Here is a 71,468-nt window from a genome sequence, read left to right on the forward strand (position 1 = left end):
CTGAGGCAACCCCAGGTATCAATAGAAACTAGAGGATGAAGGAATTGAGATAGATAAGGAGGGAAAGGAATTGAGGGTGCTGGTGGATGAGAGGCTGCATATGAACTGACAACATTCACTTGCAGTCCAGAAAGCCAAACATATATGAGGCTGCATCAAAGGCAGTGTGGCCAGCAGGCTGAGGGGGTAACTTTGCCCCTCTTCTCTGCTCCATTCAGACAGCACTGAATCCACTCCGGGGTCTGCAACACAGGAAGGAAGTTTACATGTTGGAGTTGGTCCAGAGGAGGGGCACAAAAATGATTGTAAGGGTGAAATATCTCTCCTGTGAGGAAAGGCTGAGAGCTGGGGCTGTTCAGCCTGGAGGAGAGAAGGCTCTGGGAAAACCTTATTGTGGCCTTCCAGTAGTTACAGGAGGCTTACAAGAAAGATGGCAACAGACTTTTTAGTAAGTCCTGTTGTAGGACAAGAGAGAATGTTTTTAAAATAAAAGAGGGTAGATTTAGAATAGATATAGGGAAGAGGGTTTTTTTATTATGAAGGTGGTGAAACATAAGCACAGGTTACCCACAGAGGTAGTAGATACCCTATTCCTGGAAACATTCAAGGTCAGGTTGGATGTAGCTCTGAGCACCTACTCTAGTTGATGTCCATGCTCATTGCAAGGGTGAGGACAATACGACCTTTCAAGGACCATTCCAAACTATTCTATGACTCTCTGTTGCAGGTGTTCTTTATAGTTTGAGAGCCATCTACTGGTACATGATTGCTCAGGACACACTGGTGGGCTTTGCTGCGGTGAGAACAAGTTTCTGCTTCAGACTTTTGTGGCTCTCTGTATGTTGGATGCATCTGAAGCATATCTGGAGCCCTAGCATTCTGAAGCTGCACTCCCCTGTGACAATGCAGCTCACGAGTACCAGGGCAAGGAACTTGCAGGAATTGAGAGTGTTCTTCCTTGGGCATCTGCCTGGAAAACAGTCTTCAAAAGATCAGGTGGTTGCTGCATGACATTCCAGGAAATGTTGTTCCCCTTTTGAAATGTCTTGTCTGCCACAGGAATCACATTAACAGTGTCTGTTCCTTAAAAATCAAACTTTCCCAGAAGAAAGATAACAAAATAAAAGTACTAAAAGCTGAAAATACCCAAACCCAAAACTCACCACCACAAAGGAATTATTAGCCTTTTAGCTCTGTCTATGCTATATAATAAAAATGAGGGATTTTATTAACACTGTCTGTGCTATACAAAAGGTTCTCAAGGAACAGTGTATTTTCTGTACATGAAAATCCACTGAAAGTACTGGATTTTTCCATTTTCATGTAAATCAAAAATGTCTTTGTGTAGTGCTACTTCACAAAACCAAAATCCTAGAAATGCTATCTTTAAAAGATTCTTAAATGTGCTGCCTTGCAGAATTCAAAATATTTTAGTTATTTTTTTATTGTTTAATATTTTATGCTAATATTTATAAATATAAAAATGTGGTTATTCTCTAACTGTTGTGACTAAAAAATTAGTGTTATGGTATTGAAAGTCCAGGGATTGAGGGCTTCTCAAATTTCTACTATGCACAAGGTACCAACAACATAACTGTGTCACAGGAAAAGCAAAGTTGAATGACTACTGCGAGTGCAGAGCTTCTGGCAGGAGAATTACACAGCAGAGGGAGCAATTGCCCTTCATCACAGAAGCAATTGAGTCGCTTTCATTCTTTACAGTATTAGCATTGCTGTAGCTGCAAATTATTCTAAGATGAGTTTGTATACCAACACTGTAGTTCTTATTAGATGAAACGTGAAAACTGGAAAAAAAAGAAAAAACCCTGCAAGATCAAAAATTCTCTTTGAGTACAGCTGAGTACAAGAACTCTGCAGTGACTTCAATAGGCATTGGTAAAGCATCCAAGAGAAAAAGCAGCTGGTGTCTCTCTGTTCAGTAACAAAGATAGATAATTGCTAGTGTGAAACGGTGAGAATTTGTGAGAAGGGAAATTATCATTCATTATAATAACTATGCTGAGTCTACAGTTGATAGTGACAATTTTATATCCTAAGATATAGAAGGTGTCTTGAAAACAAAAGACATGAGATCGAGGTAAATCAACTGTGTATGTGTTTATTCTTTAATAGTTTTCTATGAGAGTTTATTCTGGCATGTAGGCATTTCTTAGTTTGACCTACAAAGCTTCCAGGACACCATTTGGTGCAAAGGCTGAACAAGGTTACATCCTTGGCAGGGAGAATGTAGCAGCTAGAGACATGGGAGATTGGGGTGTATTATTCATATTAGGAAACAGGAAGACACTCCAATTCAGAATGCATCTAGAAAAGGTGCTGCAGGTTTCAGCTGCAACTCTGTGTTTATAGAACCTCAGAGAGAAGTTGTGCCTAGTGCCTTACAAAATTAGGGTCACTGCAACACAAAATATTGCAGCTCACACTGTTTGCACATGAATATGGCAAAATCAGCAGTAAGGTGGACACGTTCAGTGATTTGTATTAATATCTAACAGCAGTACTTGCTCTCATTCCATTCTTAAAATATTTACTTTTCTGTAAGAGAAAAAATACAGCAAACTTCCATTTGCAGTCTTCTGCTTACCAGACTAGTCAGACACGTTTATGACAACATCAACAGATGTTAGTTAGATCAAGTGTTAGTCATAACTGTCCTTTCTTTTGCATCCTTTGATTCCTATTAATATAATAAAATTTTATATTTCAGCCTTCCCTTTGCTATTCAGTCAAATCAGTTACAGGATCCAAAATTGAGACAAGGATCTTTGCTCAGTATGGGTTCCCAAGAAGAGCAACTCATGAAAGATATAACTCAATTTACTACAACTGATTGATTAAAAAATATTTTGGCTATTTTCAATAAACCAAGACATCTTAATATACAATAAACTGCCAGAAGTCAAGAATGATAACACATAAGAACCAGTTTTATCATAACCACACCACTGGAAGGTAACCTTCACCCTTTCCAAGGACCAGTGAACTGATAGATGCTGCCTGCAGCACCAACTTCCTCAAAAGATCCACTTCTCAGGATAGAGGGGATCAATGTCCTGGAAAATATCAGTGCAAGTGCCTCCAAGCTTGGCTGCTATATGTATCCGCCCTGCAGCTGACCACATTCTCACCGTGGGTATCCTATCACATAGAGCAAGGATAATAACTACCAAGAAGTTACTTCAGTTGTTCAGCACTGAAAACAGCAGGAATCAAAACAAAAACTACAAATAGGTGTCTGGTCAGCACTGTAACCCAAATGACCAGAAACTCCACAAGCAACTAGTGAGGATCTGGCCCTTTGTAACAGTTGGTTTCAGGTCAAGAGAAAGCTGAACATCCATAGGGATGAGAAAGCTGCTGCCATTCATCTCACAAGTGTTCTTGGAATTTGCTTGCTACAGCTTTAAAAAGGTCAGATAGAAGGTGCTCAAAAAAGAGTTATGTGTGATCACTCTGGCTGTTTTAATTGGGCAGCCAACTCTGCCTTGTGACAGACAGCTGGGAAATGTAGCTACTGAGAGACTGAATTGTATCCGCATTTAAGCACTCATGTTTCATGAGAGCACATAAATTGTACAGCAGGAATTTAGGGGATGGAGCAGCTGCATTATGAGGAGAAATTTCTCTCCTTAATTTGAAGACATGCAGGCTGAGGGGGATACAACTGAGAACTGCAAAATCATGAAGGTAGTTGAGAAAGTGAGAGCAGATTGTTACTCACAAAACCTTTTAATACTACAAGTATGGGTGCTCACTCAAACCACGTGCAAGATAGGTTTCAAACAAATAAAAGAAATAATTTCATTTTACAAACACAGCTGTCGTAAAATTTTAGTGATGTAGAACTAGGAGACCAATAATATCAGCAGGCTAGACAAAAAAAGCAGGCTATAAAAAGAGAATTTTTTCATGGACAGCCATTCCAAAAGAGGTAAGGGAATGTCCACAGGTGTACCTCCCAGAGATTTCAATCCAGTGACCATGGATGCTGAGGAAGAATGAGGGGAATGCGCGCAAAGATACCTGTCTAGGCGAGTCTTAGGTTTGACAAAATAAGGTATTTCTTACGCTTTCATGCACGAAGCCATGACTGGAGAAAGTCATTGCCATTGTAGGTTTAAGAGCCCAGACCCACTGCAGGAGAGGCAGCTGGTGTGGCTTCCCCCATAATCACTGTCAGACCACATGTACTTTAAAAACCTGTGCAGAAGTTATAATGCAATAGGAATACACATTGAAGAACTGCTTCTGCCCCGCAGAGCACTGAAACTAAATTCAGAATTGTTTCTGTTATATTCTGGTAGCTATAACTACTGAAGTTTTGCAAAAATGCCCTTGCTGTTTCTCCTTACATGCAGCTCCTGTCCATAATATCCCCTGCTCCAGAGGAATTCAACAATGGCACTAGGTTTTGTCCCTGTTACAGTATCAAAACTTGCAAATCTCAAGCTCAATTTCCAACTTCATAAAGGTGGTATCTAAGAATGGCATGCCTGTCCCACTCTCACAATATAAGAGCAGACTTTTAAAGAAAAAATCTGTCATTTGCTAGCACTCAAACACATGCTGGCTTCCTCTGAGCACAACAGATTTCACCTGCTTCCTTCCTTTTCCTTTCAGATGCCACAGCTGTGATGGATATGTTACTAACACACACAGCACGTGTGCCACATGTCCCTTTGTCTTCCTCTCCCCATTTTTACACCCCTGAAGTACTGAGAGGAAATTGAGCTGACCAGAGCTCTCTGGATGTATGCAAGGCCCAGTCAAAGAGTCATGACACCAGACAGATTGACAATAGCTACTGCTCCTCCTACGTAATAAATGCCACCTCTTTTCCCAGAATTTTCCATAACATATGTAGTGGTCACTAGTCTAAATTTGACCAAACAACTTACCCAGCTTCATACTATAGTGGATGGGTGGGTGGATTTCTGAATATGCTTGTGACTTCCCAAGAAGCCATAAGAAAGATGGATCTAATTTTAGTGGAGCCCACTCCTTTCTCAAGTCTGAGGAAAAATCTGTTTTCTCTGAAGCCTGCAAGGCAAGTAGGAACGCACAACACTTTCATCACTGAAATCTTAAAAAATATAACCATATACTAGCTCATTTCTCAGCATTACAAATAGAACCAAAAAGCATAGTATTGTATAACACAAGAAGACAAGCACAGCCCTACAGTGATAGAGATTTTATCTAGCTCCCATTTCAATGGCAACTGGCCAGCTGGAATTTGTTCATAAGTATTTATTTGATAGCAAGATGAGTTACACTGGTCCAGTTGCCTAGAAAAGAAATCATTGGAAATTACAAGAGGAAATAACCTATTAAAGCCACCCATTTCCTCCATCAGGCATTACACAGGTATAATCCACTCTGTATATACCCTTAGACAGAATCAATTTGACAAAGTGGTCTGAGATAGCAGAGAACTGGACTAGAATCCTTCCCAGTGGAAGTGGACAGTGTCAACTCTTCTAACACTGGGAGTAACAAATAAGACAAATGGATTCTCAGCAGTACGAAACAGTAGATCTTTACCAAGATCAGTTTCTCACAACTGAGCTATTAATGAGGTCACCTCTCCCCAATGGCATAAAAAAATTAACAATCAAAAAGCTGTATGATCCTAAATTCATTCTGATTATGGCAAAGGAAGAGCCATGTAAAACTATTCCTAAAGCCAAACAAGTAATGAAATGGGAGACACAAGAAGACACTAGAATTGGTGAAAAGAAACCAGGCCCTGGCACCAGACACTAAATTCATTCCCTGGCATCAGACATCGTTCAGGAAAGTTACTGCTTACAGAGGCTGACAGAAGAAGTTGCACTTATTGGAAATGTTCTCTAAATTTCAAGTTTTCTAGATTCTAAGTTAATCCCAGTCCATTTTTAGGAATTGCTTTACTTTTCGTTGTCCTGCAGGAAAAACACTTGATCCCACACATTTTCATTCCTAACCACTAGATGTCACTCAACCCATTCCTGTCTCATGCCCACCACCACGGCAATTTACTCCTGAGGGGAAAACACAACCGAAAAAAAAAGCTAAAGAATCACTACGGAGAAATAGACAACTTGACAAATAGAACACAAAGTTTTCCCAAATACAGCCTCTTTGTAAGAGGCTTAAGTAGCTTTCAAATACACATAGGTCAAGATGTTTTGAAGCTGAGACCACTTTCAGCTGGAGAGGGTAAAAAGATCAACTCCATAGTTACAGTCACAGATATATTAACTGTTCAATTAATTTCCAATTCAAACAGCAATAAAGTGAACAACTTGGATGGAAAGAATCGCCTCTTAAGCCTCTGAAAAGTCCACTATATTCCCAAGTGTGAGCCTTGTTCCCTGCAGTATATTCCTTACCACAGAACCTAAAAACGTTAAGGGCTGGAAGGTACATTAGATATCATCCAGTTCCAGCTTCCTGCCATGGACAGAGATGCCTTTCACTAGAAAAGGCTGCTCAGAGCTCTTTCCAAGCTGGCCTTCCTTGAATACTTTAGTGAATGGGGCAGCCACAACTTCTCTGCTTCAGTGCCTCACCACTCTCATAGTAAAGAATTTCTTCCTATTATCTAAACCTACCTTCTTCTTTCAGTTTGAAGCTATTCCTCCTTGTCCTGTAACTACATGCCCGTGTCAAAAGTCCCTCTTCAAGCTCTCTTATAGTCTTTCTTTACGAACCAGAAGGCTGCTAGGAGTTCTCCCCAGAGTCTTCCCTTTTCCAGGTTGAACAGCCCCAGCTCTCTCCGCCTGCTTTCATAGGAGAGGTGTTACAGCCCTCTGATCATCTTCATGACCCTTCTTATGCTGGGGCCCCAGAGCTGGATGCAGCACTCCAGGGGGGTCTCACCATCTCACCAGAGGGACACAATCACTATATATAGGTATATACCACATCTCTGTGATGCCAATAAGATCATAGCCCTGCAGGCACCTACACATCTCTAATCCCTCCTTTATTCCTCACACTGCATGCAATTGCATAGATCCATTCAAGTTGGGCACTCCACCCCATTCCAATGAAGCCGACTACCTGCCGTCTCTCCCCACATACCTTACAAGATATTCCCTTGGAAAAGGCACCTTTTTAGTTCACAGCCAGTTTAAAAACGTGAATTCAGCTCTTTGTACTATATCTTAACTTTCATGAAACCCCAACCCTACCTGCAAAACCTGCAATGATAAATTCTCTTCCCTGAATAAACAGATGCCACTGTGTGGCATCAAGCACATTTCATATGATGCCCAAAAAAATGTTATGCAAAACTGAATGTGAAAATATAGTTACTAGATTAGCAGGTTTCAGCAAACCAGGGAACATATGATAAGACTGTGAAACAGTAACAGGGAAAGGGAAGGAGGGGAAATCAAGAACCATGAGATTAACACTGACAAAAACAATGCATCATTTGTTAATAGTGATAGACCTTTTATTTAAATGAAACTTTTTATTCATACTTTTCTAATAGATTCCTCAATGTATTAGAGTATTAACAAATTCCTATATTTTTTTCAGTCTATGACATAACAGAGCAGATCAGTATAGTCCTACTGATCTATGCATTTCTACACTAACATCAATAAAGCCTTTCCAACAGTGAAAATAAACTATTTCTTTAGCATAGCTAATCCTTTTGTGATCAGTCCTCTCCCGTCCCCCAAACATACTTTGCTATAGGAATTAACCTACTTTAAAAAAATATTGAAATCTTTTCACATGCACAGGATTTTTATTCATTTACAATTTATGGAGCCTAGAAACCAAAATAAAGAAGGTTGGCTTGCGCTAAGGAGAAAATGTCCCTGGTCTGCCACTGTCTTCCTGTGGGATCGTGGACATGTTTACAGTTCACAGCAGAGAACAATGCAGAGTGCTCTGAGCTGCAGATTCCCAAGCCAGGAAACACACATGGCACAGCACTGCAGAACCAGTCAGTACTGGTACAGTAAGGTGTCATTGCAATGAGGTGGTTGCCTGGCTCACAAGGTCAGTGATCACAGCCTGCTCGGGTGTCTTTTCATCATCAATAAAAGCACTTGCTGGTTCTTTATATCTTTTCTCCATTTTAAGAGTGAGAAGAGTAGCCCTTCCATATTTTGCAAAGATGTTGTAGGCGTACAAGAAAACTAGGGAAGTGCAGACAGAACTGAGTACCAGAGAGGAGGGAATGCATACAGAGCTCTAAAACCCATGCAGCACTTGAAAGTTGCTTTCCTGCAACAATTTTATCTTAGGCATTCGGGGAAAAAAATTTAAATCTATTACTACTAATTGATAAAGTTAGAACTGGAGACACTAAGGACCAAGCTGTGAAGAGAAAATTGATCAAGATCAATTTGACTTGGAAAATTATAAAAAATATCTTAAGATAATACCTTTACTCTTGGAACGTGCCACTTTATTGACATTTCTTGAAGAAAAATAAATTTCTGCTGAGAAAGGTTACTCAAGTTCAAGGAGAATTTTCTGAGAAAAGGGAGAGGCACCAATTCCAGAATGACAATCTGCAGCGTTAATGATAAGACAGAAGTTCAAACTGCATGCACGAGACTTGGCATGGGGAATTAAACCTAAGGCTCCCCATAAGTTCCTGACCTGGCTAGTACAGGAGTGGTGTCTTTTGCATACACAGCTGAATGCTCACTGTAACTCCTATAAGAAAGGCTCACATGCTAGACCAAGCTCAGCACACTTGTTTGGATGTGAGGAATGTTACATTTAGATTTCTATATCACACAAAGCATTGTTGGGATTTGAACCCTGTCTGTTGTTATATTAATTATTCTGTTTCCAGTTCAATCTTTCAGAAGTGTCTGTTCTGTACCAGTGTAGAACAGGAAAAAGGGTTTATGGGATTGGAGCCTCTTTCTTCTCCATCTCTAGAAAATGATATCAGATAGACAAAGGCAAATTAAGAATTTCATTATAAAATTCTACCTTTGTCCAAAAGCTCAGTGGAGAAGTTAATGAACTTAAAAACAGGTTCAATTTTTTTCAATTTGTGTTCCACACTCCCTTCAGAAAAAGTCCTTTTCCTTCCCAGCTTAGTTCAGTGCTTTATACCTGTTATATTTATAGCCTTATTCCTTTCAGTGAAGGAAATGTTAAATCATATCAGTCTGTGGTCTTTCCTGTAGACCCACTTCCAGTACAGGGGTGGCTACAAGAGATCTGGAGAGGAATTTTTACAAGTGCAGTAAGTGTAGTGACAGGATAATGGGAATGGTTTCAAACTGATAGAGGGTAGGTTAGATCAGATATCAGGAAAAATTCTTTACTGTGACGGTGGTGAAGCACTGGCACAGGCTGCCCAGAGAAGTCATGGATGCCCCATCCCTGGAAATGTTCAAGACCAAGGCTGGATGGGTCTCTGAACAACCTGATCTAGTGGAAGATATCCGTGTCCATCACAGGGGAGTTGAACTAAATGATCTTTAAGATCCCTTCCAACCCAAACCATCCTAGGATTCTATGATAAATACAGAAGTCTAATAAATATTTGCTGACATTTTAAAGCTTAATTGGATCTAAGTCTCCTCTCTCTTAGGTGTGACCTACACGTGAAAAGAAATCAGAATGACTGCACCTGAAGAGAAAAATGTGTGGAGTCATTATATCAGTCTCTGTTGAAGTCATTCTTAGCTGCCAACACCTACTCTGGCAGTGCTCCGCCAATTGATCTCCCAGACAGACTGAACATTACACGTGCTGTAACAATAGTAACAAAAGCTTTGCTGTTATCTGCACGGGTAGTCCTGATTAGAGCCAAGGCAAGAACAAATTTAGGGGCAAAGGTAGAATTTGTGCTGGGGCAAAGATCTACTGCAGCACATGCAAACAGCTCAGCAGCACAGTGATCTCAGCAGGGCTTTCTGCACAGCAGAGAATTTCAATGCACATAAAGACATTGGTATGAATAGGCTAAAGAGAGTACTGTGAGATGGAGAAAACTAAACACACAAACACCATTTAGACAATGAATTTCAACTCTCTAACTGAAAAGTTTTTAAAAAGGAAGAGGAGGGGAACGGGAAGCAACAAATCAAACACTTTAAAAAGGTAGTTCACCTAAAATTTGTTGCAGGCTATCCAGTGTGATACAAAGGCACTGAATTACTCGAAGGCAAAGTTCTGAAAAATCAATTTAGAAAAACTACAGGTGGCTTCGAAAGAAGCATTCCAAACACATACAGAACTAAATATAATGTATTTGTTTAAAACATTGAAAGAAACCCAATAAGGTTAGGTAACAGCCTCAAAGCTAAGTACTCTGGGAAATAAAGTCAGAAATATGCTGATTTGTCACATGAGGCTTTTCACAGAGCTCTTCCAGGAATACAAAAAATGAAACTCAGTCCGAAACAGTTACAAAAAAAGGAAGTTAGTGCCACAGAGGGGGCAGATCACAAAAAGTTAGGCCAAGTTGGTGTCTTGGTTTGAAAGACAGGTATGGTCTAAGGAAAGGCAAGAGCCCCTTTTCTGCGATGCAGAGTGCAACCCCCCTCCCTTTTAATTATTTTAGGTCCAATTCAGACACCTTCAGGCAGGAGATATGGGGATAAGAATAACAGTTCTTTACTGGTATCTAACAAGGCAGAAAACAACAACAGGTATAAAAATTGGCAACAGAACAGTCTAGCTCCACTCCAGTCCCTTCTGGCCGCAGGCCGTCTCCCTGTGCTGTTACCGGTGCTGTGGGGGCAGGGCAGGTCCCGCGCAGTTGAAGAGGGGCTGGAGTGATGGCGGCCGCGGCCCAGGGGAGAGAGAGGATGGGGAAAGTTACTCCCCCCTCACAGTGTCGGTCGTGGTGCTCAGCAGAGTGTCCGGAGGTAGTAGGGTGAGCTGGGAGAGCAGCAGAGCGATGTCCAAAGGCAGGGAGCGTGGATCTCAGTGCTGGGATGGCAGGGGAAGATGCCAGAGCAGAGCCCAGGTTGTCTTCCCACTCCATGAGCCAAGTGAGAGAGAGAGAGAGAGCCCCACTCCAGACCCCCCGTCCCACCTTTCCTTTTCCGGTTCCCCCCGCCCCCCTCCAGCCACCCCCCTACGAGAGAACATTATCTGTCGTTTTAAGGTGTAGCCACAATTACTTAGCATAACAATGGGAGAAAATTCCACTGAAAGAAAAGGGAATAATTCAACCTCCAACAGTTGGATAAAGACAGCACAACCTCTACTCATGCTCTAAGCAACATTCAGTGTTCCACAGAATCATGTACTTTGGAAAAAACCCTTAAGATCATGGTAATGTTCCAGTTCACACAAAAAAATGTAACTAAATAATAACCTAAAATTGCCATTTAGAAGAAGTAATCTCTGCTGTTTTAACTAGTCTTATGGAAGACCACAAAGACAGTGTTATTTGAAAAGTAAAAAAAAAAAAAAAAAGACAGCATAAAAACAAATGACTGTCAGAAGTAAAAAGAATTAAATATTAATAAAAATCTAGAAGACATTACAAAACAAAGGGAACACTATCATTCACTACATTCACTATCCATGTAATCCATATTCACAGAAACTAATTTTGGATCCCCTCTAATAGTCTCTAATAGAGACAAAACTCCCACTTCACAAAGAAGAACAGAGAAAATCATTTATTTTTCAAGTGGTCTATATACCACTTGCATACTTTTATCAAATATCTTATATCTTAAAAAATAACTTATTTACTCCAGTAAGTTCTGCCTTGATTTAAATCCTTTATAAATTATATTTATTTTTCACTAACAGCAAAACTTAATCCTGTCTTAACAAAGTTTCACCCATTTAAGCCACTCTCAGGTGTGATATACACAGAGCATTTGCACAGTCTTCCTCTACAAAGCTCACTTGGCAGGGCTGTGCTCTATCCTTTTTCAGCTATGCAAAGTTTAGTGCCATGGCACTACCTTAAAATACAGATCCCCTACTACGGACCAATTACTTGAGTGATGGTCAGAAGGGAGGGATGCTGCTTAATAATTATCCAATACAAACTGAAACAAAAATCCTCTGATAAGCTCAATTTGAGGTCTGCTCGTACTTATCAGCTACATTTCCTCCAATTGAAATTTGAGAATATATTTTAAGACATGAAACATACAAGAATTGTATTTCACTTCTACTATGACTATTTTTCTTTTAAGAAAGAAAAGTTGTTAATGTGCCAAAAATGCCAACTAATTTTTACAAAATCTCTGTCTGCAAGTCAGGTTTATTAGCACTTTAACAGGTGGTACAGAGGTTATAAACTGAGGATATAAGCTGAGGTACTATGAGGCAATATGAACTACCAGCCTTGGATTAATGCTGGAGCTCAGAATCAAAACAAGCATCCTTGCCTGTATGGAGATCTGTGCCTAATTTCAGCCAGGGGAGGCAATATAGCCCTAAAAGAATCATTAAAAGTCTGTTCTTTCCACAGTGCTGTTACTGGAGATGTCTCTGCCCCTCAAGCAAAATGCAGACGATGTCCCTGTGCCAAAAGGCCTGTGCCATTGCATGACTAGCACACTCTCAGTCCCATGTCTCTAGACAGACTGAGGACCACGGGAGCAGAAAGGACTGGGGAAATGCGAGGTTATGAACTGTTCTTGCAAAAAGTGTCCATTCAGGGGCTGTAGAGTGATTCCTGTTACAGGCTTTGCTGCCTCTTTAGATGCAGGGAGTCAATTTCAGCCAACCATCAATTGCGCACAAGTAAAAGGCATAGGCAATAAAAACAATAAAAGCCTCACAGAGGTGACAAATCTGCAGTGCTTAAGGTCCCCATACAAAAGAAATCCTTATTCAATGACTTATATGTTTAAGTATCACAGAAGTTAATGTAGGCTGTATAAAGTGATGCTGGTGATTTGTTTAGAAGGCAGAAGCAGGGATACACATTTAGCCTAATTTTCCTAAAAAAAAAATCAACCTTTCAGCATTTTGGGCAACGTTGAATTCAACGGAAAACTTTGTTCAAGTATTTTGCCTTCAGAAATGATCTCACGTGAGCAACAGCCGGCAGAGCATTACAGAGGCAGAATTTCTCTCTGAAATCCTCTACCCAGCTCTTTAAATGCTAACCCTGTTCTCAGGGCACATCAAATTCCATGGCAACCAGCATGTATTTCCCCTCATTTCCCCACACTGATGCTGAACCACAGTATTTTATTTGGAGTGCTACATGCAAGTATTTTGAGATGCCCTTCAGAGGGTTCCACAGCAGCTGACCCGGTAATTTGTACACATTTCTTGTACTTGGTGCTTAAATTACTGAATACTTCTGTGTTAGAGGTTTCAACACTAATTAATACTACAGGGTGATGAGAAATCACAGCCAGTAGTCCTGTCTGTGGCGAGACATAGCCTAGCTCTTATATGTGAGGACACAACCACTGTAGCATTGGAGCATAGGCTTAGAAATCTCCTGCAGCACGTGGAGAACCTCCCATGAGAGTTCACACTGCTCAGCACTACAAGAGAGCTGAAACAAAACCAGACGATGAAGCCGAGCAAAACACTCTGTGTTTCACTTGTGGTGCATCTCCAGACCTTAGGTGCGGTGTATTTTGCCTCTCCCCAGGCAGCAGAGCCCTAATGGGCCCCTCCCTTCAGGGGGATTGGCTTTATGTAGCACACGCCCAGAGAAGCGGCGCGGTTCCACAAGAGCCCATTCTTCACCATTGCCTTAGGCTACAGGAGCATCCGAATACGCTCTCCACCCCCTCACTGCTGCTTCCTACCTGGAAAGCTCATCCCAACTCTTCTGTTCCTCAAAGCTATGTGAACCGGATACCTGCCCCTGAAGTATCCCAGCAGTGCTTTATCGCCTGCGGGGCTGCCTCTGAGCCCAGCCGCCCACCCCGGCCCCGCCAGACCCTCCCGCCCCCGCAGCCCGAGCGCAGACCCCGGCGACCCTTCAGCGGCCGCTTAATAGCCCCACCCCAGCCCCCCAGGGCCCGCTCCCACTCTACCGCCCCGCCCCTTTATCGCCCGGCCGCAGCCGCCTCCCTTATCGCCCGTATCTGCCTTATCGCCCGCGGGCACGGACACCGCCGCTCGCCCGGCCGCGCCCCACCAGCAGCAGCTCGGCTCACTACGGTGATGGGCGCACGCTGAGACCCGGCCCGGGGCGGAGCGGAGCGGGCGGAGGGCAGCGGCGCCCGGCCCAGCCCAGCCCAGCCCCGCCCAGCGCGGGGCTTTGTTCCCCCGCATGCAGCCCCCGCCCGGGAGGCGGCCGTGCCCGCCCGCCCCGCGGAGCGCCCGGGAGGCGGCGCGGCGGGGGCGCCCCGGCGGCAGGCCCGCCCCGCGCGGTGCCCGCCGTCACTGCCGCGGGCGCTCGGGCCGCCGGCGCCTCCTCCGCCGCGGCGGCGGCCTGATGCGGCACCCGGCACCGCCCCGCCCGGCTTTTTCTCCCCTTCTCGCGGCGAGCCCTCCGCTCTGATATCTCCGGGGGAGAGGCGGGGGCGGTGACGCCCCGTGCCCCGAGCGCCGGCCATGCGGGGCGCGGCCCCCGGCGGCCCGGCGGCGGGCGGCAGGCGCTGAGTGCGGGCGCGGCGATGCCGATGCCGGGGGTCGACGGGGCCGCGGCGGCCAGGCAGCCCCCGTCCGGCGAGGCGGCGGCACCGCGGGACGAGGAGCAGCAGGAGGAGGAGGGCGAGGAGGATCTTCGCGACGGCGGCGTCCCCTTCTTCGTCAACCGCGGCGGGCTGCCCGTGGATGAGCCCACCTGGGAGCGGATGTGGCGGCATGTGGGCAGGATCCACCCCGAGGGGGACCGGGTGGCGCAGAGGATCCGGGGCGCCGCCGACCTGCCCAAGGTGAGACCCCCCCCCCATGCCGGGGCTGGTGCGGTGCGGGGTCCCAGCAGAAGCGTCCTGGGCGGACCGTCCCCCACAGGGCGGACGAAGGGAAAGGGGAGACGGTGGCATCCCGCTGGGAGGAGGCGCCCGCCTGTCCCCTTAGGAGGCCGGTCTCCCCGGCTCGGGAGCGATCCCTCGGAAAAACGGGCCCCGGGACTGCTCTTGCCGGAAGCTAAGCCACGCTCTAACTCGGAGTGCGAGAGGGTGTCTGCGGGGCTTTGCCCTGTCTGGTGCGCCAGCAGCACCTTCTCCTGCGGCCTTGCTGGAAAACGGACTTCAGGTAGCTAATGTGTGAGCAGCCTAGAGGGGGAGGGGGGAATGGGCAATGTCTAAAGAGAAAGACTAGATAAATGATGAAAAGATGAGGAGAGTTAAATTCAGAAGAGTACAAATACTTGAGGTGGGAGATTGAGACAGGCGGACGTGAGCCTTTGAACCTGAAGAAATTCAATTTGGGTACAGTCTCCCACGCCAAAAGGCATTCTGGAACACAACTGTGTCTGTCAAAAAAGACATTTGATGCCAAGCTTTTTAAGAGGAGTTAGCAAACGTTTGCAGAGCTTATTCCTGCCGTAGAGTCAGATGTGATTTCCAAGCATGTTCCTGGCCTTGCTGCAGAAAGCTCTACGAAAAGAGAAACCACTGACCATTTCACTGGGCTTTGTACCATACTGAAACATTTGAATGTGAATTCTTGTGATTGTTGCTATCTGTATTGCATCTCAGCTGGAGAAAAATCTCTCCCTTTTATTGTCATACTGTGAACAAAAGACACTGCAAACATTTGGTATGTCACTCCACTGGCGGGTTGTAAGAGTCTTCCCATCACTCTCCTAGAGGAAATTCAGATACAAAAAGATGAAGCTTTTTCATCTCAGGTTTTTTTAGCAAGGACTTACCTCCTTGGGAAGGTAATCTGAAGGATGGAAGAACATACTGTTATATGGTGCACAGACAATCCATACTGCTTTCCATGAGGAATTCTGGAGGAGCATGTGATACAACATCCTTTGTGCAGTAAAGAATCATAGGCATCTGTGGCAGCAACTGGAACAAATCCTGAGTCCTGATTAGAGTCCCTATTCTAACTCCATTAGACTTTTCCTTCCTTTTCAGATTTCCTTCCTTTCCTCTGACTTTGTCCTGACCCTAGTTGAAGGCTGAAAACATGTTTCAGATCAGTCAGAAAACACACTACCTAATTTCCTAACCATAAGGACTGATTTGGCCAAAAAAGGTGAGGGAAATGAAGAAAGAAGTTGACAAAAAAGACTCCAGTGAATGACGGGGGGAAAATACAGTGTTCAGTCCCTTGTTTTGGTTTTATGTGAAGAACTTCCTCTGTTCTGTCTTCATCCAAGAGGGTTACAGTTAGGGGACTCAAGTGGTCTGAGCTCTTGCAATAAGAGGCGAAATTAGGCTGTTTTGTTTTGTGGGTTGTTGGGTTTGGGGTTGTTGAGGGATTTTATGCATCTGTTAGTACCCCTGGAAAATAGATCTATAAACAGCACTCTGCCATCTGAGATCCCATTCCCAAGCTCGCCTGGCACACAGCTGGGAGGCTACTGGAATTCAGGAAACCACAAGGATGGATGAGCTTTGTTTCCTTAGCTCCTTCTCCCCTGTAGGGATGTATTTTTTTTCTTTGAGGGCTGCTTATCGCCACTTGTCTCCTTGCCATCAAGTTTCTTTGAAAGGCTGGTGCAACAGATGAGAATCAAGGCAGTAAGTGTACTCTGCAAGGCTAGCTCCTTTGAGAAGCCAGGTTCTCTCCATGTACTGCAGGGTGAATAGTCCTTTATAGGTGTAGGGAATGGGACAATGACTTACCTACTCCAAAATTTTGGCCATGGATCGTAGCCAGCATTGGGTGTTGGGGAATAACTCTCAAAAAAGCTGTCAATAAACTAAAATACTATAAAATGATGATTGGAGGAGGCTGTAATTAGACATATGTTTACAGATCAGCTTCAGGGGCTGTGTCTCTCACTGGGGTCTGAGAGCTTGGAGAGCTCCTTTAGTTTCCATTTCCTTCCAGTAGACTTGGGGTGAATGGGCATCAAGTGAGCAGGCTTGAGAGTATCACTCTCCTGTAGGTTGTGTTCTTTCCAGCAACAGGGTGGGGTATTGCCTTGCTTCCAACTGCTGGAACCATCAAATAGGTCCATGTTGGAAGTACAAAGTGATGTGTGCTTGGCTCATAAAGAAATTATGGATTTTAAATGAGATGGTTATGAAAGCAAAGACAGGGAGAGTTGCATCTAATGGATTCAGACTGAGAGAGCCATAAAAAATAATCTGTTTTTTTCAGTTAGGCTCTCAACCAAGGCCGATACTGCTCCTGTGTTATTTGCAGAAAGAAGAATAGGGAGGTGCATGAATACACATTAGTACCATAAAAGAAACTGTTGCTAAACTAGGCTGGCCAGAAGAACACATCTGTGATACCGGTAAGGGTGGAACTTTGCCTGTGCCTCGCTCCCATCTGACTCTCATACAGCATGGCCCTCTTAATATATGAAAATCTTGGTTGTTCTCAGGATCCTCTTGGTAAAAGCAGAGAACCAATCTCATGCATATAGACAGCCTGCCAGGATGCATGAATCTAGGAGTGGGGTGATGCAGCTACTCCACACAAGTGATGAAGGATCAAGGGTGTGTTCATTTGGTCTGCTAAGCCTGGCAGAAGTTACATACTTTGGGAAATCTGGGCTCTCTTCCTTGCTTTCTCTGCAGCTTTCAGAATAGCTAAAGGGAAGTCAAAATAGATCTGATTTCCTATCTTTTGTGTTATAAATAAATGCTTCTCTGCTTTCTGAAGGACTGTGAAAACTACCTAATATTTATAGCTCTTTTGAGATGTGCAGTGGATGATACTGGGGAATAAAATATTGTCAGGATCTCTCCTTCTGTCAGTGTGGAATTGAGGGATGGAGAACTTTTTCCTCTCCTCCTGCTTCTATTGCCCTATTAAAATGCTATAGACCTGATGCAAAAAAGAAACTGTAGCCCAGTCTGGGCTGCAGGCCCAGATCTGAGAGAGAGCACAGTGTACTTTCATCAGTTTAATTACTTGAGGTGCAGGAGGCTCTTCTACATTAACTAGTCCCCTGCTGAACTGATTGCTATTATGCTGCCTCAGTGTTGAGGAAAATGAGATCTGGGGGTCTGTACTAGTAAAGAGAGGAGGAACTACCCAGAATCATTAGTCTGTGCTGTCAACATGCACTTAATCTGTCTGTCTCCTCAAAAGCATGAAAGTCTCCATGCTGAAGAAATGAAACAAAGTTAAATAGTCAGCCTGCCCTGACTGTTACCTCTTTCCTTGTTTCTGCCTGGAAATTATTTCCTGTGAGTCAGTGTGTCACCTCACAGCATCCAAACTGACTCAGCCCATGCATTTCCAGAGATGGCTCCATTCCTGTGCCACTCTCTGGAGCCTTCCCTGCTCCTGCTGCAGCTGAACAAACCCAGTTTCACATCAGCTCCCACCGTGCCTGTGCTGCCCCCTTCGAATGAGGCAGCCGGTGCCTCTGCTGGATGGGGGAGGCAGCATCAGCCCATCTCAAGGTTAAGCGGTCTCTGGACCTTGTACCGTGGGGGAGCACAAGCAGAGTGCAACCGTGTGGCAAGCCAGGACAGGGAACTGATCTGGCTGAAAACTACTCGTGCTTGCTGGCTCAGCTTTCTTCTGCTCCAGGTGCCTGATCTGGTTCACCAGTCACTTGTACCAACACAGGACAGAAGAAGGAGGTATATGGAAAAGAGTGGCCACAGAAATACATGTGAAGGGCACACTAAGAAATACCACTGACTACTAAACCATGTCCAGCAGAGGCAGTTGTCCACAGCAGAGCAAAAGGCTCAAAGGAAGAACTGGCTCTGACTCAGTATTTCATAGCTGTGGATAGGCCAGCTCTGGGGGAAGTCTGAGGAGGAACTGAAATGTTAAAAGCCAAACAGCTGAGAAAAGATGCAGTCTGATAATAGCAAGGTGCGTGCTAGGCATGAGCTATCCTTCAGAGAGAAAACATTGGGCTGTTTCTCCAAGCCTGTCAGTCATCCCAAACTTGTGTCTTCTTTTTATTTGTCCTGTGGACAGCTCCCTTCTCTTTACTTAGACACATTTTCTCAGCTGCTGACAAGACTACAGTTATCCCCTGCAGAGAAAATGGTAAGGAAAATCTAACTGGACCCATAAGGCTGAGGCCTCAGAATGGGACAGTCTGAAAGGTGACCATCCAGAATTCATTCTCTGACCATGTAATTCAAAACACCAGACACTGCAGGGCAGGGAGTCATGCTGTCAAGCCTGTGTCCTAGTCAGTGCCAACTCATCTGAAATGCCAGGAAGTAGTGAAGGACCTTTCTACCCTTGCTTGCAGGACTATTCCACCCTCTGGTGATATTGAAAAACTCATTGTCCGTTTTTGCCTCTTTCTTTTATTTTTGTTTCGTGCCTTTCAATTTCAATACTCAAATGAGGCAATGATCCCTCAGATTATAGCTTTCCTGTCCTGTGTCTTGCCTCATCAGTTAATTCTATCTATTTTGTCCAATGTAATATTGCATAAAGACGGGACCTTTTCACGTAGTTTCTCTTGCAGCTCTGTGGTGATGCCTCATTCTGAATCCCTTCCCAGTTTCCATTGTGGACATAGAGGAATGTTTCTAGTGTGGTCACTTTTTGGGCAAAAAGGGTCTGGTTTCAGAGGAACATGCTCTCTATAGCTATGTGCCACTGAGTTCAGCAAGAAGCTGGAGTGGTTTGGAAGTAGTGATTTATGTTCTGCTCCTCATTTCAGATTCCCATACCAAGTGTGCCTGTGTTCCAGCCGTCCACCCCCATCCCTGAGCGCCTGGAAGCTGTACAGCGCTACATCAGGGAGCTTCAGTATCCTTTGCTGTTACTTTACTCACTGGTGTGAAGAAAGAGCAAGAGGACTTTCTTTTCCTGTGACAAACAGGAAGCTCCTTATGCTGTAGCTGGAGGAGAACTGACACTTGTTCCCTGAAAACAGGAAGCTGGACTTGGGATAATGTTTTGTTTTGCTGCTCCATTTCTTTTCCTTTTTTGCCCAAGCTACCTTCTGTTTCTGTTCACTGCATGTAACAAATGGGCATGTTGTCAAAGGCCTTTCCCCACTACCCACTCTTCTAGGTCAGTGGCTTTACAGTGGTATTTCACTAAAAAACACACATTATCTGAGATCCTGACAGCCAGGTGTCAGATGTACTACAAACTGCATCACCTCATTGTTAAGGTGTCGGTGAGTTGTGGTGATGGGCAAACCTCAGGTCATCCTACTCAATCATTCTTCTCTATCTAAACAACACTCAGCCACCCTACTTTTGTGCATCTGTGGTATGCTGTCCCTTTACATGCAGAGCTGCCTGTGTGGCTGTGTTCTGGGAAAGAGATTTCTCCATTCCTTTTGTGCTGGAGAGCAATATGCACAGTCTAATCTCACTGATGAGATACAGATCTAGCTCTGGATCAGCCCTAATTCAAGGTAAGAAGGCCAACCTTTTGGCATCATTCACCCATCCAGGGTGGTTGTGCTCTGGACTGGATCCCAGTCACTCTTACAATAAGGTACCATGAATGTTTCATTGCTTCATGTATTATGTGCAGATTGGAGCAGGAAGAGATTTATCAAACTATTCTGCCCTGATAACTGGAAAGCTGAGCAGAGCATGTGCTGTAAGCATGAACCTTTGGGAATTGGAGTGGAAGCCTGTATATGGGTATGAGAAAGAGAAGAATTGACAAGGAAATACAGTGGAAGTAAGGAGGAATTATAAATGGGAGAAAAGCAAGAAAGGGAGGTAGGGATTTTCTTGTGTTGCTGCTACATTTGTGGAATAATGACTTTGCTGTGAGAATAGTAAATAACATGAAAGTCCTTCACACAAGTTTTCTTCAAACTCTACTTTCCAAGCTACGAAGCCTTAACTTCTTGCTTCCAGGTACAATCACACTGGGACACAATTCTTTGAGATTAAGAAGAGCAGACCTCTGACTGGGTAAGTGCTGGCAGCCTCTACAGCATTTAATCCTTTCTTTGTTGTTGGAGTCCTGCTATACACACTGCTTTTTCTCCATCCCCTGCCCAAGGTCTAGTGGAACTCGGGGCTTTCAGCATGGCAGCTGCATCCTGCTTTGGGTAACTTCATTGTCTGTTGCCTGGGGCATAGCTGGGCAGAGCTGTGTCTGGTCTTCCTCAAGAAAGAGAGTAGGGTTTTTTTGTCATGAATCAGTAAATCCAGTAAACCAAGGATAACATGTTGCAAAAATGTGCATATTCTGCCTGCTTCTAATTGGAATGTAACTATATGAACTTCTGAGGGATTCTGAAATTAGGTCCTGGTCTACAAAAGTTTTGTGAAATCCAAGTATCTTTACAGGTCTGACTTCGTAGCTCCTGGGAGTGCCTCTGGAGAATCTAGGCTCACTAAGCTTTTGGTGATTCACACTTTGAACGAGAAAGGGTATTCTCCTCACTGCAGATTTTGGGAACTGCTGTGCCCCAGAAGTTCCTGGCAATAAGCACCTGATGTTCATTGACTCTCTTGAAGAGAATATGGAGAATCTCCCAAGACTGGCTTCTTGCTATTGGTCTAGTCCATAGGTTTGTGTGAGTCTAAATGCCTTGTTTTGTAATCAGTCCAATGTCTCCTCCATGGTACTCGCTGAACAGACTAGGGTTAATGCCAGAGAAGGCTTTATTATATTGAGCCTTGTGTGGCAAACACTGCTGGCTCTTGGTCCTTTGAGGGTTTTACTTGTGGACACATTGGTGCTGTGGTCTCCCTGAGAACCAAGGTTAGCCAGTAAGCAGTTTTGCTGCAATCCACTGAAGTGAATTCCTTGGAAGCAGCAACAGCATGTGGCAGAGACCTGGTTTGGATTTAATATCTGCTTAAAGAAGATACTTTGTTCTGTTCCCTATCCTCTGTGGGCCACTCTCTCTCCTGGAAAATTACCTTACAAATATACTGCAAAAGGGCTGAACTGGCCACATTGCACAGAAAAAGCCCTCTAACTGTCCTCATCTTTCCCTTCTCCCACTCTGCAGGCTGATGGACCTGGCCAAAGAAATGACCAAAGAGGCCCTGCCAATAAAATGCCTGGAAGCTGTGATCCTGGGAATGTATCCTTTCCTTTTAGAGTTGTGCATGTCTGCCCATCCTTGTGTTTTTGCTCTGCTCTCTTGCTTGTGATGCTTTGAGGGTGGTGATAATATTGGCACCAAGCCCCTCACTCCTCTTTTTTTCCTCCCCACAGCTCTCCCACAAAACCCCACCAATGAAATCCAAATCCAAGCAATTCTCTAAAGTATCAGAACTAGTCCTTCGGAGTTGCTTCTCCTTCACCAAGAAGGGTGGTGCTGCTCTGGTCAGCTGTATAAAAAGATAAAAGAACATCTAAAGAGGAGCAAAAACTAACTAGAGTTAGGTCAGGAAATCCTTTGTGGATAGCATTGTTCCCTTACTGCCTGCATGTGTTCTGCATTGAAATAACTTATGGATCCTCCCCAACTTCTAATTACATTGTATGTTATTTACTAGCTTAGGCAATACTTTTATTAGTTCTAGATGTTATCTTTAAGAACACATCTTTCCAAGCTACCTTCCAGGTTTAGTTTGTGGTACTTGGGCTATAAGTTCTTCATGCACCTAGAGGGGCAGAGATGGTGAGTGAATGGTTCAAAAGTGGAGGTTGGTGAGTTTTTATCTTGAAGGTGTATGAAACAGTCTCTAGTAGAAACAGATTAAAACAAACCGAGGAATAATGCTGCAGGGTTAACAGCTTGGGAGCTATGGAATATAGTACACTTAAGGTACTAGCATTGCAACTTCTGCATCACAGAACTGCATCAAAATTAACTTCTCTTTGTTGACTGTCTCCTTGAAGAGGCCAAGTCTGTTTTCCCCATAATCCAGATGAAAGTAGGGCGCCCTGCAATGAGCTGGTCTCTTGACCTGGAGAATAAATCCTGTCTATGTGATGCCTGAATCAAGGGGAAGTCTGCTGAGCAGGCTGGGAGGGTCTGGAGCAGGTAGGACGTGTCTTGTCAGGAAACATCACCAGTTATTTCCTGAATGGTGGCTGCTGTCAGTTACCTCACCAACAACATGACCACACTGGACCGTTTTCCCATCAGCTTCAAAACCCACTTCTCAGGGAACTACTTCCGACACATCGTGCTGGGGGTGAACTTTGGCGGCCGCTATGGGGCACTGGGCATCAGCCGACGTGAGGAACTTATGTACAAAGCACCTGTCTTCCGCACACTGAGCGAACTCATCTTTGACTTTGAGGAGGCCTATCGCCGCTGCTGGCACACTCTGAAAAAGGTGAAGCTGGGCCACTGTGTGTCCCATGACCCACACAGTGTGGAGCAGATTGAGTGGAAGCACTCCATCCTGGATCTAGACAAGCTGACCCGTGAAGACTTTCGCAAAGAGCTTGAGAGACATGCCCGTGATATGAGGCTGAAGGTAAGCAGCAAGGATGGAGTAACTCACTGCCACACCCACTGTCTTGCCTGGCTGCTGGTGTACTGAGGGAATGAAGTGACAGAAAACTCTCCTAGGTGTGTGGAGTAGAAAGTGAATTGGAGGCTGAGGCCTCTTTCTAATGAATACCACCCCACTCTATACAGGCTAGTCCCCTAATAGATGATCATGCAGTGCTACAGTTGTGATTAGGTTGGACTGTATACAGTCCTTGGAGCCATAGCTGTCACTGTAACTTGTTTTTTCTGGCTTTTGCATTTTTGATGCACTTGCCTTGCCTTTTTGTCTTTTTTTCCCATATAGTAAATCATTGTTAGCTTTTGTGGGTTTTGCTATTACTCATACTGTTTTTTTGCTCATGTAGCTCTTAATTTTATTTTTCTGGCAGATTGGGAAAGGAACTGGACCACCGTCTCCCACCAAGGACAGAAAGAAAGATGTCTCCTCCCCACAAAGAGGTCAGGCCAGCCCCCATCGGCGAAACAGCCGTGGGGACCGACGGTGAGTGGGGCTGCTGGGCAGGAGACCTATCTAGAACATCTGTTTTACTCAGACTCCACCTTGCTGTTTGGTTTTGGATCCTTCTGGTGTCCTACTGGGTTTCTTTAGAACGGTGGATATTTCTTTGACCTGCAGTAGTATTCTTCCCCAGTCAGTACCATTATGAGTTTATCATTGCTTAGGGAGTTGAGGGGACAGCTGGGTTTTTTGCTTGCTTGTTTTGGCAGGGAGGAGGAAGGCAGCTCAGACAAGACTGATGTTGATAGCAGACTTTTAATCTTATGCATGGGTCTGAGCTCTGGTGTCTCACAGACCTGTGCCTCAAAGAGATTCCAAAAATTATTCTGCTGTCAGCAAGATTGTTTTCCTGATAATAACCTGGGGTTCCCGTGATAATAACCTGGGGTTCCCCTGATAATAACCTGGAGTTCCAGAGTGGTCCTCCTACTTCCTAACTTGCATTCTGTTCTGTTGAGATCATTGGAAGAATTACTGGAGGCTGCAGAATAGTCCTGTCCTCAGTAGTGCAGGATCAGTCTGAAGCTCTGTGTACCTTTTCCTGTGCTGCAATCTCTCTGTGCAGCATCACCTGACTGAAAAGGGTTTCTGAAGAGTTGTTACCCTCTTTGCTCACAGGCCATCTGGTGAGAAGAAGCCTGCCGATTCCAAAGCCATGCCAGACCTCAATGGGTACCAGATCCGGGTGTGAAGAGAGCTGTGCCTTGTGTGCCTGGCTCCACGGACTTTTTGCTGGCCACAGTTGGGACCTGGATCCACCTGCAGTGATTCTGACAAATGGGACAGGGGAGTGGGAGCAAAAGAATGCTGATTTTCCCAGGTACTTACTAGTGGGCCAGTCCCAGTGCTGGATCCCATGGGTCCCAGAGGATTCGCCTGCCTGTTTCTGGGAGAGGTGACCATCCTAATTCACTTAAGTATTTTTAAAAAAAGAAAAAAAGAAGAAAAAAAAAGAAAAAAATCTGTACAATAGTGGGAGTTTGCTTCAGGAAGAATACTAAGTGAGTGGGGTCAGTGGACTTGCTATCTTTGCCTTGACAGCAAGTAGATGAAGCATTCTTGTCAACAGTACTTCTTCCCTGTCTGCACAGAAGTCTTCAACCCCTGCAAGGCCTGCAGGGCTGCTGGAGAAATGATGCTGGAATGGGATGGCCCTTGAATCTTGTACAAAAACTCCTGGTTTTGTCATTATGAACACTTTGTTTATCATCATCTCTCTTGTGAGAGATAGGTCTGAATTTGCTCAGCCTGATTTATTGACCATACAAAGTCTTCTCATCCAGAAAAAACACATCTTGTATGTTTAGTCCTGCCTATTTCAAAGCATTTCATTATCTCTGAAGGGGCAGACAGTGGAATGCTGGTGACCTGTTGCTGTAGGTCCTTTGGTGGTTGAGTGGATCAGGATATGCCTATACCACTGCTACATGAAAACAGGCACAGAGACCTCGATTGTTCCAGCAGTGGAGATGGGGCAGATGGGGCTAGTGGAAAAACTGAACTTCACATCGTCTCTTCATCAGTCTTCTCTCGATTAACTTCTAGTGGCTGCTGCTCAGAAAGCTTGTGGCAGGCACTTCAGTCACTGAGGTACGAGTTTTAAGAGTAAATAGTTAAAGAAGGATGTAATAATGTGAACAGGTTTTACAAGCGTTTTTCCCTTTCCACAAGGCTCTTGCTCCTTCGTCCCTGTAGTGTTAGTGCCAGAGTTACATACACCTGTTTGTGAGAAGCTCTGCTGGAGGAAATTGTGGCTGCTTTCCTGACAGCTCACCCTGGAGCCTCCTGAAAGCAGTTCCCAACCCCAATGTTGTGCTTGTGTTCTGGCTCTTTGGATAGCTGCAGTATGTAACAGCTTCGCTTACAATAACCTTCCCCAAAGGGCTAGGCTGGGCCTTTCTGCCATTTGTGGCCTTGACTTCCTGTGCTTCTTTTGGTCAGTGTTGTACTGCTGATTAAGCAGTGTAATGCTTGTCAGAAATCGGGAGTGTTGTCAAACCTCTCTGTTTGAGGCCTTGGGCATGAGAACAGTGGGATTTCCAGAAGTCAGAACAGCATGGTCTTAAAGTGATTTGGATGCATAGATCTAGGGGATGCAAAAACTGAGACTGAAAGTGGAAGTATCCTGGAGAGAAGTCTTGTTTTATCACAGCACTGACAAGGAGCTAAACTTTCTGAAATACCACATATTTAATTTTGTTAGAACCAGGCTTATTCTTTCCTTTCTTTGTTAGAAACATAATGTAACTTAGCTCTACTAGTTTTTTTGTTGGAGTATTCCTGTGCCACATCCTCATAATAAGCAGAGCTATTTTGGTGGCAGAGAATGGGTTCTTAACCCCAAACAAATCAGCTCTTCTGCCTAGTTAAAGCAGTTAATCCTCAAAGCACCACCCGCAAGCTATTTAATTCACGCCTTACAGGTTCCTAATTGTACATCCTTAACTGTGATGTAACTTGCAAGGTACATCCATACCACTGCAGTCGGTCCTTCCAATCTCCCTCTGTAGTCTGTTTTCTGCTGTGTTGTACAGCCAGGAGGAAAATCTGTAAGAAGGTGTCAGAACTTGCTGCTGAGCCAAGAGGTTAATCCAGAAGAGGATGTCAGTTTCCACAGTGCAGTGCAACACCTGTCCACTCCCTTATATTCCAGCTACATGCAACAATTGAAGTTTGTGAGCAGCAGTGAGCCAAGCACCCATTTGAATGTGTCCTCTGGTCATTTTTGTGTGGCTGTAAATTAACATATTTAGTGTCTGGTTGCTAACAATGACGTTAGCTGTAAAGGCACTACAGTTATAAAATAACATGGGCCACTTGGAAGCCACAAACTGCCTTTGCATAATGTTTGCTATGCACCAGACTGAAAGTTCAGATGCCACTGTGAATCATATGAAAAATACAAGCACCAGTCAGCAAGAGAGAACTGACTGTCAGGTTTTATTAAAGAGGATGAAATCCAGAATTTTAAAAAAATTATAAAAGATGCCTAGAATGCATCTTCACCATGACTTTGTTTAGTCAATTGGTTAGTTATTTCAGAGTAACTGGAGAGGTTTTGAGAGTAATTAGTAGGTTAATACAGAGAACACTGAATAACTGGACAGACTTGAGCTTTTTTAGATGAAAAGGGGAAATGTGGGGTGTGAGGAAGACTTTACAACAAATGAGACAAATGAGGGGTCAGCTGCAAGTTAATGATGTTTTCTTGAGAGCAGAGCAACAGGGGTGTTCAGCAGTGTTAGATCACCAAGGCAGAATGGATTAAAACAAAATGCTTTGTTTGACCTTGTAATTAAGTGTTTTCCTGCAGGATGTAACTGAGGCCAGTAGCTTAAAAAACCAAAGGAAATGGGTGTTTAAGATATGAATGACAGGTAGAGTTCAAGGTCTCTTAATCCTCAGCTGCAGCTAGACAAGAACATCCTCTTTCAAGATTTAGTTGCACACTTATGTATGTTAGGAAGTATTTAATTCTTTGCTTGTATCTAACGTTGATTAACTTCTCAAGGTGGACACAGGAGGAGACAAGTGCACTCTGCTAGGGTTACTATTTCAAACCTTCTACTGTGTTGTAGAATTCCTGCTCCTTACTGTTTCTGTATCTCCAGTTTAGCAGGTGGTACAAGAAACTGGAAAAGGACCATAGAATTCTCCCCTTGCTCTTGCTCCCCCCATCCTGGTAACAGGATGAATCACTTCAATACAAAGCTTTGTTTCCTTCCTAACAAACAAGACCACATTCTTCCATGACAGAGAGGATTAATGCAATCTAGCTTTATTCTGTAAGAAACCTGAGGGTACAGTGCAAGACAAACTTTAGCACTTCAACTTCTTTCCTCCCCCATCTACTTGCTCTGGTTTCTGGTTTGCCTTTAACCATAAGGAAAAAAGGCTGGTGATGAAAGTCTTTTCACTTCTGCAGGCTTTAAAGCTACAGAGGAGGAATGACAATGTAACTCATACTCCTTTAGTGCCTGCAGAACAAGGAAGATGGATCTCAAGGAGTCCTATTAATTTTTTAATGTTAAACATTAATAGAGTCGCTCATGTAAGCTCTGTGATGTAAATTTCAGTGTTCAATAGGTCTCACCTGATGTCTGTTCTGCAGTACAAGTCCTGTGAACTCTGGAAAGGAACCTTGTTCATACACTAGGAATGGATAGACACTGCCTGCATTGTACGTAAAGCCGAAGTGAGCTTTGAAAGACTTCAACAAATGCTGACCTATTACTGGCGAAACTATTCTAAATGTAATGCAAACCTTGAAATAAGAGCCCCTCTTTATACTTTTATGTAGACAAGTCCCTTGATACCTGGCCAACTGCAATTTTTTAATGGGCGATTCATTAGTGAGCAAAACTTTGTGCTACAGCATCACTGATACAAACTTTGTATATTAAAGAGCAGGGTTGGGTGTCCATCAGCGTGACACGCTAACTTTTTTTTTTTAACTGGTAGAAGCTAAAGGAGTCATTAGGAACGTAAGGTGTGTTAGCAAGTGTTTTAAGTGGGAGTGGAGTGCTTTTTTTCAGTTACTATTTTACCTGTGGGCCAGGGTATGGGTCAGAACATAGTTTCTATCAGAATAAATGACTCCAGAACTGTACATGTGTTCACGTAGTAGCTGTATTGCTGTTTTCAAATCTGCTTAACACGATGAATCTTAAGTATTTCAGGTGAAAGCCTTAATCAGGTGCCTGCCCCCTAAGGTAGGCTCATGTGTGGTGTAGTATAGACTGGAACATGACTGTCCTTAAAAATTCAGAGTTTAAGAAACCGTAACGAACAGAAGTTTCTGTTTGCCAAAGGACAAGAGTCTGGATTAGATTGGCTTGACCTTGCTCCAGTGGCTCTGGCTAATCACGTTGGGTGGTTGCTTTAGCTGCCTGCTTCTTCTGAGTGAAGTATTTCAAGTGGTCCTGATGCTTGAACAGTAGATACGGGCAGAGGGTGTTCCAGGTATACTGTGTGTGCAAGTGTAGCTGAAATAACACCACACATTCCAGTGGCCTTGCACTGTTGTCCTGACAACATTTAGACCTGCATTATGGATTTATAATTTTACTTAATAAAGCAAGTGCTATTCTGGCTTGATATTTGCTCTCCCAGAGCAAGGTGGAGATGACTCATCTACAGCCAAGCTGAACTCCTTAGGGAATTTAATATTTTTGTGTGTCTTCTGAGCAGGTGTTTACTTGTATCACAACCACACTCATTCAGTGGTGCCCTGGCCCTTTCTGCTCAAGAGCAACTCTGTTTAGGCCCAGAAGGCTACTGAATCCCCCATGATCTCTGCAGAGCAGAGTTTCCCTCCAGGTCAGGGTTGAGATGGTGCTAGCGGGACCAGAGCAGTCCCCTTCCATGCACATCAGTATTCTACTCCAGCACTGATAGGGTGCTCTAAAACCATTTACATCTTTATCACTGATACAGCTCAGAACTAAGAAATGGAAAATTTCTTTCTTTAAGAACAGTATCATGTGTGTGTTTTTGTAATTAATCAGTGTGGTTCTGTTTCTTATGTAGCCAACACAGAATTTTTATTTAGATTTAGTTTTTACTGCACTTCCCATGGCCCTCATGTTGATACTTCTTCCTGCTTCCTTGGACACTTAAGACAATAAAATTCCCTCTGTACTGCTCTCAGCTTGTGCAGAGAAAACAAGCTGTCTCTACTGTCCTTCTTTCTGCTCTAAACCTTCCCATTACATGTCAGCTGAGAAGTCAAAGGGACGGCCTTGAGTGGTGGTATCAGGCAAATTATGTAAAGATGTCTTTTACTTGCTAACACTAATGGACATGGAAGAACCCTCATCCTCCTTTAATCATGTGAACAGGTTAGTATGTCTGTGCACACAGAGGCAGTTAGCAGAGTAAGTAAGTACATATGTGGCTGTTTAGCAAAGGTCAGAATTCACATTTTCCTCTTGAATTGCTATCAATCAGGCTGGATGGAAAAAAAAAAATCAGTGCAGGCAGCATCAAAAATTTCAGTCTTACAATACTGTAATAAACAATACTGTAAGGGTTAATACAAACCTCTTCTTGCACTGCTCAACTCTTCAATGTACAATTCAGTCTCCCTGGCCTGAAAAGCAATTCTGTTCAAAGTCTGTGTTTAGTGACCTTCCAGACTAATGACCTCACCAGAACTTCTCAAGACGAATGCTGGATTAATAAAGGACAGTCAGCTGCAAGATTCAGTGCAAGGATCCCCAGCAAGGGGATCCAACTTTATTCAGGCTATCATCTTTCAGGCATAACATAGCCCTTCTCTCTAGGGAAATGAGTCATAGCTGGGACCAAGGCCAGGATGTAGGCAAGCCTACAGTGTGTATAGGAAAGGAATAAACATTCTCTGACTACTCCAAAGAGAAAGGCACATGCAATAGTCCATATTAGCCAAGTTAATTATATGAACAGCTTCTGCCCTGAGGGAAAGTAATTTCACAGTTCTAAATATCAATTTCAGATGCTTGCTTGAAAACACTCTCTGGTCCATGTCTTACAGATTTTGCTTTAAATCAGGTAACTCCTCTATCCCCTATGGATGTATAGATCAGAGTGATTGCTAGACAGTGGAGTGAGAACAGCGAAACAGTGATGTAGCCACAGACTTTCTGCTCCTTCTTACATCAGGCTTTTCCCCTGCCACTGGTTGTTCCTGCACTTTTACGTTTTCAAGTGAGTTAGAGATTATGCTCCTTGGACTTTAAGTGGAAAATCTTTATTGTGGGAAGGATAAACAACATGTTGAAGCAGAAAACAAAAACAACAAACAAACAAACCCCTGTCAGTTTTTACACCGAGAGGCCCAAGACTTAAGGTACTCACATGTCTAAAAGCACACAGAAATTCATTCATGAGAGTGAGACAGCCTTAAGAGCACCATCCATGCAGAGACTGCAGGATTATGGCAGGCAAAGGCATATGACATGCTGTGGATAGCAGGCCATTACAGAATTAAGTTAACTCAGCCAGGTTTGCTTTCCTGGATTATATTTTTATTTTGGCAAAGAGTGAGTGCCATCCTATCTGTAACCTCATTTTAAGAGAGAAAAGGAGGAGAGGAATAATTATAGAATAACTGCTGCATTGATCTACTCCCAGTTCAAGAGCAGCTCCAGACACTGGCCAATAACTGACTTTATATAATAAATATAAGTAGAAGGCTTTGAATCCAGAAAGAAAAGAACAAAAAACTGAATAAAATTGCTAAAGCTTGAAGCCAAGTTTTGGGGCTTTTATTTTGTGTGTATAAATTAAAGACTGGATGGAACAAATACATATTTTGTTGTAGTACAAGCCAGTGTCTAGCCTAGTGTTTCTCCCCTTTCCCAAACTTGGACCTTGAAAGCTGCTGTGTTTATCTTATCAAAGTTATAAAAAAATTTTCCAGCTATTATACAAGAGCACAAAAATGTAGTCTAAATCTGAAAGAAAATAAATATTTTTTTAAATAAATAAAAATAAAAATAGCTTCAAGACTAGAATGACATTTTCAGTGGAAGCTGGAGGACAACTTGCCTTGACAAGAGAAGCCAAACGTTTACAGCTGACAAAAGGAGTTAGAAGCAGCTGTTAAATCTGTCATTTTAGTTACCATTGTAACAGGTGAGTTCTCTTCAGAAACTCAGTATCATACTTAGAAACACAATGCAGTATATTCAATTCAGCACATGCATTTCAGCATGACAGTGCTATGGGAAGCACTACAGGCCAGGCAGCTACAGTCTGGTAAGACGCAGGTCACAGCCAGCAATTCAATTAGTCTGCACAACAGGAAGCCTGAAAGGAGATGGTATCCCACTAACATTTTTGTGCTCTCCCTTTAGGTAAGCAACAAATGGGTTCATCTGCATTAGCATGACCCATGCAAATTTCTAAACAGTGCATCCAAGAAATGTTCAATACTGAGGTGGTGGCAATGGGAGCAGATATTGACTGTAGCAACACCCTGCTTTGCAGACTTTGCCAACACCATCATCAACACATCGTTAAGAGCAGGACTCATACCTTGATCTGCTGAGATGCTGAACTTCTTACGACCTCTTGGAGACTCCTCAGACTAAAGAAACAAAGGTCAAGTATACTTCCGAGTTCTGCCTTCACGAAGCAGGTGGTGTACAGAGCACTAACAATAAATCTGAAACTTGGGATTTTTGTTTTATATAACAAGTGTTACTCCCATCTAAGTGCTAGTTTCAGAGCTCCCACTCCTCCCACTTAATTCTTCAGGGGTGAGGAAACACACTATCTTACATCTTGACACCATTTAAATGTTACATTTATAATAAAACTTGGCCCTAGAGAATTGCACCCATAACTTTTAACTGAAGAAATACAGCTGCAGAAAAAATAAACATCAGTAACTCAGTCATGGGAAAACAGCTGCTGGAGAGAGAGCTCATAAGAAAAAGGCATGGAGAAAGAAGACCTCAAACAGCAGCCAAGTTTCATTTATTAAGAACAGGAAAGAAGCTAGAACAATTCTATTGTTTACCACTCCTCCCATCCCATGTAATTGGAAAAACTGATTATGAAGGGCAACCTCCTGAAGCAACAAACTTAAAACTGAGAAGATGAAGTCCAACTTCTATCTAAACAGCATAACTAAATACAGCCTAGCAGCTGTGGTGCAAATAAAGCTGTTTCTTAGGAAAGATACTTTGTCAAATACTTGATTGCCACTACAGCTGCATGCTCCTGCAGCTTAGGAGGTTGCTACCAGGAAACATAAGCACACTGCCAGTGGTCTCTGGCATCACTTCCCCTAAGCACCAGTCTCACTGGACTCCACATCACTACTAAGGTGATGTAGCTGTTAGTTACCTCTGTGACACCTTCCCCTTCTGAGCATTGCAGATACATTTACAGACCCCTCTGTAATTCATCAGAAACCTGTGTTAATGACAACTCATCGTGCATTTAGGTCCAGAAACATTTCTAAGAGCTACATCTGGAATCTCAGTTCTGCATCCCATTACAATGCTCATTACCACAGGCTCTGATTTTATCTGTGGGTACTATTCTTAAAGCATCACAAAACACATTATTTTCTCCCAACAACTATATGCTAGTTGCTATTTTAGTTAGGAACTTTTTACCCACCCCACCTCCAAACCTCTCCTATAATCCCACACAGTCAAGAGGCATTCACAAGTCTCCAGAACCATGTGATATTAACTCCAAACTGTTCTAGAACACAGGGGTTTTTATTTTCCTGAAACAGACCATAAGAGTCCATACAAGAGATAAACACAGAGATAAGTCTTCAACTCTGCCTTTGTGTCTCTATGCAGTCACTAGCAATGGTCCTGCATTTCTGCCATAGTTTCACTTATGAGTGCCCAACAAAGCATGTGTAAGCCAGGGCTTTGAGAACTACAAGTCACCCTGGGAGCACCATAACCTCCAGAAGGAAGAGTAAGGGTACTTGTAAGCATTGTCCTGGGGTTTCTGCACGTAACTCCATATCCAGTCTTCAAAAACTTAACAATTCCAAGTGCATACTGTATTATTTCATGCATGGAAAGGGAAAGCATTAGTTTGACCTGTGCAACATTACATTTCTAGCAAAGTATAGCTGGAACCTCCCTGAGATGCTTCCATGCAATTTGCCCACATGTCAAGGTTTTGGTTTACATAAAATGGAAAAAGCACTTGTGATACTGGAACACAGGTCCCCCACGTGAGTTACATCACAAGACTGGCAGGATGCTTCAGGTGGTGCAGGGGCAACCAGTTCATCTGCTGGTGTGTGGTGCACACCCTATGGGTCTCTTATGGGCAGCTTTCACACACACATACACACACACACACACACACATACACACAAACACACACACACATATACACACCTCCTCACCAACTGACCTCAGACTCAGCCAGCAATTACAATAGAAAGAGATAGCTAAAGTTCCAAGTGCCAACACCATGTGTCACTGAATTTTTTGTGGTGCTTTTGTCTGGTAGTTGTTAAACCTTCTTCTAAGTCTTCTAAGGTTCCTATTACAATGTTAACAGCAGGAGGGAGTCATCTGCAACCAGGCTGCCTTCTGGCAACCTCTTTTTGAGCCAGATAGAAAGCAAAGCTCTCAGTTCACCCTTTCCTTCCTCCACTTTATAAATATAACCACTTACAAAATCAGAGTAAGAGTACTTGAAGAAATTGAGATAAACAGTCATATAATTGCACACCTCTGCATCCATCCCTCCCATGTATCAGTGCCATGCCAGAACTATTACCTAAGAGGAAAATAATTCACACCCCCCAAGACTGCTGTTCACTTACAGAAACTCACAAAAGGTAGCAAAAGCCACCCACACATCACCAGACAAATACCACACCATCTGGCAGGGCAAGAGGGGAATATGCAGTCCTTACACACTCAGAAGGGCACAGAACACAACTCCCCCTCCACCTTGTTTTTGAAGTTTACAGAAGTGATCTGTAAATCTGTAAAAGATCACCAGTATTGCTTTCTTAAGGAGGAGAGCAAGAGTTCCTGAAGGCAAATCTTTCTTTTGCGGGGCGGGGGGAGGGGGGAAGTGGAAAATGGAGGGGGCAAGACAAGCCCAATGCCAAAGAAGACACCTGGGATTTAGGAATGTCTTGGGAGATTAATCTAGGCTGACTTCTTCCCTCTCTTCAACCCTCATTACTTTCTTGTGTAGCCAATTTGCCCTCTTTCACCTTGCAGCCAGCAAAGCCTTGTCCAGAAGTCTTCCGAGGTACAGCTGCCAGAAATACAAGGTGTCACAAGTACTTTGTGGTATTTTTTTAGATTAGCAGAATTTTATTTTTCAATAAAGAAAGTAACATTTAAAATATCAAAGTCCCTCAATATAGACCATGAAGAATAAACAAAGTTCCAAGTCTCCTGTACCTTCCTGCAAAAATCTGAGCTGGGATCGGATTTCCTGCCTTGTTTGTGAACAGAAGATTGATAATGTTTCTGCCAATACTGGTTTCATCTCTTAAGGAAAAACTGAGCACCAAATGTCAGGCTGAACTGGGGAATTTACTCGGGAACTGGGGAATTTACAAAAGCAGCTCGACTGCTTTTGTACTGGCCAAGCCACTGCTAACAAAAGCACACCAATAGGACACCAGAGGTACGCTGGGATCCAAGTGACTGCAGTCTAGCTCTAAGTTACATAGCCTTCCCCTTCCTCCCAACCCATGTCAAGAGACAGGAGTTGATCCTAAGGGTTCTATCTACACCTAAACATGGCTGGGTCCAGAAGGATGCAGCATGGCCTTCAGTTTGGCGCAAGAGATGGATGAATGCTACAGGTTGGCTAGTGACCCCTGGCAGGCTGAATGCAATAGGGAGTGCACAGAGAAAAGAACAGGGCAAGTGACAAGAACAGCTCTTCCATCTGATGGCTCTGCTGACTCTCACATGCCTTCCATTTTCATCTCTCTTTTGGGACAACCACAGTTATAGCCTTCTGGGGTTGTCATGCCTTACAGGACAATTATTTCCGCAGGATATTCACTGGGACGATCCTAAATATTTTTGCTAAAAATGACAAATTAGGTACCATTCTGAGACTGCCAGTAAGGAAAGAAGACTTCCCCAAGGCCTCTAGTCTTTTGCTACAGTTCTAGAGCTGCTGTGGGTGGCTCTGTAGAACCCCTGGCTCCATTCCTAGCAATCCCATTCCCTGGTCCATTAGTCACAGCAAGCAGTTTCTTGTAGAAACTGTTACACCACACAAACCCTTCTGTCAGCAAGCCCTTACAGACCATTAAGTAAAAGACATTTCTAAGCAGTTAGCAGATCCAATCTAAAAGGCAAAGCAACAACTAGCCCTGAAAGTACTGAACTATTACTGAGAAATTAAAAGAACTATTGTTTTGGTGTGAAAGAGTATTGGCATATATATCCCATGCTCTTTGGTAGCAATTAAACTAATCAAAAGCAGAAAGCACTGCCCCTCTCTTTTCCAGCTCCTTGAAAATCTCACACAGGGACAAACATGGGAGTTATGTTAGTTCCTGCAGCACAAAAACACCTGCTAAACAAGGCAGTGAAACAAAGATCTCTTTAAGAGATGCTAATGCCTGAATACACCTGGCAGCCCACTAGGAACAGAGTTCACGTTTGCAGAGATGCAGAAAATACCAATGCAACTCTCCCATCGCTGTTTTTAGTGAGGGTGTGAGGTGAGAAAAGGACTTTTAGGGCATGACAAGGAAAAGGGTTTTCTTGCAAGCAGGCTGTGCAATCCAGAGTCTCAACTGCTGTATTCAGAATAGCTTTTCTTTAGGGAAAGGGAACCAACACTAACTCTCTCTGAGGCTGGAGACCTCCAAACCAAAGCTAGCCAGCAGGCAGAGATGATCAGACGAGCAAAAAGGATTTGGTAAGCCATTTGCCATCAAGAGGACATCTTCAGAGAGAAGAGAAAGACGGCCAAGCAGCTTCAGGGCTCCATCCTTGTACAGCCTGCGACCTGACAAAGAAAATGGAATGAAACATCAGCCAGAGACTGGCACCACAGATTAACTCTACACACTCACAGAGGGATGCCTGTCAATCCTTTACTGTTCTTCCCCTGATAAATGAAGACAGTCTGCACAAACACTACATGCACCTTTGAGCCTGGATGTGAAAGCAGTGAGCATCCTACAATGCTGCTGTTTATGGTTTCATATACTTGCAGGGATAGGAAGCAAGAATACACTAAATTCACCAGGTAGTTGCTTACATGAGAAGTTCCTTTTATGGACTGTGGCCTAGCAATAGCTTCAGATTCTCCCCCAAGGAGGAATTAATCTCTTCATTCCTAATCCCAAGGAATGTTCCCCAAACTTGATCCTGACATGACTCAAATCAGCTCCAAGAGAGTTCCTGGGTGCATTTACATGCAGTCTTTCATCAACAGAACTCCTGTTTCCGGCAGCAGAGAGAAGGTGCCACTGTAAGGGAACTAGAGTCACCTCTTTCCAAGAACAGCATGCGGTCTCAGAGAAACCAGAAGTCCAAGCCTTGCACTCAGGACCCAGCACTGCTTGTTACCAGGAGCACAAGTAAGATATTTATACAGAAGAAAAGAATCTATTCTGTTCTAGCTTCCTCAAAAGTCAACATGAACCTAAGCGGCCTCATTTTTTTCACAGCAAAAATAAACAGTGTCTTCTCATGGTACATGAGCAAATGTACACCTTGTGTATTATTTCAAAGACACATCCTGTAGATCCACCAGCTTAATGAAATGCACTGCCCATCTGGCCTGTCTCAGAGTCCTCTTCCAATGTCACAAGGACAAGCCCTGCACTGCCGCACTCACCTGCCTTGTTCTCCACAGGCTCTGCTGAGTAGAAAATGTAATCAACAGTGGCTCCAAGCCCCATGGGCATCGTTGTGACCTCCGGGCGTCCCCTGTGTGGCAAGAAGTGGCTGTAGACAGAGGTCAGGTTGAGGCCATGCTGAATAACACCTGAACACCTGCACACAAACAGGCACTGTTTACCAACGGAGGAAAGAGAATTATGCCTTTTCAGTACTGCAGTCACAGCTGAAAGCTGATGCAACTGTCTAAACTACTCCTACTTTATGAGCATATAAAATCTTTCAGAACTATTCACTCCGCTTACATCAAAGCAAGACAGACTGTGAATTTCCTTTGTCTTCAATATCCAGTCCTATATATGCCTATGCCCTTCGTTCTCAATCTCACCAACAAAATGCTGACAGAGAGCACCCAGCTACTGGGACAATCCTGGGTGAATCTAGCTCTCCCAGATAGCCCTCCTTACTCTCTTTCACTCTCTCATTTACCTCAGTCCTTACATCAGCCAGATTTTCAGTGCTCAGGAAAACAAGGCTGAGTTTGAAGACTGGGGCCATTGAAGGTGCACCAAGTTACCTTGGGATGAATGGCTGGGGCTCAGGGTCTTTCACCATGGCAGCAGGCTTGGGCCAGTGTGCAGGGCGGTCTGCAAAGGAGCAAAAAGATTCCAGCCAGACCTACACAGATCCCAGAACAGACTGCTCATCCCAAGTCTGAGAAGCTTCTCCTGAAACCAAATGAATCTTTTTGCCCAAGAAGAGCACATAGCTTCCAGTCACGAACATCTTAAAGGAAAATATCCAAAGAAAAACAAGCTGTAGCATTACCTCCACCTCATGTTTTCCTTGAAATCATAGAATCATAGTTATAGAACAGCCTGGGTTGGAAGGGACCTTAAAGATCATCTAGCTCCATCCCTCCATCCCATGGGCAAGGATGTCACCCACCATATTAGGCTGCCCAGGGCCTCATACAACCTGGCCTTGAAAATTTTCCAGGGATGTGGCATCCACAACTTCTCTGGGACCTGGCCCAATGCCTTACTACCTTCTATGTAAAGAATTTTAGGAAGTATAAAACCATTTCTCCTTGTCCCATCACCATGCACCTGTGTAAATAGTCACTCTCCCTCTTTATTTATAAGCCCCCTTTAAGTACTGGAAGGCAGAAATGAGGCCTCAGTGAAGTCTTCTCCAGTCCAAACTCCCTCAGTCTGCCCCCAGAGGAGAGGCTCCATTGAGCTAGGAGAGTGACAAGTTGGAAAGTCTCCCATTAATACCTGGTTTAGCATCTGTCACACCTTCCAAGAGGACCAGCTGTGGTGGTCGTTCACAGGCAACATCGCAAAAGCGGAACTGCAGCAGGAAGTCACGGCTGTATTCACGTCTCCCTGCAGAGAAAAGTACAAGTTAAAAGAAGAAAGAACTGCAGCAAAGTCACATCTCCAGGGAACACCTACATGTATTTTAGACATTTGGGCCTCTTAGACCTCTTTTGTTTGAGAGACGCTTTTGTGTCCAAGCACTCTGATACCATGAGAATAGAAATTACCTAATAACCTACATGTAGAACAGAATAGATGTATAAAAGAAATGAGCACAGCCATTGCTATCCTTCAAATGCTACAGTCATGGTCAGCACAAAGTAAGAATGTCCTCTCTGAGACATCAAAAATTCAAGGGACTTTCAAGCAGATCAGTTAGTGTGCAACTCCAGGAAATGTCTGCTGAGAAGAACATTTCTGGTGATCAGGCTACAAATTCTACACAAAAGCTATTTTGTGTGGGCTCCATTTTTTTTAATCCTTTCTACAGATGCAAGAACAGGCATGATTGTAATGGGTCTTAGGAATGATTTGTTTAAGTGGTTTGCAAATACTATCCAAAGCCACACCCCAAACACCTGTAGATGAAAGCTGTGCCTGCTGAACATAGTTTACAACTGCACAAAAACATAAGTCTGGGAATATGAAAGAGATGCACAGATTAATTTTTACTGGTAGAGGAGCATTCAGCTCCTGACTAGAGAAAGAAAATGGAAGAAATGAGGCTACAGCAATAAGTTCTGCAAAAAATTAATTTAATTTAATTTTAATTTATTTAATTCATATATGAAGTAGAGAATCTTTGTCAAGTGCCTCATGCAGCACATGCCCAAGCTACTCAGAGAGACAGCAAGGTCCACAACCTGCCCATCCTCAGCAAACTCATGTCAGTGCATACTGGAGCTCACCAAGTTTCTTTGGCTGGCACAGGGTGACATACTGGCACTTGTCTGTTACACCCAGTGAGCTCGGCCACAGTGGGGCCAGCAGTTTCCGTGGATACAATTGCTGGGAAAAGTCTTCCTGACCAGACACCTGCAAGAAAGCCAGACAAGGAGAGCAACCATCAGTGACATAAAGCAGATGTGAAAGCCATAGACAATGTACATATATACGCTTGCCAAGAGCCAGACAGGAGAATGCTCTCATAGAAAGGCTTGAACTAAGCTATTCAGAATATGGTACAGGTATAATAAACTGCAGGGGACAGACACAATTAGTTAAAAGTCACCTGGCAAGATACTTTACAGGCATCTTATTGAAGTGACGATTTAGCTTGAACACCAACCATATATTTGATCACAGAAACACAGTAAGGCATAATCACAAGAGGCTCTACCATTAAGTAACCACTTCAAACTTCTTTTGGAACAAACGTCCATATAAAATTTCAGTAAGTCTTCGTGGAGTTGCATTTCCCTACACTTCCAGTCACCCAGGCATAAAAACTCCATAAGAAAGGAAAAAAATACTTGAAATTAAGTGGTCTATTATCACAAGTCTGCCTCAAGAGAAACCAAAAGAGCAGTGGTGGAAACAACACACACACTTGTCTGCTTCTTTCCCCTGTACTGGTGGAGACGTTGGGGAAGACCACTGAATAACTTAATTCAGTATTAAGACTATTTTCTCACAAGAGAAAAAATGCAGCCATGTGTTTGTCTAGCAACATACAATAAAGAGTTATCCAATCCCAATTCTGGCTGGAAACTACCTTCCAGGCTGGCATCCCATGGTAGGAAAGTTCACCATTTCGGATGAATTTGTAGAGTGGAGAATCAGGTACAGAGTTCAGGTCTCCACACAAAATGACAGGATAGTAGCTGCCTTCAGTAGTTCTTGCAATTTTGTCAATCTCTGCTAGCAGCAAGGCCACCTGAGCCAGTTTGATATCTCCTCGACGAGGATTGAACAACACATGAGTGTTGGCCACACACAAAGGACTGACTGCCTTCAGACCTAGGTCCTCTGGGAGCACAGGCTGTAGCAGCAGCACCAAGCCCACATTATCCCGATTGAGGATGTCCAGGCCAGGCCGGAAGTATTCTACAGGGCTGAGACTGATCAGCTGGAACCTGCTGTGCTTATAGCACACTGCACATCCATCCGTCTTCGTCCCAGTCCTCCGTTTATAGAAGCATGCAAAGCCTGAAAAGAAACCATCACCTATTAAAAGGTTTATCCAGTCAGTACCTCAGCCTCAGCAAGTCTGTATAGAAAAGGTTCCTACTACATTTGGGTACAGCAATATACTCAATTCTGTTCCAATCACCCTTTATTATTAGTCATTGGGGGTATTTTCTCTCTCCTTGTCCTTCTAGGGCCCTCTGTTTTGTTACTCTGATCTTTCAACTCAGAGGCATCAATCGCAAAAGAAAGGATAAAGGTCTAGGCAGATAGTTCAGAAGGGCCAGCAGCCACCTAGCAAATAGGAAGAGGTCTCTTGAAACTGAGTACTTTGAAAATGTTAAGCAGGAAGCACTGCTTGGCCAGTCCCATGAGCTGGATGTACAGACCCACAAAAGCAGGACATACCCATCTCCTTGAATGTTGGTTCCAGTTGCTCCCAGTAATGGTTCTCTTGCACTTCCTGGAGACATAGAACCTGGAAGGAAGGCAGAGACATCACTTGCTCCACAAGTATTTGCTAGTTACCTTGTTAAGGAGAAGAAAGTGGAAAAGCGCACTCACATACCAATCCTACAAATAGAAATGTCAATTCTGTCCTGTACTTTTCAGATGAAAAGCACTAACTTTCTGGGTCACATCAGCGTATCATTCAGTTTTCCGGTGATGAGATAAAAGATCCTTCATCCCACAAAGAGGACTCAAAGAATAGAGAAATTCATGAAGTCCTCTTCTATGCAGGTGTCCCCTCCTGTGCTGCCTTAGAAAACTGATCCTTCTTCCTCTACTTCTGCTGTTTATAGAAATTAAGCCTTGCTATCAAAGTATGACTAGTTTCGACAATCAAAGCAAGACACACACCAAAAACACAGGCTGTGAAAGTCCTCAAACACTCTCAGAGCAATCAGTGTCCAGTTACCAAGCAGGTAGTATCTTCCTAGGACTTGCCTCCGTCTTTTTCTTTTCTTAATACCGTTAGATCAAACAAGGAATTCAAATTCTGGTGACACTGATATAGAGAGGGCTCAGTCATACTTACATCAGGATCCCAATGCTGGATCTCCTGCAAAAGGTTTGGAAGGCGGTAGCTCCAGCTCAGGATGTCTGGATGACAGTGTATATAGAGATCAAGGCCCTGCTCCACCAGGTCCTGGGCAAGGATGTTGTAAGACATGACTCGAAACTCAAAGAGAGAAGTGTTTTTTGAGACCTGTTCTAAGACACAGGGCTGGACAGAAAGATCCTCCCAATCTCTCCATAAGATCTCTATATTAGGAGACAAAAAGCAAAGTTACATCCACACTGGGTACCTTGTTGATACTTTGCTTCTCCTGAGACCCAGAAAATTCTCGTTCCCTAAGCTAGGGCACTCTAGCCTCTGAGCAAACCCTCATCCACTCTGGTTTTCAGATGCTGCATCTGGATATCTTTGGATAGTTGTCTGTAGGGATGGCACAACACATGACCAGAGTCAAGCATACTGAAACACCAGACACACTTTTTGTGTGCTTTTTAGAGTACAAAGACAGCATTTGAGAACAATAAGGAACATGCATTGATATTCAGACCATAGTCTAACAGCACAGAAACCACTAGCTGTGACCAGCCCCTCCTCAGCAAAACCTCACTTTACAGTTTTCACCAGCAGATCCTGTCAACTCCACAGGAACAATCAATGTCTTACTGACAGCAAGCCCAGACACATTCACTACAAATGCCAACCCCAAACTAAACATTAGATTCAGAGCCATCACTGACCATGGTAGGGCACCTCTGTTGGGACAGGATAAAATGGCACCGCATCCTGAATGGGCTGGGCTGGGAGCACTGGTGGCACTGTCTCTCCATCACATGCTAAACTCCAGGCCAGCACAGCTGGGTCATCATTCAGCACTTCCACATTGATACCATCACAGCCAGCTGTCTGGTGATCTGTCTGTGGCACCACAGCTGCCCAAGGAGCACTGCCTGCTACAGTCACTGTTTCCTCTGCTGGTAATCTTGCCAGTTCAGCCACTGCATGATCTTGCAATTCTGAAGAAGCCAAGGTGTTTAGCTCCGAGAGCTGCTGATCAGCACACTGGGCGACTTCTGGAGATGTATTCAGGTCACTGAGGCTGGTCATCAATAGCTCTGAACCTTCTAACCAAGCACTAGTGAGTGTAACTGATACTTTCCTTGCTGCTGGAACACTCTCATTGGCTGGCAAATTCCCTACTTCTTCTTCCAGCCACTGCTGGAGAAGGGCTTCTTGCTCTTCTGGGACTGATCTTCCTGTGGTTGCAGCAAAGACACCTTCTATCTGGGTGGATGGGCTCTTTGCCAGAAGCACATTCTTTTGACAGGCAGAGAAAGCATCTGTCATTTAAAAACAAAATCAAAATAAGAGAGCTAGAAATGCTTTCTTACTCATTCTTTTCTTATTCCAATGCATTTGCTGTACAATACACCCATTCAGTACAGCAACCCAAACAAATTACTTCTCTGAGAAAAAGCAGTTACAGTCTAAATAACTTCCCCTGCCTCCTCCAGAATGCTAAACCACAATCCAAGTTCAGTTACACTAATCCAAGTCACTGAAATTGCATACTATAGAAATGGCTTTATCAAATCTAGGGAATGCAATTCTAACTCAGGCAGCACTATAGACAGCCAAGCTGAAAGGCCTTGTGGAAACTATCAGCTCTCAGCAACATATGTAAAGGCACAGTCTCTAAAGGTTAGCTGATCAGATGCATGGACTGAGAAGCCACGGTCTTCTAGATCATCACTTGGAGCAAGTTTCTTTCCAGGGACTGACTAAGAAATACAGGTCAGCTAACAAAATAAAATATATCACACGAATGTGTTGTAGAAGAAAAACCATTCTGTAACTAAGAGATGAAAAACAAAGCCACAGAGGGGCCAACATATGCCTTATTAGAGAGAGTATATGCACAGAAGTAGTCCTGGTAAGAATTACAGATCACCTGATGACTGACATGGCAAAAAAATAAAACCACTTTAAACTGCTTTTAATGTAACATTAAATATATTAATATTTTGTGTGTTAAAGTAGAAAAAGACATCTCCTTTCACTTGCATCTATACACAAGATGGCATTTATGTTTTGCTATGAATTCTGCACAGACACTCATCCCTACTGTTAATGAGAAACTTCTGTTGATTACAAATCACTTTTTTTCTCTGCATCCCTGTCAGTCAGCCACAGCAGTAACATACAGGAGTCAGCAACATCCATGTATAGTTTCACTGTATCTTTTGTGTCAAAGTTTTCTGTATGTGTCAGAAAAGGAGCTTTAGGAACCATACTTCTCTCTGTCGGTTTGTAATTAAATTCATTAATGTCACAGACACCAGCACACCAAGGTAATGTTTCCACACGCCACTGGCCAGGCACGATAAGTGCCTACAAGAGCCTGTTAATACACAGTAGGAGCTGAATTTGAGAGGAATAAGCTTGCTGCTCCACTATGAAAAAAGACAGCGTGCCAGTCCAGTAGCTGCTACAGGCCCAGGGACAGGTTCAGGCTGGAGGGTGGCTTTACATGAGCTCAGTAAGTAGGGACTGTGATAGGGAAACTAAGTGAAATAGAGATGCACATAAAATATAAGTCCATCCACGAAGTCACCCGCAGATCCTTGGGGGATCATAGATATCTGAGCAGCCCATCTGCAAGGATCTCCCCAAGCCTGGAGAGCAGACTAGGGGCAGGAGCTAGAGCCCTTGCGCAAAGCGCAGTCTGCCTCTGCAGCACAACAGCCGGCAGCTGTTCCCTCCAAACACGCAGCTCCTCGCGCTGCCCGGGGCCAGCAGCCCCGGCCCGGCCAGGAGCCCCAGGCCCCACCTGCCCAGGGCCTCGGGGAGCTCTGGGGCAGCCGGGCCGACCCCGGCCGCCGGGCCGCACCCCCCTCAGGCCGGGGCGACGGGACATCCCCGCTCCTCCGAGCCACCCCCGCCAGCTCCCCCTGCCCGCCCCACCGCCCGCCCAGGGCCGGGTTACCTCGGAGGGCCTGGAGGAGCCGCGCCGCCGGCAGCAGCACATAGCAGAGCACGGTGCCGATCATGCCGCCCGGCCCGGCCTCCACCGCCCCCAGCCCGGCCCCGCCGCCGCGCCGGCCCCGCCTCAGCTACGGCCTCACGCCGCTGGCTCGTCGGAGCCCGGCGTGCCCAGGCACTCACCGCGTCGGGCTCCCGGGACTCGCAGCCGGCTCGGGCCTGCGCCTCCCCGAGCGCCGCTCCAGGGCCGCCCGCTCCCGGGAGGCCGCGGCCCGTGGTGGGACGGCCCCGGCCGGGGTGGGGCCCTGCCTGCCTCGGTGTAGGGCAGGAGCGCGGCCGGGACTCAGGGACTGCGGAGGGGCCCGACAGCCGTGCTGTGACCCTGCGCTGAGTGAGGGCTGCGTTATCGCCCCGCCACCCTGAAATTTGTAGTTTCAAACAAAAATTTTCACCCCCTGTTCTCCAGAAATGCAAACAGGACAATTTCCATGATTTTTTTTTTTTCCTGGGAAGCCACCATTTGCTCCAGATGTTACGCAGGCTTTTCGAACACCACTGATAATAGCCAAGGTTTTGCAAAAGCACAACCTGTATGCGGCAGTGGCGATGGGGCGGGGGAGACAGCGGAGCAGGAGTGTGCCCTCACTCGGTGCTGCCGGGAGGTCATCAGAGGTTTCCAAAATGAGTCCTCACCTGGCTGTGAGTACTCTGGCTTTTGCAAATTGAGATCCATCACATGCTGAAACCAGACAGTTGCATATGAAAAGTGAAGTCCTGGTTGAAGTCCAGAATTTCAATGTTTGCTTCGCTCCACAATCAAATGTTTTCAACATCCAAAGGCAAACAGATTGAGCTGAGTGCACAACAGCTTTCTTACACCAAATACACATTTCTGAAGTATAATCTCAGTAGTCTTCTTCCAAACTCTAACATGGGCACCTGCAACGAAGTTAAGATTAATGTTATCCCTGCCTTTTGCACTGATGAGTGCTGCCAAACTGTCCCCTTGATGGTGACCAGGTGCCATCTCATGGGTCATAATTAAATGAAACACTTGGTGATGTGTAGAAAAATCCCACTGTGAAAAGCCAGTGTCCACAAAAGAGACAGAGGAACCTTTCATCTTTATTCGAGTAAAGGGATAGAGTCCACTAGGCCATACCCCCATGGGGTCTCTCTCAAGCTTTTGGAAGACGCAGCCTCCTTTTATTCTGAACTCCTGGCTGCACATTGCCCTCTTCCTTCTCCCATTAGCTGAGGTATTAGGAAGGTACAGACTTCCCAAACTACCTACTACACATTGCCCAAAAGTTTAGAATCTCAAATTATCTGGATTCTGCAAAAAATGCAGCTTCATATTCATGAAGACATTAAGACCCGTTTCTAAGACATAAACACCCATTTCTCCTAAAATCCCCCATTCTTCCAGAACCTAATCGGTTCTTTCACATCGAGCTGTTTGTGAAGACATTAAGACCCATCTCTCCCATCAGTAATTAGCACAATGAGGGTCCACAGCTAGGATCTGAGATGGTGATATAATGTACATAAATAATAATCCTACAACTCTTTTTCAAATCTGCATTTATAAAACACCACAGACCATAGAAGCAGAGACTTGTCTCAAATCCCACAGATGTCTCTGGCAAAACACTGGACTGTGGTCTCCCATCTGCTATTGCAGTAACCAATCCATCATTGGTTTCTAGTCAGAGAATGGAAGATGTTCTCCAGAGGAAGGATCTGCAACATTAAGAGCTCATAACTGGGTCATTTAAAACCAGCCTGTTCCTTAAAAGGAAAGACCTAAGAAAAGATCAACCAACCTACATCAGAATAATCTGACTGAAATCAGAGAAAAATGTTAGCTGGTGCTACAAACAAGCAAGAAACTGTGGCCAAATAGCCACAGTTGTTTGGCCTACACTAGAAAAATATTTACAAACTTTGGCAATAAAATCAAAGCTGACAATGGTCATCCACTTCAGGGTCAAGCCTTTCACTAGATTTTGTGGTATTTTGTTCTTTTTCCAATATAATCCTTCCACGGTCTCTAATGACTGGTCTATTTGAGAGGTCTATGTAGAACTTAAGGGAATAAAGCCACTAAAATTATCCTATTCTTGGGGAAATGGGAATATTTCTAAGTGTATGAATTAGTTATGCTCAACCTTTATCAGACAGCCTCTTCTGTTACAGTTTTGGTTTTGGCACCTTAGGAAAAGTCACAAAGTTATCGGTAAAAAAGATGTAAAATAATAAGCACGGACACACTTTTGGCACTAACAGCAGTTGGTGAAATGAGTGAGTACTTGATTCAAGGCCCCATTAAGTGCTGACATGTTTACAAGCCACACTTTATTACTGAACATACTGGGAATTTGGCAGTAGGGAAGTATGAACTGTTCCAGATTAAAAAGGTGAATACATTCCTATCTTCATCTCGTTTAACACTGTAACTGCCACAGTCTGACTTTATCACGAAATTGTACAAACTGGAATATGAACTTAAAGGAGACAAGAACACTTAGCAGCAGCCTGGCATGACTCTTTGATAAATCTGGGAGAGGAAGGGGGAAGGTCCACAGCCAAAACCATAGCTATTCTCAGTTACTGTGAGCTGCCTGGATCCCAGAACGATGGGATTTCTGGGCACTGAATGTCACCCTTAGGAGTCAGAAGGTGGAGGTGAGGTCACATAAGCATGGTGTGGCAGCACCGTCAACCATAGGCTCTGCAGGGCTTTCTCACAACACCAGGACAGCCCCTGCAAGCAAGACATAGGATTCTCCTGTTTATAAGCAGCATAAATCAAGAACCTAGGTCTCACAAGTGGCACCATTCCTCCTGGAGATGTTTTGACTCCAAGCAGCTGCTTTTAGTGTGCAAGTGTGAGAAAGATACAGGATCTAGGACGTGGCTGTGAACTCTTCACTTACAGAAGAGAAAAACAAATGAACCTGCAACTCACTGGTAGTGGTGACACAGAGAATGAGTCTGAGAAGGATGCAGGTGCAGGGTTTACTTACTGGAAAACTCACTCCAGAAATTGTCAGAAATGGCCAAAGAAAAATCAGCAGCAGCTAAGAGGGACTGTGGTTGCACCTGGCTGATCACCAGTTGAGAAGGCTTATGCCCTTAGGCCAGGCAGCAATGAGAGGAAGGGTGGCGAACAGGGATCCAGGGTGCCAGTGGCCAGAGATGGAGCTGCCATCTGGGAGCAGCTTGGAAAAAATAAAATGAATCATTAGAGGACTTGACAGTACCAGCTTCCAGGACACTCCACCCAGCTGCCCCTAATGCCCGTAAGAGATGTTGGAACTCACCATTTTTGGAGACCAGATCGTGTTTGAGCTCTTCATTGCCCAGAAGGACAGGCATGACATGGGGACAGGGTTTTCTTAACCTGCTGCTCTCAGGCTCTGCTTGTACACAACAGAGTCAGGTGCCACGGCTGCTTGCAGCTCTTTGGCCTGGCTTCTTAGCTTAGCATAACAGTTCCTCTCAAAATTCTAAATCTCCTTTGACCTGTCTCTTGGTCATTACAAGTGAATTTTTTACTTTCCTTTGTTGTTATATGTGCAATTATTTGTTAAATAATGCAATTGCTGTAAGGCATGGACATATGTGAGACAAGTCCTCTAGGCTTGTTTTTCTATATTTTAAATAGCACATAGTGCAATTTATGAAGTGCCAAAATCACTTCTGAATCTAATCAGAAGGCTCAATCCACACACTGTGGGACTGACTAATGTACTGGGCACATGACTTGTCTCATGACTTCTTTACATGGGATTTAAGCCTATTTTTACCCTTCCTTTTGTCTTTCTCACACTAGAGTAATGCAAGTAAATCCATCATTTGACAAATAAAATCTGGCAGATGGAAAGGGTCTTAATAAAGGAGATGCAGCTGCAGAGCTGGTTGAAGTGTGGTGATGTGGATGCCAGCTGGCCAGTCTTTTCACCACACAGATCTGAATGAACAGCTAAACTGCTCCACATTCCACATCAATGCTAGGTGACACCGAGTAAGGATACAAAATTACAGGTTAATAGCCTGGAGCTCTCAAGGGAAATAGAGAGTAAGGGAAGAAGGCCATAAAAGCAGTGACAGGGAAGGAAAAGGAGGATTCAAACTAGAAAAAAAGATATAGTGTGCTATTAGCCAGAAATTATTTTGGCAAAATAAAACTTCCTAATTTTTTCATGTATTTAGTCCCCTTAAAAGGGAATTTTCCAAATTTCCTTTATCTATAAATTAAATTATAAATTGTGGTCAAGAGAAGCTGGATTGCTTCCAGTGATACACTCAGTCCCAATATATGGTGGCATTAAAATGCTTTTTCTTCTGCCATGCAGAAAGAGTATACTGCAAAGCATTCCCAGAGTCTGATCACAGTCAGCTCCCGTGCCTGAGGAATTGTCAGTCAGTTCAAGAGAGGTAGGAGCAGCTGGCATGGTTTTGGCTTGCACGTTTGTGGGGAAATGGGATGAAGATTAAAAAATTGCTTTGCCTGGTGGGCTCAGAAATTGAGTAAAGGGAGAAAGGTAGGTTGTGAGGGAACAAGAACCTAATGTGGGAGAACTGTGAGTTCCCTGCACATGGCCTGAAGAACTTGAGGAGAGCTTAGCCCCAGAGTTAGCCCTTCTCCACACGGGGGCCAGCACCACATGCATATAGTGCACAGGGGAGTGCTGGGCAGGAAGCAGGGTTGCAGGAGTGCATCCACAGCATGTTGAGGAGTGAAAGATCTATCACATCCAGGGAATCACATCTCTGCTAGGCTTGCATTGACAAACTGAATCTGCTTCATGGCAGACCAGAGTGAAATGTCCAAAATGAATGAGCCTCAGAAGTCTGTCTTGCTGGCTGATGCCTCAGTAGAGAAGGCAACGCAAGCTCCTGACACTAACCTAGGGGTTGAAACTGAATGTGTTCTGACTATCCGCACTCACTAGCCTTTCCATACAGTCAGAGCTGTAACTACCAGCTGGTATGTATCCAAAAGAGGGACCAAGGACATGATCCTGCCAGAATTCTTACAGCTACCTGTAATCTGGCTATTGATAAAGGAGGGGGGTGGGAGGAGAATGTAAATTTCCCTTTAAGAGCTCTCCCTTTGATGTCAAACATCTTTCTTCAACTGCTTTCTACACACCAGGGCTATTTCTTTATTCCTTATTGTCTCCTCTAATTGTAAATAGAGCAGTAGGAGCAGCTAGCTGAAGCCAAGAATGGAACTGCATCCCTGTTGGTGCACTCCTGATGAAACTGTAGCACTTGTGGTCTGCACACCATGGGTTTGCCACAGCTGTTCCAGTCTTTTCTGGTGGCTCTCCTCTTATTTTCTGCCTCATTAAGTGAGTCATCTGATTAAACAAGTTCTTTTACTCATTTTTGTAACAGTAGGATTTATCCATGATTTAAGAAGAGTTAACTTTCTAACTTATTATATATAAATGGAAGGAAAGTCAAAAAACCATAATAACACAAGAATAAAGACTATTTTGTTAGAGTCTACAGACTGAACTGGAAAATGGCTTTGTTGAGAGGGGAATTTGTCTTGAGGTTAGCCTTCTGAATGCATATAACAACATGGAGAAATATAAGCTCTAAGTATGGGGTTTGATGAAGGAATTCCAAATGACAGGTTTTTGTGGAAATACAGCCTCCAACTGCACTGATATGTCTCACTGCAGCTGTGTCAACAACACCAAATGGCCAAGATGAAAATGCTGGGATTCTTTCTGCTGGTTGTAAGCCAGAATGTTCTGAGCTGCCCTACCTCTGCTGGCAGTATCAGCTGCATGCTTAAATTAATGCTAAAAAAAAAACCAAACCAACACAAAAATGTTTTTGCCTGATGTCAAAAGTTCTCAATTACACCAAAAAAAAGTTCAGTCACATTGCATCCTGGTGAGAAGCTGCAGCAAATCACTGGATGTCAAATGGATAAGCAAGGAGGTTACATTTACTCCTGGAAGTCTGGGATAAAGGAATGGGGAGAACCAGGGGATGATAATGCATAAGGAGTAAAACTGTGTTGCTGTTGCATAGTGTTACTTAATTTTACTCTGTAGTTTAATTTATTTAATAGAGATGGAGGGACACAATACACCACTCATCAATATACTTTTTCTCTGTATATCCTGAGAAGGCCTTTGCAGACATTATGGGGCACAGAGCCTGTATACTTGGAAGCACACAGGCTGATGGAAGTGGTGCCTGCCTCACATTTGATTTAAAATTTGGCTAAGCCTTACATAACTCTGAACCCCCACAGTCTAGGACCTAAAGATGTCAAAGACATCGTTAGTGCTATGGTAGTGAGTAGCCAGTAATAGTGGAGCCAGTGTTCTCAAGAACAAGGGGAATTTAGGCCTCTCTCAGGCCTGGAAGTCATCACAGTGTGGGAGAAAAAAAAATAGGAACTCTGAGCATCCCAATGTTTCTCATCCTCTGCACATGAAAATTTTGTGTGGCAACTGATACCCTTTAATGGAGTTACCCCCAAAAGCAACTGATGCTCTTCCATGGGACACAAGCCCTCAGTGCTTCTAACCCCTACAGGATCACAGATGGGGCTGGAGGGACTCATATTCCACTCTGGGTTCTGCGTAGGAAGGTGCTACATTCACCCATGGTGTTGGGGGCTGAATTGTCCCCTTTTCTTTCTGTGGAATTTTTTTCCCATTGTTATGCTAAGTATTTGTGGCTATACCTTAGTAGCAATAGTTTTCTCTCACAGAGGGGTGGGGGATAGGGGGAAACCGGAAAAAGAAAGGTGGGACAGGGGCCTGGGCTCTCTGGCTCTCGCTCGCTGGTGGAGTGGAATGAAGACAGCCGGGGCTCCTATCTAGCGTCCTCTCCGCCATCCCAGCACCAAAAGCCAAGTTCCCTGCTATCAGACACCGCTCTGCTGCTTTCCCACTTCATCCTACTACCTCCAGGCACTCTGCTGAGCACCACGACCGACATCATAAAAAAGAAGTCGCTCTTCCATCCCTCTCACACCCGGGCTGCCGCCATCACTCCAGCCCTCTTCAACTGCACAAAACCTGCCCTGCCTCCACAGCACCGGTAAATGAGCACAAAAAGAGGAAAGCCCAAAAAAATTAAAACTGAGCTATACTGTTCTGTTTTGTTATCAATTTTTATAGCTATTGTTGTTTCTACTGTTTGCCTTGTTAAATATATCAGTAAAGAACTGTTATTCCTATTCCCATATCTTCTGCCTGAAAGCCTCTGATTTGAAATTATAATAATTAGAAGAAAGGGGTGTCGCACTCTGCATCTCAAAAAAAAAGTCCTCTCCTTTCCTTAGCAAATACCTGCCTCTCAAACCAAAACACATGGTCAGGCTCAAGATGCCTGAATTGAAGCTGGGACCTAAACCTGGGTCTCCAAGCTGGCACAAAGCAAGAGAAAGTCCTAACCACTCAAAATCCATCCAGGAAACACCTCTTTTGTATGACAGTTCTCACTGCCATGGCTCTGTCACGTCCCCTGATCTCTGCTCAAGACCCACAATGCTCCCTGAAGTTTGGAGGAAATGTCCAGTGTCTCAACAATGAACTAAGGAAACTACCCTCCTTTTTAATTTTACTGTAATTTTTTGTGTGTCTTTGTTTACCTTTTTGTCTTCCCAGTCCAACACAACACACCATAATTAGAGTTGGAAGACAAGTGCATTTTGGTAGAAGGAACTATATGCATAGGAGGCATGTTGTAAGAGAATTCTTCAAGAACTTGTACCTGATCTGGCATAGTTTGTAGTCAAAATTATTGCTCATCAAGTTCAAACTTCCGAAAGAAAACCAATTTTAACCAAAATGTACAATCTTCTGAAAAGCAGATGTCCCGTGCACTGAAGATTTCGATGTGTCTGATATCTCTCTTGTTCCTCCTCACGCGGGTGCCTTGGTATGGCATCTGGCTGCAGCTGGCTGGAAGATCACATTACCCCTGCACACTTGTCTCTCTGTAGGGCAATTAACAAGTGAAGGAGCTGAACCTCAGCCACAAGGAGGTCTCTGAGAAAGGAGGACAGTTCCTGGGATAGATGCTCGGTAACTTATTGCTCCTGCAAAGCCAGGATGTCATGGTTTAGAAACAGCACTAAAAATGCTCTGGTTTAAAATACAGAGTGCAAATTAAACACTTTCACCTGCTCCTTTCCAGTAATGGAGAAAACACTTGGAGAGATTAGAAGATATAATCACAATTTATTGAAAAATAGTACTAACCACAACAATGTTAATAAAAGAGCATACAAAAGAGAGTATTTTACCCACCAAATAAAGACACTTTGCAAAGACAGCACCAAGTATGATTAACTTTCCAGTTAACCAGCCCGAAAAACAACAAAAAAATAGAGACAAAACAAAACCTGGTGGGACCTGACAGGATTCTGAAACAGGCTGGGGACCCCTTTCCTCACCTGACCTTGTGGGAGCAGGACTGGAATGCTCGGCAGTTCCGGCTGCAGCTTGGGCTCCTGCTGTGGTCATTGTGGCTGCAGCTTGGGGTCCACATGGCTCACCTGGGCTCCACTCCACGTGGCCACCGCTCTCTCCTTTTTTCTCTCTCTTTTTTTTTTCTTTTTTGTGTTTTTGTTTGTTTGTTTGTTTGTTTGTTGGGTTTTTTTGTTGTTGTTTGCTTTTTCTCAGAGCAGCATCTTGGGTTCACTGGCTCTAACCTACAGAACCAATCCAGAGAAGCTGCAGCTCAGAGAAAGGGGAAGGGGACCACCAGCGGAAGAAAGGGGCTAGCAGGCAGAGATTACAGGTTGGGACAGGAACAATTTACTGGAAACAGCAATGAGATAAGAAAATTAATGGTAACAGCAACAATATGAATAACAAAATTATACAAAAAGAGGATGATTTCCATGCAAAAAATGTGGCTCACTGACTCAATATGGCATGACCCCAAAACAAAGAACGGTGAACTCTCTGCACCCCTGCTTTTCCTGGACTGCAAGTCCCGCCCACCTTCCTGTTGGAGGTAAGAGTCTTGTACTTCCAACCATGTCAGTGACATGAGGTGGTGACAACAACAACAACCTCACATGCCCATGTTCGTCCAGGTTCTGCCCCCTCAAGGCTACTGTGAAAAATTAACTCTATCCTGGCCAAAAACCATGACACAGGAGTACAGGCACTGGAGAGCTGGATGGTGTCAGCACAGTGAACATGCATTGCCTTCTCTAGCAAGAATGCCCCATGACCTGGTGGGCAGTACAAAAAACAGGGCACCCAGATCCAGAGCTTTATGGCTGGTTCACAGGGTCACCCTCATCACCACAGGTGACTCTATCAACTATGAGTCATGTATGGGAATACACATACAGCATGAGAAACCACAGTAACAGAGCAGTCTGACAGAGAGGAAGGAGCTGAAAGAGAAGTCCCTCAGGGCATATAAAGCAGAAAATGGCAATCTACTAAAATCCCATAGGATTGGAATCGTTGTTTGTTTTGATTACAAAGTTCAGGAGCTACTTCAGTTGTTCATAAGTAGCCCAAATCTAATGGTTTTAGCCATTGCACAGTAAGCAGCAAGAGACATAGGCAAGGAAGGAATAAAATTAAGCTGCCTAATCTGTCTGTTCAAAGTGAGAACCCGAGTGTGCTAGTAGTCCTTCAGAGGAAAAGCAAACAAGACAATTAGTATTTCAGTAATCTCATGTGCTGTTACTATACTGTGAAAGACTTGCATGAATATCTGGATGCCCTTCTTCCCTCAGTATGTTCCACACACCTGCTACCCTAATGGCCACAAGCATGTGCTGTGAGCATCCAGTGTTCCTTGAGCATCTCCATAATGCACTGCCTTCCGTTCCATTAACATCTTCCTTCACCCGGTTTAGTATTTCTACTGATATGTTATCTCTTTCTAATAAAAGTCCATATCTTTACAATATGGAACAATTAAAACTGAAGTGAGGGCAAGGCAATGTGCTCCTGCCTTGAAAAAGCCTGCAGGCAACACGGAGATCAGTACTAAGACTTTTGACCTTCCTGTCCAGAAAAATGCCTCTCCAAAATTCAAGGTTTTACATCTCTTCTCTCCTTCCAGCTCACTTGAAGCAGGAGCAGCAGAGATTACTGTAGAATCTGTTTCTTTCTGTTTTGTTTCTAAAAGAAATATTTTTAAATCAGCTAAATTCACCATCTGCCTCCCTACAACCTTCCATACATGGAAAATTTGGATAAGAAATTCTCTCTGAGAATGCAAAGCAAGTGTTGGCAGCAAGTCCTATGCCTCCCAGTGTCACAGCAGACACAAATGAATTCACACATACCCTGCTCTAAGTAGAACTTACACCTTGAGGTGTGTGAAGCATGTGAATTGGCATTGGCGCATGTACAGCTGGGCACAACTATCATATGAAGCTGAATTCCTCTCCTCTGCTAATCGAACATAAGTAGAATGAGTCTTGATATTTTAGATGTGGCAAGGAGAATTCGGCCATTTTTCATAGTGAGAAAAACAGGCATTGTCTATTAATATAAGAAATTCTTCCTCTCTCTATCTTTCTCCTTCACAATGTAAATTATTTTCTAAGAATTTATTCAAGCACAGGATAAACGGTCATTGCTACAACAGAGCAATGTCACAGCACTACCTAAAATAGAGGAGTATTACCAAGCCCTGGCAAAAGAAAGCCAAAGCTGTCTTCTAGTAAGACAGGGGTCAATAATCCCTGAAAGGGCAAAACTGAATAACCAGCTAAAATTCCTCCAGAGGTGAGAATTGAGAGCTAACACACCTTCTCAATCCAAGATCAGACTCTAGGAATTCAGCTCAAAAAAGTCAGCTTGCTTATGAGCTGCATTCGCAGCTAGATCTAACATCACCATCCTGAGAGCCTGCAAATGACGATATGGTGGTTGAGGGGCATCTTTAAAGCTGTTAATGTGGGCCTGTCTCTGGACACCCCTGTATTTGTAAATCACTGCCACCACACCAGTCTTTGGGCCTGCTGTTTCAGATTATGTAAATAAGCGTGTCTGTGTGCCTTGCTCTTAAGATGGCTTGAGGTAAAGTCACTAGCCCACCCAGAGGCATAACTCTCTCTCTCTGTAGCCACTCAGATTGTCTTAGGACCTTAAAGCACAAAGGATCTAAACAAGAACATGTCTTCTGCTGGCCAACGTTAACAAATAAACTTTTCTTTCTAATCATGGGAATGGGGACTGCACATGAGGTCCAAGGTGGGGGAGAGATGATGTTCATGCACTAAGAGAGGCACTCAGCAGTGCCTACCCTGTAATGCCAGATAGCCAGACCTTGTAGCAGGGAGATGACCAGCCTGAGCTCTGATCTGCTGTGCTGCCACGAGGAGCCAAGCAAATGGGAAATGTCCCAAAGGGCACAACCCCATCCAGAGGGGTTGTACTACTAGCAAGTAAACATTCAAATGCAGCCCATTGTCTCAGCCTCTCCCCATCACACGACTGAATATGATCCACATCACATCCTTCTGCATGACAGATGTAAAGGACCTGATACATGGAATTTCACACTGGGGGACAGAGAGAAACTGAAAAGGTAGCTCCACTTGACTTGGAAGTCTTGCAGACTTTTGTGGGACAGAGACAAGATATGATAACAGACAAACCCATTGAAAGGGACCACAGTTTTTCCACATGCCTGCTGAAGAATGGGAAGAAAGAGTCATCCTTGAGGTTACAGCATCGCTTCTGCTAGACATGACATCCTTATGCTTACCATGTCTGGATCTATGTCTCTTCTTTTACAGATTTACAGATTTACAGTAATCCCCTGACCACAGAAGATGCCACTGCGCTAGTCGCAACCATCAGAAAAAACAGATCTCCCTCCAGATTCAAGACTCCAGGACCATACACTATGCATTTTTAGGAAGTGAGTGGATCATAGAACTACCCCTTTCCAAGACTGTTGTGCCACTTGCTGTTTGTTTCATTTATGCACAGTCATTACTGAAAAAAGGCTAGTATTAGACAACTCTACTCAGGTGCCATGCAAAATCTGGCTTTGGTCTAGGTCTGGAGAGGTGCTTGTAGTTTCACCACATTTCACTCCCTTCCATTATCTAACAGAAACTAGAACATTTTCTAGCAGGACTAGAACAAGAAGTGAATTACCACTGGAGGATGAATTCAATTCATCCCCTAAGATGTCTTTCTCCAGGGTAGCCTAAGATGCTAAATGCTGTGAAGTACTTTGATACTCCATAAGTATGTCTGAGGAATAGAAGATGGATGCTTCAAGGCATTGACAGATTTTAAAAAATGCAAATCAAACATTAAAACCTAGTAGGAAGGAAAAAGAAACCAGAGACCAAATCTGAGTATACTCTGTAGCAAGGTGGGAGCATGGCACATATTGTTGTAACCTCATGTGCTTCCTCTATTGTTTCTAAAATAAGAGGCTGAGAAAAGCTCCTAAGCTCCTGAGTGAGAGCAGGGGTTGTATTGCAGACCAACACAGGGGATACACCTGCCTATATATTAGTCCAGTCCTGGCCTTCCCATCCATCCACTGGTTCTTCATGGGAGTAGTCACAGGTGTCAGGGGCTTCAGGACCCTCCATCCACGTTTGGGAGCACCATGATTAAAGGAAAGAGTGTTTTCACAAAAATTAGATTTGGGACTTGGAACATAGATATTATGTTCACACTTGAAACCAACTAAAAATGAAACTGATGGGCAGTTTTGGACACTCATGTAATGGGTTGTATCTAAGTTACATCTACATGTGTTTCTTTGTTACTATGTTAATGAAAGAAACTAAAAATAAGCAGAATAAATAATATTCATCCATAAACTTTCCTGAGAGTATCAAGTACTTTCAGCAGAGATCATCTGAAGAACAGGCATTCCTCTAGGGTAAAGATTTTTTCCTGCATAAATTAAGATCAAAAAGAATTATTTTCCAAGTCTGCAAGGAGTCAGGCCTCATTCTGCAAAGGAAAACAGGCTGTGTGGGTGTAAAGGACTGCACTACATGGTCCTGTTAGTTTTATTACTAATAACCTAAACAATTAATAAAATTGGAAAGAATAATAAATTTTAGCTAAATTTTGAGAAATTAAAAGATATTATTGAAATTCATTTATTTAAAAGGAAACACTTCAGAAACTTTGAGGCAAGGAGTTAATCTTCAACCTAAATCTCACTATGAATCTGCTTTTTAGGGTTAACAGTTGTTCTCTTTACCTCATCCTTGCAATAGTCTAAATTACCTGGCATTTCATAAGATAAATGGTCAATGGCATGAAGTTACAATGATATTTCAGTATCTCAATCAAATATTTGTCTGACAGATTTTATTCCACCTCTGATGTAGGGAGATCTGCACTTCAATTCTGAGTAATTGTAAATATACAGTGCCAAAGACCTTTCATTGTCTTAAATCTTTGAGAAATTAGTAAAAGTGTTAATCCTTTACAGGAAACTTAAGGGAAGACATAAATAAAAGCCTTTTCTGCCCCTTTTCTCAGTGATGCATGCTTATCTTGACTTCTAAAGAATGAATAATTAGCGTGCCTATAAAAGGAATTTGGAATAAGGACATCTAGAAACCTTTGTATGGGTTTGACAGTACTAGCAATGGTGAAGCAATAGAAAGGCACATTTTTAACAACAGTTTATTCCTTCTGACAAGATTTCTAAGCATGACTGTTCCCTACATTCTTTTTATAATCTTTATAGCTTCCAGCTTGCAGATACTGACAACCAAACATTTTGAGAAATCATGAATCAAAGCAGCTGGCAAATGCTCATCTTCAGCATCACAGTACACAGGAAACTACCGTTGTCTTTCAGCTGCCTGTGTGTTGTTTTTCTGGACTGGACTGAGTGTGTCAAACATGCAGAAATACCCAAGCTGGCTCCCTCCAGGTGCTGCCCGACCCCAGCACTGTTTGTTTGGCCACACATGGTGCTTGAGGTTGCACTGGCAGTCCACCAGCTTTGGAATGGGCTTAAACCAGGCTGGCAACCCTGGGGAGAGCCAGCAGCCTTAAAGGCAGCTTGAGCTTTCCTGTGCTTCATTCCCAGGAGTAAGTGACTCTGCTGCTGTCCATAGTGCAATGGCTTCTTCAGAGAAGAGCAAACTCTTGGTGCTGAATGAAAGCTAATAAAACCCAGTTGGACCCAGACTGGTTCAAGACTGAGTTTGAGTAGTAACAGTCAAGAGTTATTGCACAGTAGATGATAAGCTTGTAGACAGATCTGCAGAACAGTGGCTCTTAAGTTTCCAAAAAGAAACTGTAAGAATAAATTGGCAAACTATAAATAAACTTTAGGGGAAAATACAGTGCTTGAACTTTTCACAATGACAGAAACAAAAAGCTTTCATAAATTTCCTGAGCTGCCTTGAAATTTTCAACAATTAAGTATATAACTAAATATATTAACAAGACCCCTGTCATCATGGGTATGAACAAAATCATAGTAATGACTTTAAGAGATTAATCAATGCAAAATAAAATTTGTCATAAATTTAGAGGAATAATTTACAGTGGCATCAATAATATTTGCATTGACAGCTTACTTTCTAGCATTTCAAACCCCTGAATAAGGACACTGCACTACTGCCCATTCAGTATATGTTAAAAGATAAAACTTAGAACATGAGATCTGAAATGCTGAGCTGTCACTACCCTATTTGAAATTCTTAGGGGAAAAAAAAATGTCTGCTGACTGGAACTTCTTAGGGTTACACAATGAAGCAGAGCTTTCCCAAAAGTTCTTTTCATCTGGAGACGCCCGGCCCCTTCCCAGAGAGAATCATCTTTCTTGTGGGCTATAAAGCTCCATTGCTGGAGATACTAATCCTTTAAGGTCTTGGGTGATTCTAATTTTTTATTTTTCAGAACTCCATGCCACATTGTAGCCATTAACTGTTCAACCTGCAGTCTGCATCTTAATAGAATGGAGAGGAAAACCATCTAGGACAGTCTCAGGGATGAACATTAATAACTTGAATTGCCAAAAATGAGAGGTCTTTGGTGTAGACATTTACTAATTTACCTACCTTGCATTAAGCTAATTTCTACACAGATTAGTAGATATTTTTCTGTCTCAGACATGGAAAAAGAGAAAGATGAACACTTATTTACAGTTGGGTCACCAGGGGTTTCCTGAAAGTAAAGAGCAGAAATAGCAGAAGGCACCATCCTTAGGAGACAATGGCTAATGTATTTATGAACACAAGAAAGACTTTGTTGTTCTCTGAGTGTCCACACTGACTGCATTTTCTTTGTACTACGTAGCTCAATGAGTTGGTGAATGAAACTTTCATGATTTGGTGTGTCAAATGCATCCTGAAGCAGATGTCATCTAGAGTAAGGTCAAAGGCTGTATCACCAAGATCCCCAAAAGCATCTAAATCCCATGGAAGTGATTCAGACGAGCTACTGAATTGTGTCCTTAGCTCCCTGTACACAGTACACATGTTGCAGACACTTGGAGGGATGGAGATACAAAGGGGTAAGTTTTCTTTCAAGTGAGAAATTCAGCCAAGTTCCTTCAGAAAAGTAAATGCACAAAGAGAATCACAGTGTTCACACATCTCAGTACACACCGACTGACTAAGCAAAGCCTTTGATCTTCTGGAGAAGCTATTACCTCGGGATCTTAGAGCACTGAGGGGAAAAAAAGGAACATGACTTGATACTTGCTCGCTGTGTAAAACAAATGGATTGATTTCAGGTATGATCCAAATGAGTGTCCATCCTCATCACAAGCCCACCCCAGTAGCTTTCATAAAACACTTCTCTGACAATTTTGCTTTAGCGTAAAAATTAGCGTGCTTCATAAAAGTAGAATATGGTGTTACAAAGATACGGTATTTACTAGCTGAAATAGACATTACTCGGCTTTTCAGCAGAGTCTGCAGTTTCCATGGATAGCAGCAGATGGTGCTGTCTCCTTTCTGGAAACCAACGCAAGGAATTGAGCCTTGCTGAGCTAAATAACACTTTTGCACTACCAGCTTCACTGCATTTCTTAACTGCTGTGCAGATTTTCAGCTAATTGGGTGAGAATTAGCTGTGGATAAGGTTTCAGATGAACTTAAGCAAAAGCTTGGGTTGTTAAGCTCACATCAAACAATGCTGCTGTGCTTCACAGCTAGTGACACTTGCACTACCATGCTTTGCAGCTTTTAATAGCCATTATGGTATTCAGGTATCCTCATTCAAACAGAAGCAGAATCCAAAGAAGAGTAACTAAAGTGATCAAAGATCTGGGGGACAGAACTGTCTTGATTAGACAGCCTAGCCAAGCAGTGACTGCTGGGATGAGGACCAAATAAGCATATGCAATTATAAGGAAAAAAACACCTGGTTTGCTTCTGAGTCTTGTTTCAAGGTTGGGGGAGAAGGAGGTATAACTGAAAAGAATGGAATTAACCTGAACAAAAGGTCTTTGTTCTGACAAAAGGCTGACTGCACAAGGAGTGAGAACTCATATCTCTCAGTGATGGGCTGAATAAAAGCAGGGTGATGGAAGAATAGGAGGAGAACTGGAGGCAGGTATCAGTGGCTGTTTCATGGTCATGCCTGTGTTTTATCTCTGCTTCCAAAAGAACTCTTTGAAAGAGCACAACCTACAACTCGGAGAACTTATTTGGGAATATTGATAAGGATGGAAACTTAAAGATCTTCCCATGGCAGCCTTCTGGAAAGCCATGCTGTCCACATGCAGGTGCAGGTGTACCTCTGAAAGCATGGTCAGAACGTTCGTCTGGTAGGGTACTGCTCTAGGGAAACCTCTCTGCTGCAGCACAGCCACCAGCCAGCTTTGCTGGCGACATCATGATGCTCAGACTATTCTGATTTTTAAGGCTAAAAGGCAAAATTCAGCCATAGCAAAAGGTGAGCCTAGAATGAGACCAACAGAAATGCCATCGATACCCAATAAGTACTGTAGATAGCATCAATGATAATGGACCAACTTTAGAATATCACAGACACCAACTGTTTGTATAGGATATATAGGACCTTGATAGATTCTTATGCCTTACTGCTACAGGAAAGTAAAAAATAAGCATCTAAACCCTCACCTGTACAATGGACTAGACAGTTGCCTTCCTGCCAAAACCACTGTGATGTTTGGGATCAGTAGCAATGGTCAGCCAGACATGAAGTTCTTTCACAACAACAACAACAATGATAATAATAATAATAGTAATCGCTTAAATTGCCTCCCCACCACCATTCTGGATTTTTTCTGTCTCTCTTCTTCCATGCACCAGGCCATCTGCTCACCTATTAAAAGACAGCCAGGCCCCACTCTGATATGGAGGATTTTTCTGCTTAAAATTAGCCAGGTTTCCTAGTGATTCTATTAACAAAAAAGCATTCCACTGAACCGAGTCCAAATTGGTGAACAATCTAGACTGGAATCAGACAGCAGTTTTGGATTGCAGGTGAATGACTCCTGGTTGTCTTTCTTTATTTAATTCGGCTTGACACCAAACTTTGTACATCTTAGGATGTGAAGGGACGTATGCTTTTTGCCAGTCCATTACTTACAGAAGTAAAAGGTAAATTAAAAAACACCTTGTATGCTTAGAAGTTCTGTTGAATCAAACTACAAGTCTTATTTTCTGATTTGATAAACTTGCCATGAGAATCCTGCAGGAATCTCAGAGCTGAATGGCATTTTCATTCATCCTAAACCTAAGATGAGATGAATCAGCTCAACACTATTCCCCCTGCAGCCAGAGTAAGATTTGCAAAGACAGCATATCTGTGCTGTCAAAACTTTGCCTCCATCCTCAGGGACTCTTGATTTTTTTCCTTCTCTCTGATTCCTCTTCTTAGGAGACCTACTTTTCCCTGGAAACCCACCTTCAAACTACAGAACTTTTCATTCTCTTGAAAGTGCCTCTTCCTTAGTGCCTGTAGCAATCATGTCCAGGTTCTGAGAGCCTGAGCATTCAGCAGCAAACTCCTAAGAGGTTGTCAGTTGCTGCAGGCTAAACTGCTTGTCATTGGACCCAAAAGTCCCCCTAGATTTTCAGTCAGTTCTGACATGTGACTCATCAGCTGAAAGCCCTGTAAATCATGCCCAAATATTCCCATCCCTCAGCCCATACTAATGGGTTTAAATATATGCTGTAGCCTAGTTTTAAAGCTAGAAGCAATGGGTCAGTTTTGCTCTTAGCCTCCTAATGTTTTCAAAGAGAAGCAAATTAATTTGTTGGATTCCTTCACATATAGTGGTACCATACTAATAGCATCCATGCTCAGATGCTAGATGTGCTTTAGCCTGGTAAATCTTGAATCAGAGGTTACATGGGATTCCCAAGCACTTCAGGCACAACTTACAGAACTTACAGTGGTTAAGTAATAAGCAGATAAAACTGTTGAAATCCAGTGGCCAGAAAAGACTTCATCTAGTGTCATTAACGTGGTAGAGTTGACATAAGGGAAAAAATAGATACAGATATATACCCCTTACCTAGCATCTTGATGGATTTTATCACTGTAGCATGTGTGAAATGGTAATATTCACCTTGCAGACAAGAGTCAGAAAAGCTGTGACCTTTGCTGTCCTTACTGTTCCTACCTCAGGCCGTTTCCTCAAGATCCTCTCAGCAGCTTTAAAATACCTGACAGAGAAGGTTCAGTTTACTAGATTAATACTGGTTCACTTCTTTTCAATCAGTCACTTAAAAGACCAGGAGCCAATACAGAAGCCTGTGGAAGGGGAAATTGAGGAGAAAGAGAAGGAAGAGCCATAAAAATTAAGCAAGGAAGCAGGTCAAACAATGCAAGGTTGTATGAGAACCACTGAAAGAAAGCTCAGAGTGGCTTTGGGCTTGGGGAGAGCCAACACTGGGGAGCTCTGATGGTCTAAGTTATCGAATGCAAAAATTAAGCTGATGTTCCATTACACAGAGGTTCCTATACAGTTTGGGTTTTTTCCATTAAGGAAGGATTGGTCCTTTGAACCTGGTTACCAAATCTGTCTTGCTCTGTATGCTGTCAGTGATGAACTTACTTACAAAGATGAAGGCAAAAAGTGGGAATTGGGAAACTAAGACACTCATATATTGTTATTATCTTCTTTTGAGGTAAAGCATGTGGACAAACACTGAGGTAAGAGCAGTACAGTCATCCCCTGCCTCCTTAGCAGATCTGACACAGGGACCTTTGCAAGAGGAAAAATACAAATTCATGAGAAACTACAGCTCATGTTGCTTAAAAAGTTATGGGTGATAGACGTTTCCTTTAGTATCTCCATGGGAAAAATATGTTAGAAAGATGGGAGACATAACATATTTTAAATGGCTTAGATATCATACTTTTTTTAAACCAACAATAAAAAATACGTTTTACAGTTCTTAAGAAGGAATTAAAGCCCTGTATATATTAATATTTATTAAAAAATAGAATCTAGAAAAATTTTAATATGTACAGGAAGTCCACTTTGGCAACATAGACTTTACAACAAAAATCTTGAAGAACTGGGAAATGTTGGCCACTTTGGGAAGATCAGCTTTTGGTGGAAAAGAAAGAAGGTAGTTGCAATCTGGCAAGTCCCTCTTTCCCAATGGCATTCCCATGTAGAAAAAATATCTTTGAAATAGCTTGAAACTTTTGATAGAGTTCAGGTGGCTCCAGTGCCCAATCAAGATGGTCAAGACGGCATTGGTAATGTCTGCTCAGTAGTCACCTTCAGAAGGCTTTAGCTCAATACCCCAGCAGGTTGGTGTCCTCTGATGCCTGTGACTCTTCCAGAATTGCCTTGTGATTGCAGCCAGTGCCACCTTCACCTACAGAATATGTGGGGGTTTAAGACGAAGAATCAGAACAGCATTTGAAATGCTGGCCAGTTTGCACATGCAAGGGTATAAGACTATGGGGTTTTCTGTTCTTTTCCTAATCATTCCTGAAAAGTCATTAGTGTTTCTTGACTATTGCTAAACACTGAGGTACATTATCACAGAAGCTGTTGTGGCTAGGGTTGGTATGGATCCCAATCAGCAATCAAGCCTCAAGCAGCAACTTGCTCACTTCTCCACTGGGGCGGTCGGGGAGAGAACTGGAAGGGTAAAAAGTTAGAAAACTTTGTGGGTTGAAAAAAAGACAGTTTAATAGGGAAAGCAAAAGCCACACATGCATGCAAAGTAAAACAAGGAATAGATTCACAGCTTCCCATGGCAGGCAGAGTGTTCAGCTGTCTCCAGAAGAGCAGGGCCCCATCATGTGTAACAGTGACTTGGGAAGTCACCAAGACAATGGAAACACCATCACTCCAAACATCCCTCTCCTCCTTTCTTTTCTCCCCACTTTCTATACTGAACATGATATCACATGGTCTGGAATATCCCTTTGGGCACTTAGGGTCACCTGTCTTGGCTGTGTCTCCTCCCAATATCCCCTGCACTCCCAACCTCCTCACCACCTTAGCAGTACAGAGAGCAGAAAAGGCCTTGGCTCTGTGTAAGCCCCGCCACCAACAACAAAAACATTTCCCTATCATCAAAAACACCCGTCTATTATCAACCCTGTGTTCAGCACAAATCCAATACACAGCCACTTGTAAGTAAATTAACTACCCCACGCCTAAGCACCACAGGAGTGTACTCGAATACAGGACCTTGCACCGGGGCTCGGCGAGGGCGGGGAGCGGTCCCGCGCCGGCCGCCAGGTGTCAGCACAGCCCCGGCCGTGCCGCCCGTCGGAGGCCGGCACATGGTGACACGGAGGCCTCGCCAGGAGCCTGTTTCATGGAATCAGCGAATGGCCTGGGTTGGAAACGAGCTTAAACATCAGCTGGTTCCAACTCCCCGTCGTTGACAGGCACACCTTCCACTAGATCCACCAGATCAGGTTGCTTAGAGCTGTATTCAACCTGGCCTTAAACACTTCCATGGATGAGGCATGCACAACTGCTCTAGGCAACCTATTCCAGTGTCTCACTACCCTCACAGCAAAGAATTTGTAACTAATGTCTAATCTGAACCTATTCTCTCTCAGTTTGACATCATTCCCCCTTGTCCCGTCACTACATAATCGTACAAAATGTCTCTCTCCATCTTTCCAGTACCTTCAGGTAATGGAAGGCCACAATTGGGTCACCCGAATGCCTTCTCTTTTCCAAGCTGAGTAATCCCAATTCTTTTAGCCTTTCCTCAAAGGAGAGGCATTCCATCCCTCTAATTAAATTGGTGGCCTTCATTTGGACTTGCTCCAACAGGTCCATGTCCTTGTGCTGCAGACTCCAGAACTGGATGCAGGCAGGGTCTCACCCGAGCTACTCTTCCCACAACTACCTCATTGCTGCTTTCCTGTGAAGAACTACCATCGGGAGCATCACTTTAACTGTTGTACAATGTTCCTCCTGCACCCTGCTCCAGAGGCTGGTGGGTCAGCAGTGGCTGTGGCATGTTTTTTGCCGGCTTCAGTGGGGCTGGGGTTGAGGAACTGAAGATACCTAACAACTGGTCCACGCCAGTGTGACAACTCTGCCATTGCTTGTTGGCCCACATGGGTGATGTCTCACTGCTGCAGGACAGTCTTAATATCTCTTGGACCCACTGAAGTTACTGCAACTGATCCACAAACCTCAGTGTAGATACTCTGCATTTCTGGGGCTGTCGTTTAAAACAGGTCTTGTCCTACGATGTTCTTCAGTGGCTCCAAATCTGTTGACCAAATGTTCACCATTCCCTGGCTGTGCCAGTGAAAAATATCTGTGCCTCTCTTCCCCTCAGTCCCAAGAAATCCTTTTTTGAATCTTCTTCTTTTCAGCCTAAGAGGCATAAAATGAAATACCAACATATGCAGACTCAGAATTAAGGCCAGAGAGTTGCAAACATCTAATGATTTTATATTTGCTCAAAAAAAAAAAAAAAAAGAGTGAAGTTTTTTTGCATGACACATAATTATTGTTACATAACAGAAAACAAGATTTGCAGCATCCCAGATTTTCCCTTGAAATGAGCCTCCTGGTTTATCAGCAGGCAGATGATCTATGGTCAGTTCAACTGGATCAGGAGTGAGAGATTTCTCACGTGTTTCCACAGTGGAAAATAAGGAAGAGGGAACAATGGGATCTCAGGGTACCTGATGACAGAGAGTGAAGGTCCTACTTCACTGTCCTTACAGGACTGTTTGTTGTACAGGAAAAGGGTGCACTTTGGAGTAGAGGAGTAGTACACACATACTGTTCAATATCTTTGGTGTTTTCTTCCCACAGTGTCTTGGGCTTGCATATGTTACACATGGATCTTTATCTTATGCAAAGTGCTGTTGTGTATTAGTCACGCATTACTATTCCACTTAGGTTTGCACAGAATTAGATGCCCAGCTAAACTGATTTGTTCAATTATCGCACTTAAGTTTTTAGATTAGCTATAGCCATCAAAAATCTTCTGTAAGAAAACAACATAATCAAATAGAGATGGGAACTGGCCTGCAGCAGGTGTCACTCTTATTTATTTGATTGTCCACTTAAGCTCAAGAGCAACAACCATGTGGCAGCTAGATTGTACCTTTACAACAGGAAAAGCCTGCAGGGAGGTTGGATGGTTTCTTTCAGCTGAAGAGTTTGAGACCACATTTCCATTCCACAAGGGCTTGATAAATAAAAATTATTGATCTTGCTGAACACAAAATCTAAAGAGATTGAATCTCTGGGAAGGAACTAGGTGCAACCTTTTGTCCTACTATGTGGCCTGATAAAACTAAAATTAAGAGTGAAGATTTTAGTCACATGGAAGCAGTGTGGTAGAGGGAATGTAGTTGCAGTTTGTATTGTGCAGATCTCTGAGCATTCTCAGATCAAGAAAGCTTTTCTAAGCTTGGTGGCAGCATTTGTCCCCTTGCTGGGAATTCACGGATGAATTCTGGTGAGACACTGAGCAGGGATGGTCAGGGAGCGGAACATGAATTGCTCTGCTGATCCTGCACCTGTGAAATGGCGCAGAAGGAAATGGTTTGGCTAGCATAAATTAAGGCAGCACTAAGACTCATCCAACATACCTCAGGAATTCAGCCTGCCAGCACAAAATTAGACCGTGTAAAAAGCTGGCTAAACACTACATATCTTCCATAGCTTATGAGAGTGACACAGCCAAGTGACATTGTCAGAGCTCTTCAATATTAGAAAGAAAATAACACTGTTTAAGTAATATGTTTTGAAAACGCACCAGGGTATTTAATGTGTTAGCTAGTTTAGATGAACCTTTGAATGTTTTTGCAAGGAAAATAATATTTTTGTAATGAATCCCATTCAGCAGAAAGAGATCCAATTCAGACTAATTTCCTAGGCACCACCACAATACTTAGGACGACATTATAAAGACATGACTAATTAGAATCTTTGGAAATCTTAGAGTAAGTATAAAGACCAATCTTTTATGCCAAACTATCTCAGCTTGTTCACAGTGAAGACCTTTGATCTGTCTAGCTGAACTGGCCTACAGGCTTTTAGTTGCAAAGGAGAAATCTCACATGCTGCCAAAGCGGGTATGCTGATCCTAGTCTTCCTCTTTTAAACTTAGATCAATAGTTCTTTGTTTCAGTAGCCTCCCATCCATATAAGGAGTGTTCAATGTGTATCAGTGGACATGCACCCTATGCAAAAGGGCGTCTTGCAGCCATGCACGAAATCAAGCATCAAAGGACTGGGAGCATGCCATGTATGAGGCACTGGTCAGTGCAACTAAGATGCTTCAGGCCCCTCACCTGAATCTGCTACAGCAAAGTTACAGAATCTGAAGAGATGATGGACTGAAAATTTGCAAAGACAAAATTTAATTTTTTCAGCATGAAGCAGCAGATTCGAGTTAACTGACTGGTGCTAATGGTTTTTACAAGGCACTAGTAAAGGTCAAGATCATAATAGACATTTCAGCTCCGGAAGATTTATGTTATAGTTGTTCTTCTTAAGTGGGTGAGTCCTTATCTGTCAACAATACTGAAGCTCTTGTGTAGTTTCTTAATCCAGAAAGCCCAACCAAAAAGATTTCATTCTGAATTTGGCCCAACAGAAAATTCAATCAGGCCATAGTTCATTCCTTGCCACCGTCTTTCCTGTAGACTGCTGAGGTGGCAGCCAGACACATGCTACAGACCTGACAGATTGCTCTGGTAGCCCTCTCTCTTCCAGACATTTCATGAAGACCTTCGTTACCTCACTGACAGACAATTAGCTGTGCAACTCTCAAGGGACAAGTATGCCGGCTTTCACAGCCTTATGGGAAGGTACCTTATGGTACCTGATCACATTACAGGAGGACAAGAAAATAATGTTCTGCCACGTAACCTTATTCACTGGATCTCCCTTTTAGGAAACTGAGTGTGTGCATTCCATGGTGGTCTGTGTTTCCATCTGCGGTCACAGGATAAAGTGGTCAAATAATGGAGAAAGTCTTCAAGATATGATCCTCCGTAAGGGACTGACACTAGATATAATCATGATCTTCCCCTGCAAGAGAAGATCAAGCCATTTCAACCGTTCTCTTTGCCAGTGGTTTCTCCGCACCCCATCGTTTTGTGGCTCTGCAGTGGGAGCCAGCCGCACCGGGTAGGGCGGCCGAGAGCTCGAGCAGCGAGCGCCGTTCGAGTCGAGGGCGCTGCAGAGCCGCCACCGGCCCTGCCTCGAGTCACCGCGAGGGCACGGACGTGTCCGTGCACAGGCTCCTGTGGGCAAGTCCCTACGCCGTAGCAGCAGCAGCAGGAAACTTGCTTTTCCACTCTAGAGCTGCACCTTGGCCTGCTTTTCCCTCCGTCCCAGCGAGCAGAGGGCGCTCCGCCCTCAGAAGTGGAGCCTCGGCACATTACTGGGATGTAGCTAAACCACACGCACACATGCACACCCTAGGAGACAAAAAACCGGAGCTCAGAACTGCGAGCTGGGAAAAAGGTGGTTGAAAGCCTCGGAAAGGCAGGCAGGCAGCGGCAGCCGGCGAGGCGGGCAGGGTGCGGGAGGCCCGAGGGGCGCAGCGCCCGCGCCCCGCCAAGGGCAGCCTGTGCCCGGTGCCCGGTGCCGGTGCCCGCACCCGCACCGCCCCGCGGGATCTACCCGCTCCCAGCTCATTGTGCGGCGCAGCCGAGGAGCCACAATGCCAGCTACTCTCTGGGGGGATGGGGAGTGGGAGCTGGTGGGGTGGAGACAGACACAGGCGGAGTCAGGGCTCAAATTCTTGAACCTTTCACATCCTTTCTGTAATTTGAAACATACTTGTTCCCATGCCAGAATCTCTTTTTTTCTTTTATTTTCTTTTCTTCTTTTTTTCTTTTCTTTTTTTTTTTTTTTAATTCCTTCCTTGAGGCTGTGGAAATACATTCAGAGAAAAAAAAAAAAAAAAGAAAGAGAGAGAGAAAGAAAGTAAGAAAAGAAACGAAGGGAAAAAGCAAGCCCACTACTTATCCGAGGCTCCAAAACAAAACAGAGAAACGTGAGAGCACGGCCCTCCCCAAGCACAACTGCTCGCGGGCTCAGATTTCCTTTCGGAGGGGTCATGGCTGCTGCAGTCACGGGTTTGGAACGCAGCTGGTCCTGCCTGCAATAAGGAGAAGAAAATCTCTGCTCTTCTGCAAAAGGCATTTGCCTCCTTTCGCTTCACAAGCTCATTGTGCTCAGACGTAAGGAAGCCATTTGCAAAACGCTTGGGGCACTAGATCCCCGTCATCTTCAGTGGGTCATTCCCCCTCATCATTCTCAGCCCCTTCCATCCACCCTCCCAGCTGACCTGGGAGGGAAGGGACATATGCACGTCCCTCTCGTGTGCACTTCAAGTCACATAACTATAAGCACTTCCATTTATCTCAGACAATACCCATGATTAGTGTGGGGTGTACACATGTGAAAGAGGAAAACTGGCTAAGGTACTGTCTGAAGCATTTCGCATGTCCCTAATCACCCAAAAGGCACAAAGCAGCATGGAGTAGCACAGAGCACTCTCTTGCATCAGCCAGGCCATGCTACCCACTCCTTTCCCCCTGGGTAAACCACAGCAGGTGATTGTGCTGGTGCAGCGGGTATTTTTGTTTGCTTTGTGTAAGGAAGTAACAATTACCAATGACAATAAATGCCTCCTCGAGTCAGAAGTGACCTGAAGCTCCTGAGTTGCATACAAGCAGTTGCAGTGCAGCTGCCTTGCCAGTGCTGGTGCAGGGCTGCTAAACTGACAGGAGCACTTACCCCTCTTTCCTCCACTCAGGGAGTCACACCCTGGTCTTTCAAACCAGAAAAACAAGGATGAGGAGAGAAGCTTTCATGTTTCACTGCCATTATCATAGGTCATAACTGTGTTAAAGTGCTATCATGCTGTTTACATGGGTATTTATATGGATGGGTGTGAACAACCCTCAAGAAGGCATGAGATTTTCCAGGAGAGACTCATGTGGGCGCACATACATCACCTGAAGCAGCTGGATGAGTGCCTCACCAGCAGTCACCTCTGTACATGGGCGAGAAGCCATCCAGAGGGAAGGGCAGTCCGTGTGCACAGGATACAGCCCTTATATGCTGTACTATTTTGTCACAGCCCTGGTCTGCAGAGCTGGGGCCAGCTGGGGAACTTGGAGAGTATTTATGTTTCCGCAGGTGAATAGCTAGAGAAGAAGGTACAGTACTCTCTAGAAGACAAAGATGGGGCAGATACGTTTATTTATTTTATTGGAAGGGACAGTGTGATATTTCAGGGTTTCCCCATAGCCTTTCAGACATGTGTCCCAGGTAGGACAGCAATTAGGTTATGCCCACTGGGGAACTCCTCTCCTTAATCCAGCTCCTGGCACCACAAGACACCGCACTGATACTTTGCAGATTGGAAGGAAAC

The 71,468-nt window shown here is 43.9% G+C and overlaps 2 protein-coding genes across 8 annotated transcripts; one reads left to right on the top strand and one right to left on the bottom strand.

Moving 5' to 3' along the window:
- The first annotated feature begins 14,281 nt into the window (after positions 1-14,281).
- Positions 14,282-32,569, top strand: VASH1 (vasohibin 1). 5 transcript variants are annotated; one of them, XR_015804635.1, is made up of 8 exons: positions 14,282-14,819; positions 19,667-19,755; positions 20,832-20,888; positions 21,941-22,015; positions 22,985-23,366; positions 23,773-23,885; positions 24,522-25,493; positions 31,742-32,569. XR_015804635.1 is itself a non-coding variant. In XM_014869789.2 (7 exons), exons 1-7 carry the CDS (start codon positions 14,559-14,561, stop codon positions 24,592-24,594), a joined length of 1,050 nt encoding a protein of 349 aa, XP_014725275.1. In that variant the 5' UTR covers positions 14,282-14,558; the 3' UTR covers positions 24,595-29,571. The 5 variants fall into 5 exon arrangements, 1 of the variants encoding a protein (XP_014725275.1); XR_015804636.1 differs by having other exon boundaries at positions 31,875-32,569; XR_015804637.1 differs by having other exon boundaries at positions 24,522-24,723.
- Positions 30,612-44,956, bottom strand: ANGEL1 (angel homolog 1). Of its 3 annotated transcripts, XM_088167400.1 has the most exons (11): positions 44,667-44,815; positions 42,421-43,020; positions 41,702-41,928; positions 41,071-41,140; positions 40,250-40,683; positions 39,444-39,570; positions 38,491-38,601; positions 37,788-37,857; positions 37,209-37,366; positions 36,207-36,371; positions 30,612-31,974 (listed from the first exon to the last, which is right to left on the bottom strand). In XM_088167400.1, the coding sequence occupies exons 1-11, from the start codon at positions 44,728-44,730 to the stop codon at positions 31,970-31,972; spliced, it is 2,031 nt and encodes a 676-aa protein (XP_088023526.1). In that variant the 5' UTR covers positions 44,731-44,815; the 3' UTR covers positions 30,612-31,969. The 3 variants fall into 3 exon arrangements, with proteins under 3 accessions (XP_088023526.1, XP_014725278.2, XP_014725277.2); XM_014869792.2 differs by lacking the exons at positions 30,612-31,974; positions 44,667-44,815 and adding an exon at positions 44,846-44,956 and having other exon boundaries at positions 34,676-36,371; XM_014869791.2 differs by lacking the exon at positions 30,612-31,974 and having other exon boundaries at positions 34,676-36,371.
- Positions 44,957-71,468: the final 26,512 nt, after the last annotated feature.

Source organism: Sturnus vulgaris, chromosome 6 (genome assembly GCF_052056855.1).
Source record: "Sturnus vulgaris isolate bStuVul1 chromosome 6, bStuVul1.hap1, whole genome shotgun sequence".
Classification (NCBI taxonomy): domain Eukaryota; kingdom Metazoa; phylum Chordata; class Aves; order Passeriformes; family Sturnidae; genus Sturnus; species Sturnus vulgaris.

Excerpts from the sequence above, each read along its gene's own strand:
- VASH1 (XM_014869789.2), top strand. The coding sequence starts at position 14,559 with ATGCCGATGCCGGGGGTCGACGGGGCCGCGGCGGCCAGGCAGCCCCCG. Across the intron at positions 22,016-22,984 it reads GAAGCTGTGATCCTGGGAAT|TTACCTCACCAACAACATGA; the intron begins GTATCCTTTCCT and ends GGCTGCTGTCAG. Across the intron at positions 23,367-23,772 it reads CCCGTGATATGAGGCTGAAG|ATTGGGAAAGGAACTGGACC; the intron begins GTAAGCAGCAAG and ends TTTTTCTGGCAG.
- ANGEL1 (XM_088167400.1), bottom strand. The coding sequence starts at position 44,730 with ATGATCGGCACCGTGCTCTGCTATGTGCTGCTGCCGGCGGCGCGGCTC. Across the intron at positions 38,602-39,443 it reads GTGCCAGCCAAAGAAACTTG|GGAGACGTGAATACAGCCGT; the intron begins GTGAGCTCCAGT and ends TTTTCTCTGCAG. Across the intron at positions 37,367-37,787 it reads CCCCAGCCATTCATCCCAAG|GTGTTCAGGTGTTATTCAGC; the intron begins GTAACTTGGTGC and ends GTTTGTGTGCAG.